Source organism: Dermacentor variabilis, chromosome 8 (genome assembly GCF_050947875.1).
Source record: "Dermacentor variabilis isolate Ectoservices chromosome 8, ASM5094787v1, whole genome shotgun sequence".
Lineage (NCBI taxonomy): Eukaryota > Metazoa > Arthropoda > Arachnida > Ixodida > Ixodidae > Dermacentor > Dermacentor variabilis.
In genome coordinates, this window is record NC_134575.1 from 52,062,737 (window position 1) to 52,134,825 (window position 72,089).

The 72,089-nt window shown below is 44.8% G+C and overlaps 1 protein-coding gene and 1 pseudogene across 4 annotated transcripts; both read left to right on the top strand.

The window, feature by feature from the left end:
- The first annotated feature begins 6,090 nt into the window (after positions 1-6,090).
- On the top strand, positions 6,091-6,270 carry LOC142591770 (U2 spliceosomal RNA; annotated as a pseudogene).
- Positions 6,271-24,818: 18,548 nt separating this feature from the next.
- On the top strand, positions 24,819-40,693 carry LOC142590211 (ras-related protein Rap-1b-like). Of its 4 annotated transcripts, none has more exons than XM_075702129.1 (3): positions 24,819-25,148; positions 36,654-37,170; positions 38,386-40,693. In XM_075702129.1, the coding sequence occupies exons 1-3, from the start codon at positions 25,111-25,113 to the stop codon at positions 38,731-38,733; spliced, it is 903 nt and encodes a 300-aa protein (XP_075558244.1). In that variant the 5' UTR covers positions 24,819-25,110; the 3' UTR covers positions 38,734-40,693. The 4 variants fall into 4 exon arrangements, with proteins under 4 accessions (XP_075558244.1, XP_075558242.1, XP_075558245.1 ...); XM_075702127.1 differs by lacking the exon at positions 24,819-25,148 and adding an exon at positions 30,271-30,435; XM_075702130.1 differs by lacking the exon at positions 24,819-25,148 and adding an exon at positions 35,418-35,617.
- Positions 40,694-72,089: the final 31,396 nt, after the last annotated feature.

The window sequence follows — 72,089 nt, forward strand, 5'->3', positions numbered from 1 at the left end:
CCATCGCCGACTATCATGCCCGAGAAATGTCAATTCGGGCCGAGCACGAGCCAGAAGAGCCACCGCACCCGGCTACCAGCTTTCGGGACATTGCCCGGATGTACCGAGAGGAAAGGTGCAGACTGCCAGAACCGCACCGCAAACTCACCAGGCAACAACGCACGATCCTGCGTCGAGCGCAGGCGGGATCGCTTGCGCATCCCGTACTGATGAACCGGCTATATGTGCCCTGCGGAATACGATGTGCTCTGTCCTTTTTGCAAATGTGAAAAGGGCACCCTGCCGCACGTCTTGGCAGAGTGCACAGAACTCAAGACCGCCCCTCCTCCCCTTCCTACCAACACCCCCAATCCTCAGGGAGACCTTGTTATCCAGCCCCGCCCTACCGATTCAGCTCGCACTGACGTACAGGGGCCAAGAGCTGCTGGGAACATATGGGTCCCGCAACTAGGGAACCACCCCGTCTGGTGCCTGCGTGCACCACCGATTTATTTCGGGCCAATAAATGTTGCTTCGTCATCATCATGCAAATTGAGATATTTCAACCTTGGTAGATGACATCAAGGCTCATTCCGCATTGTGGCCTGCTGCCGAATGATTCTGGAAGACTAATCCAAGGTTCTCGACTAGGCTGTGTTTCACAGTCTATGTGTTGCTATTGATAAATAAATCCAACCACTTTTCACTCAAGTGCTCAGGTTGTGGACACATTTGCGTGATCTTAAAACAATTATATTCATTTAAGAGAGGGTACTCGATCAGCTAATCTGGGATAAATTTTTTAATGTGGCGTTTAAAAATGCCTTGTTTTTAATCCGACAGGTGACACTACTGCCTCCTTCATGCCACGCTGTTTCAAAGGGTTAATAGGAAACCTGGAGTCATCAAAAAGAAAGGGAGGGAAGCAGAGAGAGTAAATGGGATGCGAATGATGGAAACAACAATGACCACACAAATTTACAACAGTCGCAAGAAATAAATTAGAAAGGAAAATCTGTACTATAACACAGAGGAGAGTGCCTTGTTTTTGGAGCTCCGAGCTGGTTGCCGTAGGACAAAACATACCAAGGCAAATATTCGCAGCAGGAGTACAGATATGTCTGCTGCCGCGAAAATTGACAGGCAAAAGACTCGTGTAATGCAAAGGCATTCACCAAACGTGAACAGTAGGAAACGGCCAATTTGCAGAAGCGCTGGGATTTAAAGCGGATCAAAGCATTAACGCGTCAGCGGTAGAGATGGGCAAGAGACGTCTAGAGTATTCGTTGAAGAAAGCAGGCAAGAGATTGATAGGAGCGGGTTCGTTATAGACACAGGTAACTGCACATGGAAGGTATAGAAGTCTTAGGGAAGAGAGACAAAATAAAGGAGGTGTAGGCAAAATGCTTAAGCGCTGAGCCGATACAGCAGACCTAATTAGCTCAGGCAGATTAGACTACTGTCTTTCAGCGTCCCCGTTTGGAAGAGGTTGCAACGAAATCACCATCATCGTCATCATCATCCCCATCATCATGGCAGTTGCTGGCTGTGACAAAAGCGCAGCCACTTCCTACTCCTGGCTACAGCAGGCTGCCTCAAATAAAAGAAAACATACCGGAACAAATATTCTCAACAAGATGACACATGTGGCTGCTGCTCCAAAGGTGAGGAGACGATTCCACGTATCATAATGAAATACCAAGATGTTCGCTTAGCAAGAACTATAGCGATTTCGAGAATCCAATTTCGAGTCGAATTTCTAGAATCGCTGACATTCTATGCGGATGGGCGTGTTGACAGGTCAGCGATAAAATAAGCAAGAAGCGTTTGGAGTATTGGTGGGGAAAAAAGCGTGCAAAAGATCGGTAGAGGTGGTGTGGTTACAGGCATAGACAACCGTTGAATATTGACATACATTTTTTAATGGGTAAACAAAAGGTCAATGAGAAATAGGGAAAATTGTTATAATGTAATAAATGAAGTAAAATGTGATTAGCTCAAGAAGGCACTTTTGTCAATACCGTGCCTCGAAGATGATTATCGGTTTGCACAGATGACCATTGGCAAAATGACCAGGCAAATGTTTTGCAGCGTAGACAAAAGTACATCTCTCGACTTGGGTCAGTACAGCTGCAGTGCCTCTGGCGTTTCAGCTTTCATATCGCGAGCTCTGTTTACCATTGCATTTCGCTATGCACATCATTGAAGGTTACGGACTGGGTTCCAAGAGAAAGGAAACGTAGCAGGGTGCGGCAGAAAATTAGATGGGCGGATGAGATTAAGAAGTTTGCAGGGAGAACATGGCCACAATTAGCACATGACTGGATTAGTTGGAGAGGTATGGAAGAGGCCTTTGCCCTGCTGTGGGCGCCGCCAGGCTGCTGCTGCGGCTGCTGCTGCTAATGATGATGATGATGCTGATGATGCTGCTGCTGATTATGATGATGATGATGATACACGTCATCGAACCTTCGACGATATTTTTTGGCTATGATGGACATCTATAACAGCTATCGCGCACGGTTCTTAATAAATATACTTCTAATTTTTGTATAGTGTAAACGGTTGTACTAAGACATTCTCTTATTTCGTTGCGTAAAATTAACCAAAGAGAAAAATTCAATGTTGGAAGAAAAGTATTGTGTCGTTCTCGGGAAGCCTTCAATGGCGACCCCAAAATTTGCCGCGTTTCAACACTGCCGTGGTAGCTTAGTGGCTATGGCGCTTCAATGCCGTGCCCAAGATCGAGAATTCGATTTCAATGCTGTGTCTGCCACATTATGTTGACAGCGATAAGTAAAACTGTTCGTGTAGTTAAATGTAGTTGTGCATTAACTAACGTAGAGTTGTAAAATCTATTTCGTGATCCCCCCCTACGGCATTGCTGATAAACGGATCGTGGTTTTCCGCCCGTAAGACCCCACATTTTTTAAGCTTATTTATCGCCTATCAGAGGTGAACGTCCTCTACCCAGTCATTTCTTCGCCCTGAATGACTTGCAGAAAAAAGAAGCTCAATTTCGGGTATAACGTCGACACCTGAAGAAAGGTTACTTTGCCAAGCAATCCTATCTTTTTATGAAGTACATTCGTGACGAAGATATCGGCTCCTATGATACACGTATTTCATCTACATTATTTACTGTTTCCGTTGACCAGCGCGCTGGGCAGCAGGCAAACCGAAATAATTCACACAGTGATACTCTCCTAACATAGAGAACATGAGAGAGAGAACCTATTTATTGGAATGATCACATTTCTTCTGGAGTCCATATGACCACTCACGTGCTGATCCGCAAAAGGCGGAGAAAAGAGAATGAAATATTCTAACTGTGATGACTGAGGCACTCTAGAGAAAGCTTAACACATATTGCTTGAATTTTCACCTTCCACAGCGAGAAATTTTGTCATAGGCGACAAATGAACACGATTTTCACGCTCCACTAGTGTTACGTGGCACCCAAAGCTCCATCATCTGGCTTTCGAATCAGTGGCAAGGCTTGCATATATAGTTCCAATTTGCTTGGGAAATTGGACTTCTAAACAATGTTTCATCAACGTCCACTTTATATTATACAAAATCCTTACTTGCACAAGAATGAATCGCTAGTCTTCGCATGCTGCTAATTTTACGTTGTCAAAGTGTAAAATTTGCCATTTTGATCGCAACATCGATGCCCGCTAAGAGTTCAGGTGAGAACAGACATAGCTTTAGTTAGATGAACAAATGGCTTAGTTCGTCACAGGTTTCTCAATGGCACAGCCAGTTTTCAAAAGTTAGGCTACGGTGTCATACCGCGATAGTGTTGAATATTTGTAAATATAAATTTGCCAACTACACCAAGAAATTGAAGTATAATTTTAATTTATGGCATGAAATTTGTTCCCGATATATGTAAAACGTCTGCAAACTCAAGGAACGATTTGAAACAGCGTTATAGAATCAGCAATTTGAGCAGTCTCTAACGCCACTCAAAAACAGATATAAAATTTTTTTTACCCTTTCTTTATGTGTCAGATAAAAAGGAGAATTATAGCTCACAAGAATGTTTACACAAGGGTTGCAAAATTCTTATTATCAAATAGTCGGTGTATTTCAAATCAGTCTTGCAGTGTAACATTTAGAAATTTCCCGACTTCGCTGTCGCAATAGATGCAATGTACACAACTGTCACATAGTTTATTCATTCTATCTCAGATATCTTAAACTTCTTTTTACAACTGGGATAACTTCTTTCTTTAAAATATTGATGACCTAAGTAGTATTTATACATCCAGCGTTCAACAAATATTTGCTTCGATCTTTCAAGTACCACAAGCACTAAAAGCATAAATATATATAGATATATATATTATATAGATTCATATATATAGATATGACCTGCCCAAGTAAAGCTTCCTTTTAGGAAATTATACATAAACAGAATTCTGTGAGCAGACAGGTTATCGCTGACTAGAAATATTTTAAGCGTCTCATTATTTGTCTGACACATTTCCGTCTCCTTATTCAAGAAAGCTTTTTTGTCGTAATTCGTTCCTTAAGCAGAGCAATAGACAGAACAAGCTGTAATACTCAGTATGGTTGCGTCTAATCATGCATCAAACATTTCAAGTTTATTTAATTTGGTCAAAATTTCACACCGTCTGTTTCCCTGTAATGGGTCCACATTTTATATTTTAACACATTTTCATTTCTTCTAACCCACAAATTTGGTCAACATTTCTCGTGCTAGAAATTTCAAAGCTAACAGAGCTATGAAAGTTAGCTCATAACGCAGCTATACTTCGATTTCGCAGTCAACCGAGTAGAACTGTTTAACATGATCTTCAAATGAAGTATAGATGAAGTAGCAGTTTTTTAAATCAAACTTTATACTAGCTAGCAAATCACTGAACTTTGATCTTTGCAATGACGCGGCGCACGAACCTCATTTGGGCATTTCACAGCAGAGAAAACAAAACTTCATACCAAGAGATGACCGACTAAGAATGCATATTGAAGACCATGCTAAAGCAAGACGTCTGATTCACTGTTCTGTTTTTTAGAAAACGCCCGTCAGCACAGCTTTATCGATTTCCTGGCCATTTCAAAATATCACCGGTCAGAATCACTTCCATGAACGGAGGCATCAGTGACGCAGTGTAACATTTGTCGCATGCCACAAGCTGCACGATATCGGCGACACAACCAAGGCGCTACTACAGGGGCAAATAACGTCAGCAGATTCACCTTTGAAAGAGCACCCGCAGTCCTTTGAGTTCAGTGCACATGACAGCCCAAGGTTTAGCGCGGTGCCTAAGCCTTCGCTCTGTTTTGCACAGATTGCTGTTTATTATACTGTGCTTAGATGTGATTGCTGTGGTGTCTTCATCTTCTTGTGCCGAAAACAGTGCGGTAACATGTCGAGCAATGTGTATCGTGTCCGTCACTTTCTTCAGTGTAAGAAAACAGAATGCATGCGCTGATATTGCACAGCTACTGAATCAACTGCCGGTAGGGCAAAACAAACACGCTGCTGACGTAGCAGTACTTAGTAATATCAACAGCGCACAATGTTGTAGGCAACGTCAGATATGGCGTTATGTTGTGGAGGAATTTATAAACAGTGCGTTCGCATCGCACCTCTTGAGCACTTAGTGAAACTTCTGCAGAAAGCGATCTGTGAACTGGAAAGCTGGAACAGCCAATTTCAAACATAACTCTTTACAGAGTACAAGAAATGAATGGCGAAACAGAAAACAACCTGAGAAAGAAAGCATTTAGGACAATATTAAAACAAATAATCTAACCTTAAAGCCGGAGATTGCCAAAAAAAAAAAGAAGTAGGAGCTTAAAAAATCATGAGGAATTACACTCTGGGAAGGTGGATAACCATCGAAGCTGTTTATCTTTCGATACAGAGGTGGCACAGAATTTTGAACATAGGTACACAGCCATTTATCGTGATTGTTATATACAGTCTCGTGGACAATGAGACCGCCACACCGAGGAGCAGGAGGAAACTAGACACACGTGGCATTTCGAAGGGACCACCACCACGGGAGAGCGGATGGAAAGGCGATACGCAAGCGCTTGGAACGCCGACAAAGAGAGGGCGACGCAAACGTAGACATGACCGACAAGGGCCCAAGTGTAGGATCTGTCCTTATCAGCGTAATATCTGGTACGGGCCGTATTTGTACCCGAGATGTTAAACTTATTTTTGCAAGTTGGCAGAGTGTTTGAAGCCTGCTTCAGGTCCACCGCGGATCGGCCCTGTATTGTGCAATCTTCAGGGTCGGCCCACAATTTTTACTCCATGGACATCAATCTGCTGGAACCTAGCTATATACTTCGTCGCTGGAAAACGCCTATATGCTTAAAGGAAACAAAATATTTGTTCAAAATTTAACGACGTGCACAAGAAACAAAAGTTTTTTTTTAAACAGCGTGAAATGCGAAGAACAGGAAGACATTAAAGCGGATAATGACCACGCCCGCATAGTCTGATTCTAACGTAATATTTCCCTTGCTGGTTCCTTGATCCTGACCATGTTAACTTACCAACTTTATCAAGTGGAAATTTTTACGAAGCAAATTTTATGATTGAAAAGCTATGACTAAACGCGAGCTTGTATATTTAGGACAAAGATGATAGATTTGAATATGGAATAAATAATAGTCAAACACGTAAAAACGGCCTAGATTAGTCCCACTTCAAAAAAAGAACTCCCTGCTTTTAGATACAAAAGCATGCAGCATAGTAAAAGAAGTACCCAGCTTCAGGCCATCGTTTCAAATTACGGAACAAATGCATAGTTGTGGTAACGGAGACTTGGCTGCGCGATGACGTTCGTCGCACGAGCGTTCGTCCGCCTGCTGAACACGTTTATTTGGGTAAATAGCGTGAAAACAACCACAGCCGAGAGACCTGCACATGCAGAACACCACTTACAGCATCTACGCTTTGTGTGTGTCGGTCTATCTTTCTGCCATTGTTTTCGCGCCTTTTAACTGGATTATCATTATTAGGCTACATTGCGCATTTTCCGGTGGGCTGCCTGTCTGTCTGTCTGCCGACGTAAGTAACCGGTCTCCTGCCAGCGAGGGTCACTGGGCAGTCCATGATCCAATGGTTGGAGCATCGAGTTGCTCTATTCGAAACCCATTGTCGGCCCAGTTTTGTGTCACGGGCATGCGACCTTTCATACGTGCCACTTATCAGTAAGCCTCGCTCAGCCCAAGTTAGATCACTGGGTGCGCGAAACATAGTATGGGACGCACTTCAATGAACCTGTACGTTTTACATAAGTTTGTGTCAGCGGGTATTTTTTGGCATTCTTCAACGAGCCACTTTTCCTCAAACTTGGGTCACTCAGTAAGTGCCACTGAATATGCGCCACAAGGCATGTGCTACTCTTCGATAAAGATGTTTCACGTCAACTTCGAACGCTGGGTACCTGTTACCGAGTACATGTCACGCTTCAGTGAACCTATTTTACGCGAGCTTGGGTCACTAGCAATGTGTAACTGGTCTCGTTCTGCCCTTCAATGAAACTCGTTGAGGCCCACGTTGGTCGCTGGGAATGTGTCATTGGATATGTGGCGCTCTAAAGTGATAAAATCATAAATTTATATTGTCGTGGGTGGAGTTGAACCCGTGTGCTTAATATTGCCGCAATCTTGTCTGAACATTCATTAACATATGCGCCACGCAGATGCTAGGTGGAGCAGCGTTCCCAAAGGAAAACTCCAGAGAGCACCCCGGCTTGTACACACCTTCTACACGGTGCACTTCGGTGTTTACACTACGTTGTATAGAAACGTTTCTTGAATGCTAATCGCATTAACGTCGACATTCATCGCGAGATGAGTTCTGACAAATTTTTCTACCTGAATATGCATAACCTACAAACCCGAATTTTCATCCTAACACCTTTGCAGGTATCTTCGGGTGACCAACCCTCTAGATGAGAAAGGTCAAATAGGAGATGATCGTTTCTTTTTTCTTGTTTCCTGTATGGCAGACAGCTGAGTCACTCTTTCAATTTACCAATTTTTTTCTTACATCGATATGTCACCTTATTATTTGAATAAAGCCTCAAATAAGAAACTTCGACGGTTAGGCAGTTGGCTCTCTGTACCCAAAATAGGACAAAGAAAAAATGCCCTTAAGCATACACAGACTCAGGCGACCAAGCGCAAGCTTTTCATTGTACATTTTCTTTGAGAAATTATGAACACATCTAAGACCACATCACATCCACAGCGACACGTTACATAGCCTCAGAACACCACGATCCTCCCTCATTAAGCTAATCTGTTTACTACTGTGAGCTATGGAAGATGCTCTAGCACGTGCCACGCGAGGCACTCAAAATAAGAGAAGTTTAGAGTTAGTTGGTTTTATAAAATGGTTTCGGGGCATGCGAACGCTCCTCTTCTCGTCAGAGATGTCTTCGCACTTCCATCTAATGCAGTGCTCAGCGACGATCAGCCGCTGCCGACCACAAAAAGGTTGTTGCCATCCTCCCTCAAAACTATTCAGAATTTCAGCCCTCGATGACACTACAGGCCTTCATTGGACGCTTGTAGTCTCTCACCCATTCCTTTTATTTTCGCTGTGGATATCCCGGAAAAGAACGGAGACTCTTTCCATTGCGAAACGCTCGAATCACTGAAACACTGAAGTCGGGCCGCAGCACATACATTTAATCTTCTAATTATTGGCCGTCGCACCTATAAGAAGTAAGAAGGAGGTGTTGATACAGCCCACATTCGACATTCGAGAAAACGCGGCCGTACCACATCGTCCGTCATCTGCGGACGGATCTCGAGGAGTTTCGGTTCTCTGATCGCCGCGTGTCGCCGCTGTCTGCGATTATTGCGAGCAGAAAAAAAAAATTGCGGGGCTTAGAGTCCCGAAACTGCGCAACGAATTATGGGGCCGGTGCACTAGAGGGCTTCGAATTATTTTTGGCCACCTGGGGATCTTTCACATGGCCAGAAATTGAGCATGCAACCTTGTGCTCTCCGCCATCCAGCTGCATAGCCATTGAGTCACTATGGCACGTCAAAAAGTAGTATTGCGGGTGCCTGCTCAAAGAAACACACATACGCATATATATATATATATATATATATATATATAATTAGTTTTTACTATTTTACTGATGCATGTGTGTGTGTTTGATCTCGACGTTTCTCCACCACGGGAATGGTGGGAGCACATGGATTTTTGCCTGATATTCGTGCTTCTGGCTACACACGTGCTTGCGGCTAAATTTTGAAGAAATCAAATTTTTGCAAATGGAAAACATAATCGGACAGTGCGGCGCACGCCGAATCATTGCAAATTCTTGCATTTATAACACAATATTTTGTATAAAGTCCTGAAAATTGCCAATATTACCACGCCGTTAGAAGCGGAAAGGACAAAGTTTAGGTGAAACCCTGCGCTATTTAATATTCCTGTGCTGTCTGAACCACAATGCTTGCCGCTCCCATGGGCTCCCAGAATTGAATCCAGTAGTTCTTGTAGGAAACTCAATGTGACACGGTACCTGTGCGCTTTTGGCTTGAGCTTGTTTCCACTTTCTTGTAAGTGCTACAATCACAAGAAAACAACCTTGGCCTCTAGCAAACCGCTTTCGCTAACGCAATGCAACTAACTCCATGTTTCTTCACCGGTAGTATTTCCGTAGAGATAACCCCATCCAGCTTTCCACCAGGCCTTGCGGTGGACTCATTCTTGATGTTGTTTTTATGCAAATACACCCTACATAATGCTTGAATGAGCTTGATATTTTTAGGGATACCAAAAAAGTTTACAAAAAGGGCCAAAGCTTGTGATGTGCTTAAAATCATGACGATTAAGGACACTATTGGCATTTATTAAATCTTTTCACAGTGTCTTACTCTTTGACTATGGCCTTGTGCTAAATTGGGATACGATAAACAACGTCTATGACACATCAGACTGCTTCACTGGTCCAGCCTACCGAACCTCATGGTCCTGGTGTGTTATCCGGATTGGGCGATGCTGAAGGCTGACTTCAGCGACTGGATCGTGCTTTGTGAATGTGTCGGCGCTAACAGCAGGTGGGACCCAACAGCCAACGTACTCTTTCCACTGAGCAACATCTAATATGTGCGGCTTCATATTGCATGCACGCAAATTACCAAGGAGGGCTATTTACAAAAGAAAGAGATGCTCGACATGCTCGTTTGTTAACAGTGCACTTATAGTCTTACATTATTGATCGGAGTATATGCGGTATAATTCGCTCATGTATGTTTTTGTTCGCTTATGCTCGCCTATTTATGTGCTGTACTAATTGCCGAGATACCGCTATTGACTTGTTTTTTCGTGTGCTATATGTATTATTGGAATATTCATGTGTCGTAATAATTGTTGAAGTGCTGCTTTTGATCCACCCTGCAACAGCCGGCAGGCCAACAGTATGAGTAAATAAAAACACGAGTTAGCAACGAAAAAATACTTTACAGAAATTGTGCAAATATCCAGGCAGCACTCGCGTTCGTACATTCATGACGCCTAGCTTCTATGCCGCAAATCTGACGAAAAATCCCTGCTCTGTCAGAACACCCGCACAGAAAGAAGCTGAACACGGGAGAACTAAGAAAAGAAAGCGCCACGTTAAAGAAAATTTGTTAATAGGAATAACAGGAAGTAACTCTCCAATCGCTACATAATACAATGTTGTATACATTACACCCGCACAGAAAAATTGACACAGTGTAAGTTCACGCACAACTCTTGATTAGAACAACATACATTAGTAAAGAGATATTAAAGATCGGATAGGCTGCAGGCCCCAGTAAGGATGATCACTGTAGCATCTTTCGCCCAGAAACGCTATCCATCTGCTTTACAAACCAACGGCAATAACTTAATCGGTCACCTATGGCGTCGTAGGCATTGTATTTCCCGTGACACAGTACCATCTCAATGTTTCAAGCAAGAATTAGTATCGCCGAGCCTCCTTTTCACTTGTCTATCAATAAAACACCAAACGGCACATTTGCTTACATATTTACCAGTAATAATACGGGGAACAGGAATGATAAGAAGGACTACGTCTTCTACTGCGCTATAGGAATAAGAGATGAGATCTTTCGACAACTGTTTGTTTTATTAAGTACAGTCTCTTATAATTTTATAATGTACCAATCAGTATACATCGCTTTTCTGTGAGCGTATCCCTTAGTCCACGATCTGTGTAGAAAACGTGGAAGTTTGACCTTGACTAAGTCTAAGTATACACGAGCATGGGAGCACGAGCACTCAATGAGCATGGGAGCTCATTGAGTGCTGCTCTATTTCCACAGCGTTGGGCAGTGCCATAACTTGCATTACGGTCTCGGCATCACGTGGTCGAGTTCTTATATAGCTAGATGACATCAGAAAACTGCGATCTAACTAAGGCAAGTGCGTAAAAGGGAATTCGCAAGGTGCGATTCGTAAGCGATGGCGTAAGAACGGGCAGAGCCGACAGAGCCACTAAGCTCAAAAGTTGCGGAACACGCGCGAGCTGAGGCAGTACTGCTCCATGGCTGCCTGACAACGTGCCAATAATAAAGGTTCGGTTTGCGTTCCATTCCTACCGCAATGTCATGGGAGACCCTCTCACAGTTATCCCTGCTGATTAATTCCGATAACCCATGGTTCTTTGCTCGCACCCATATCCAAGTTGTCGGGCGATACCGCACCCATAGGTATGTATAGTCGCCGCAGACTGGGGTCCTGCTATGCTCAACTCTAGCACTCATTCAAAGCTCACCCTTCATATCTGGTACTCCACTCCTGAAAACTTCTGAGGCAACCGCTGCAAAGGGAGACGCTGTCCTGCAGCTTCGCAATGTGGTCTGTTAGACGCGATCTCTCCATTTTCCTAATCTTCCTACATATCGCTGTTTTTCACAGAATTTATTTCGTCAGACGATGTACCGCAATGGCGTGTCTGCCTCGGTAACGATCGCGGTACCAGATTTAAAGTCAACACGCTCATACGTTCAAAGTGCGGGTGCCGTCCGAGCCGGATAACCACTGCCACTTTCCATATCTTATACCATCTTTGACTACAAAAATTTTCGACTGCAATTGTTTTAAAATTTTAGTTTACCCTCTACCTTATCGTGACTCCTGAGTCATTTCTTAAAGGGCTGTATCGTTGCGTCTGTTATAAACCAGCAACTGCTCAAACAAAAAAAAAAAAAAGGAAGAAAGAAACCATTGGCGAAACACGGGTCAAACAAACTGACTAATTTACATGATTCAGCACGTGGGGTCGGCGGAGAACACTGCACGTGAGCTAATTAAAGCCTCAAGGCTCGCGACAGTGAGCTCTTGATGGGTAAAGAACCTCACTAATACACTGAGCCTGGTTACGAAACATGCTGGAGGGCATTTTTGTTTGTTTGCCCGCTTACGCTGGTGGAGTACGCAAATGTCTTTTGTAAGATCACCCGGCTCGCGAAATTTCCTGCCACGGGAATCACATGTCGGGCGTCCTCGTGAGCCGTGGGAGCCGCATGAACGTGGTTACGTATCGAACGCGTGTTCCGTGCATCTTCGATGCGGACCCCGGCAAGCAGGTTGCAGAGCATACTATATATACGTGCCACTCAGGCCTGCTCTGGCAATTCACCTCGAGCTGTGCTTCTGAGCAGGTCGCAACGCAACGAGTCATCGCGCTCGCTCGCCAAAGAGGATTAGGAAGCCGACTTCGGGCGAGCGACGACGCCTGTGGCCGGACTTCTGTGCCTAAAGCGAAATCGGCCACGGAGGCATTTGCAGTCTCCACTGGCCACAGCGGAACTCCGACCGCCAGGTATTTTGCACTACCAATATTGTCATCCCCCTACTCTGCCTTAAGGGCGTCGCTTCGTATTGGCTTTGGTGGCGTTTTAGCAGACAGTTTCTACTGCCCCGATTCCATTCCTGCTCTACCTTTCTAAGATGCTGTGCTGTTCCGCGTTTACCAGGCTGGGGGATTCAGGAGTTAAAGCTGCTCGTCGTACTTGGTATCCTCGTAGTTTTGAAAATAGCCTGAGGTCACAGGCGACTTCCGCGCAATGTACCCTGTTCTAATCCTGTCTCTAAACCTGTGATGGACTTATAGAGACGCGTCTTGGAATGGCTCGTAAAAAGCGCCTCACGTGCGAGCAATCTTAAGAAGGGATACTTTCACACAAATGCTGGCACGATAGATAGATAGATAGATAGATAGATAGATAGATAGATAGATAGATAGATAGATAGATAGATAGATAGATAGATAGATAGATAGATAGATAGATAGATAGATAGATAGATAGATAGATAGATAGATAGATAGATAGATAGATAGATAGATAGATAGATAGATAGATAGATAGATAGATAGATAGATAGATAGATAGATAGATAGATAGATAGATAGATAGATAGATAGATAGATAGATAGATAGATAGATAGATAGATAGATAGATAGATAGATAGATAGATAGATAGATAGATAGATAGATAGATAGATAGATAGATAGATAGATAGATAGATAGATAGATAGATAGATAGATAGATAGATAGATAGATAGATAGATAGATAGATAGATAGATAGATAGATAGATAGATAGATAGATAGATAGATAGATAGATAGATAGATAGATAGATAGATAGATAGATAGATAGATAGATAGATAGATAGATAGATAGATAGATAGATAGATAGATAGATAGATAGATAGATTAGATAGATTAGATAGATAGATAGATAGATAGATAGATAGATAGATAGATAGATAGATAGATAGATAGATAGATAGATAGATAGATAGATAGATAGATAGATAGATAGATGTAGGGAACAACAGAGCATAGGCAGGGGATCGCTGCTAATCTCGATGGCGCGGGATCGAATCCCGGCCGCGCTGGTCGCATATGGAGGAGGGCGAAATGCAAAAACGCCCGTGTACCGTGCATTGTCTGCAAGTTAAAGAAACCCAGATGGTCACATTTGTTGCGTAGTCCCCCGCTATGGCGTGCCTCATAGCCATATTCTGCTTTTGGCTCGTAACACCCCACTATTGCCTGAATCTCTCAAAAAGGCCTGCTGGACTTTTCAGCTGTACACAGTAAAACAATTTACCCCAGTAAGAGTGCGATTTTTCCGACTGCTGACACCCCTGTTCTTGAGGCAATACAACGCTTATTGTCCCCGACAGGGAGTTCTGACTACACCTGTGATTACGGAAATCGTAGTTCAAAAGTGCCATCCTGACTACCTCGCGCTCACCAGCATACCTAACAGGGTACTTTTCAAGAGTGATAGCTAGTAAAGTTTAGCTTATGAAGTTTTCCTGTCGTCCACTTACCACAAAAAATTAAGGCCAGGTCCACGCTTGTGAAATCAGAGGAAACGATGGAGCTGTGGTTCATCTGCGTTTCCCTTGTGTTTTTCATTTGTGTGTCCATTCTATTATTGTGATTATCTGGGTTTTTTTCTCTTCTTATCTTGTGATTATCTGTTCTTCTCGTGTGGTAGCCTATTCTTTTGTTACGATTATCTATTCTGTTGAATATTTATTGGTTTCGTGTCATCATCTCTCCATTTGTGTTTATTCCTCCGATCATGTCATTTATCATCTCTATCGCTGCGTTGAGCTAGGATCTGCGGTTCACGTTTCCTAGTGAAACACAGGAGAACCACAGTTATATGCGATGGCGTTGAGCCTCCACTTCTTTCTTTCGATTCTCGGGATCCACGTGTCTCCACTGGCGATTCGCTGCTGTTCCCTAAGCGCGAAGCGAGGGATTATTCCCTCTACGACGGCGCTGGCGGTCCCGGGTGAGCGCGCGCTCACGTTCTAGCCGTTAGACATCCGCTGTTTCCGCAGCGGCTACACTTAAGCAAAATTACACCCTTTTGCCACGCAACGACAATCGTCATCCATCTTGTCCGCATTTCCTTTCTTTAACGCGGCGAGCCCGCTACTTTCCAGTAACGAACGGCATGCGCGTTATCAGCATGGCATATCATTCCCGACAGGAAAGTAGCGGGCGCGGCATTTTCGAAAAAGGAAACGCAAGTAAGGCATATCACGATTATCGCTGTGTGGCAGAGATACACCCCAAAGGGTGTAACTTTGCCTAAGAGTGTGGGGCTGGAGTTCACCCACGTGCGCGCTGGCAGCGCGAGGATCCGCCCCCCGGATGGATGTTATGAGCATCCCCTTCGGAACGGGGTGGTGCGTTGCACCACCAAGCTCTTGCTATTATACTGGCTAATGTCTCAGCTGGATTAAAAAAGAAAAAAAGAAGAAAAAACACTATGAACACTCACAACCAAACTTTCCGATCCCTTATTGTGAACTTCGCTTTTGTACGTCGCCATTTTTTTTTGTCGTTTCCCTACTTTTCTTCCACCAATCTTGCGATCGCCTCTTACTAATCTCTATTGCGGGCAAGTTTACTTTTCCCCCGCTCTCGCTGAATCCAAGGGCTTCAAGGAGGCCAGTGGTGCCTAAATCGACCGCTGGGCATTTATCTTCACATTGTAGTAAAATGTCCTCCATCGTTTCTCTAGCTTTACCGCGGCAAGCAGGTGCCCCCACCTCTTGCCCGCGCGCCCCCTCGCGGACACTCGCTGCGGCGGTGGCGCCATCTGTCGGCCCAGTGGGCAACCTTCGCCTGGCGTGACAGACGGGCACTGACAACCCCCACGCTCAACGGTCACTGCGAGCCCCCTAAACAGCACCACTGCTAAAAGTCGCCCAAACAAATTTCTTCACTTCAATGGCTACATATCTTACTCCTTAAGGGTGAAAATGTCATCCATGGGACAAAGTAATCTGCGTACACCAATAAGGGTGCGCAACATTTAGTAAGTGTACAAGCGAAACCACGAACACCGCGCATTCACGGCGCTCTTGTGTCGATTTCTTTCAAGGAGTGACCAAAACAATTCTGCAGGGAAGCTTAAGACCCGTTACGTGCGGGAATGCGAAGGCATTAGGGTTTCCTTTGGTGAAATGTTTGTTTTCTCTCAGCGTTCCTTGTCCCCGCAAGCTCTCGCCAGCGTTTTAACTGCACCTTGGTAAGGCCAAGTGAAGAAGCGTCTCAACGCGTTTGCTTGGCGGCGAGTTCATAACTTGAAGGACTGCTCAGCGATATTAGATTGTACATTCACGTTTTTTTATTTTATACGCTCACTTTATACACTCATGACGTGACGTCACCTCCCGCCCATCGGATGCGCCGTCACGTGCCCAACGAAGGACACACTAGGCACACATTTTCGTCAACGTGTACCGTGGAGCATCCGTGGCATCGGGGAAGCGTCTCAGGAGGGACCCTTGTTCGACGCCCACCCAAACCGCAATTTACATAATTTATTTAAAGACATTAACTTACTTCATTAGCACGAACCTCTATGATAAATTTGAAGTCAATTTAAGTATGGTTTTACTCTTTGCGGTCGGCCATTATTGGTACCACCATTCGCTCACGTCGCCGACTACAACGCCGCATTTTCGCCTAATTGGGCTTATATGCTTTCGCACTAATAAGGGATGCCTGTCGCTGTCGGTATCTAAAAAAAAAAACGGCGAGATACGGCCGTTGGAAATGTCAGGCACGAGAAGATAAAGCCATAGCACGGCCGCAACCTCAATTTCGCAGTTGTTTTTGCAGGTTAACCCGGATCTTCTTGCTGCCATTTTGCTCGCAGCAATTATTTTGGCTCCCCTAAGCCGTCACAAATCGCTGGGGAACCCAATTCCTTCCACGGTCACGCCTTTTCTTGCCACTTATTTTTCCTCTCAGCTTTCTTTTTTTCCTCGATAATGGCGGTTTTCGCGCATGCGTCAAGCAAAAGGAAGCTTTTATAACGGCTCGTTGGAGGACCTTCATTAATGGCTTTTCCTGCGAAACGGCTGCGTTTTGTTGGCTCGGAAGCCCTTCCAAGGTGCTGCAGTTATCGATCCGACATCTGATAGGACACCGCAGGGGATACGACTGACAAATACGCGGTTGCAGCTTTCGCATTTATTTGCCGCAATATTTTTGTTTGTGTTTCCCCTATTGCGGTATTGCTTAGCAATACCAAGTTTTTCTTCTCTGTTGCCAGGAATGAGCCATCAAGAAACACACACTCGTTCCTTCTGAAAGGCCCCCTTGGAGCAGTTAGAGTGCTTGTGAAAGAGACCAATCATACTGCGGTACCGAATGCGCAGCCAAGTTGAAATAAAAAAAAAAACAGAGTGCGGGAACCACGTGAATCGTTTGCAGATTAAAAAAAAAACAAGAAGAAAACGAAACTTTCGAGACGCGGAACTAATATGTTTGTGACAGAGCGAAAAATGTAGCTGAAGCATCAAATCACGCACGCATCTTGCAATTATTGTCATGTCATCTTTATTCCCGTGGCCAAAAACCCTTTGAAATCAGTAACTACCACGCGAAAGAGATTTGGATGATGCTCTTCAAGCCGTATGCTCTAGCTGAACGCATGAAAGAAGACAAAGAAGTGGGATAGGTGGAAAAGAGAAGGAGGTGAAGTAAGATTAAATTGCGGACTACCCGGTTTTCGTCTGATTATTTCCTTTTTTTCTCCAGACACCAAACGTTTACTTTTAAGCTCCACCACTCAAATTGTTAACTCCCTTGTTATCATTATTCTTTGTATGCACCTAATTGAACCACCCGATTCTTGGCCAATCCCCCACTGTGGGTATGTGCCACGGCCACACAGGACAGCAACAACAACAACAACAACAACGACACTCGGCCTCACTAGGACGGTGCATTTGCATAGCAGTTGTTGCTAGGAGCGCGGCAAGCCCTATTATCGCGTTTCGCTAATTGTGCATTTTTTTGCCGGCGCGCTTTTTCGTGCGTCACTGTTCGCATATGTCGGCCCCGTTCGCATATTTTGATGCGTACGCGTGTTGTTAGGTTGCCATTACATCCTAGAATTCTTCATTGGCGTTTTCTTTTTTTTTTTCTCTGGCCAGGATCGGGCATTTCTTACAAAGCCTTTTAATGAACAAATATGGCCAAACCGAACTTTCGTTTAAAGTGCCGTGCGAGTCAGGTTTCGCATAACGAAGAAATAAAAGAGGCAAAAACAATAATGCAAGAGCGCAAGGCAACTATCAAGCAAACAGATTTAATTGTTGCTTTCATCGTGCAGTTCACGTTAGATACTTGGGTTCTGCGAGCCGAAAGCATTATCTCATTGTGAGGCACGGTAGTAAGCTACACAGGATCGACTTTTATCCCGTGCGTTTTTCTTCTTTATTAACGTGCACTTAAAAACCTATGCTCAGGAGCCATCTTGCATCGCACCCCGCTCGGTCTGCGGCCGAGGCCGCCTGGGTCGAAACCGCACTCTCGGGATTAGCACAACGCGGCACAACGCCAGAGCCACGAAGCTGCCGCGGTGGGCTGCTTATACCGCACAGCGAACGAAGGAGCGAGGGAGCTGGTGAAAGTTAGAGGTTGCCTCACTGAATTTCCGTTGTACTGACGGCGTTAGCGCCAACGTGGGACAGCGACATCGTTCGAGCCTTAAGCATCACGTAAATCGAGTGTCCAAGACTTGGGAATCCATTATGCATGAATACGCATGCTGGATGCGCTAATCCTCGATATCACTAACGACGAGAGTCAGCTGCATGACGCATAGTAGCAGGAGACCCTCCCACTCGATGGAAACATTATATATATATATATATATATATATATATATATATATATATATATATATTTCAAGTGCACAGGTGCCGCCGTGTTTAAACACGAACGTGCACGAGCCCACGTCAAGTAAAGTTTCGGGAAGTGCTTCCTTGGTGCGTTTAATTTCTTTCTGGCGCTTTCCAAACGTTAGAATCCACGTTGACCCTGTAAGGGTGAGGGAGGGAGGTAATAGTCCTGGCCTTAAGGTTACGGCGAATAATCCGTTTTACGACACTCTTTCGGGTTATTTCTGAAATATCCCCAGCACAATGTCAGCGCTTCAATTCGCAGCTCGAGTGAATGTGAGATCTGTCCCGATATAGACGCGACTCTATAATGCGCGGCCTGATCGTTCCATCCTGAGAACTCCCTGAAGGTCGTCATTCCGCGCTACTTCCTCGTCGGTCAAAAGTTCGAAACAGAAAGAATCATTGTAGGCCGTTCTACATATATGCCGGCCGTCTTACTTTTTCTTTAATGGCAACAAGAAAAGAACTGTCATATCTAGGAACCAGCCATTATTTTTTTTCAGGATACTGCGTTGCATGGCAGACATTATTTGCAAGAAAAGTTAAATGAATGAACAATTCAAAGAAGAAATGTTACATTCACAATAAAGCTACGTCCCATTGACTTTTGTCGACAATGTTATCTATTTCGCACATTTCACGGCGTGAAGTGTGAACTCATTACAATATTTTAAAATGCTAACTGGTATAGAAAATGTCTGGCATTCAAAAGTCAACCGCCATTCACTCAATAAGCGCCTGTGATGATATCAACGCAACGCTTTCCTCCGTCGTCTATCCGCGTCGAAAAGTATTGCGTTATGGCTTTGTGCATTTAGCTCGGCGTGCGCGGAGCGTCACGGCAGCTTTCATTCCCAGTTCAATAATAACGGCAAGTCTACATTTCGACACTTTGTGTACTGCAAGCACTACAGCTGAATTTCGCCGCTCACTCTAGCATTCTTCCATAGCAATTTTTCAACTAGAAGACGAAAAAGTTGTCAGATTACTCTGAAAGCTGGATTACGATCACCACCAGGTTGCAACCAATGCAGGACAAGCGATGCTTCCAGAAATCCTTTATTCCCATCTAATGCGTCAGCTGAGTCCATCCTACGCCTGAAAAGCATCTCATCAAGTCATCTAACCTTAATGCGGGGATCGACGCATTCGTTTTCTACTGGCATCCATTTTGCAACTTCAGTAGGCATCCTGCTATCTGCGAAGCCTCTGCGAAAAGGAGCCTCTGGTTGATGACGCATTTGTGCGCATGGGAGCTTTTCACCCGGCGCCGACTCTTGACTTTTGTCACATATCTCTGTTGAGCTGTTTTTACGCCAACCAGCGCAGGACTTTCGGCTCTGAAACGTTTCACATGACTATTCCAACGGCGTGTTTTCTGGAGGCTTCCTAAGAGGATATTTGCTCGGTTCATTGCGCAAGTGAGCTGATGATATGGGCCACGTTGTAAAGGCCCACTCAACGATTACACGCGGTTGGCAGTTCCAGAACATCGGACGAAACAAAAGGACCCACACCAGCGTAGTACCTTCAATTTGGCATCGGGCGCCGCGCTGGCAACCTAAGCGTAATGTGCACACCACGCAACAAAGACACAACTCGCCCATCTTACTGAGCTTTTACGGAACAAAGCCTCTTTTTTTTTTCTCATAGCAGTGGCTATTGGGCGGTCGCTGCGTACGGTCGAGGACAGACACGAGTACCGCCGGAAGTCGGCAAAGAAGAGGCGGAGATTCATGGTTATATTGCACTCAGTTTTACAAACACGATATTAAGGAAGGACAGGACGTGGACGGACGAAGCGGAAACTACCAACTGTTTGATACTGTTAAAGAACGCACTTATATACACGGAGATATGGTGCGGGGGGGGGGGGTACATATAAAAAGATATGACAAGGTGAAGACATGTGATTATAGTTTGGGTCAGGCATACATCGTTCCGTCCACGTCCTGTCCTTCCTTAATATCGTGTTTGTAAAACTGAGCGCAATATAACCATGAACGTTCACCAACTAGCCCCCTTCATTGCTTTACTAAAGAGGCGGAGAGCGAGCAAGGTGACAGTGAATGGCGGAGAGGGGAGATGAACGTCCCTTGGATTGAAGACGTGTTGTTCTGCGGGCATCACGCAAGAAGCCACGAGCCTCTGGATCGGACGGAGTGAAGATGACCTCCTGAGGAGGCAAGATGAGGGGTTACTCCATTGTCAGAAAGGGGAAACGCAAAGCGAGCCGCCAGATATGAACATCCGGACACCAGGCGTGCGAAGCAGTGAGGATGATTGGGCGTGAAGGGGGGTGAGAAGTGGGCGAGGAACTACGTATAAGGCAGGCGCGCCTGCGAAGTTGTGCCGGGGGAACGTGGGAGAATAGGGAGAGGCAGGAACTGAGAGGGTGGGACGACGGGAGAGAACCCCCGCCGACGTTAGCAACGGGCTCACGAGGCAAGGCACGCGAACAGCGGCGCGCCTTGTGAGGAGAGAGTGACGACTTACGAAAGGCGGAGAAGAAAGAGGGAGAGGAGGAGAGGTGCTGGAGAAGGAAGACAAAGGGTGGGAAAGAGATGACACGCGCGCGCGCGAAGCCCGAGCGCTTCGCTCCCGGGCGCGTCATATAAAAGCGCAGGTTCCGACTCGCTGACATCGCCAATTGTTCGCAACGGCGGAGGAGGCAGTTTGTGAGCGCGCTGTCCAGCAGAGGCGAGCTGCAGAAAGCACAGTTTCGTTTTCGCTTCACTGTTCAGTTAGCGAGATCTTGTTGGCACTAGTATCTTAAGAAAAAAAAAAGTGAACACTGGAGACTGTTGGAACTCTTCAAACCGAGAGGAATCATCGTTGACGACGGATACAACTGGCGAGAAAAGAAACCCTATAGAAGAGCACTTTTACCGAGAAGTACCAGTGAGATAATTGGGACCTGGTGATCTGATCTGAGCCCGGATACAAGTGGATGCCATACAGCTGAATGCACTATACGACAAGCGAGCCTGGTAAGCCCCAATGAAAAGTTATTTGAGCATGACTGACTGCTATTTGAGAATGGCTGAGAATGTTTGCTGCACCACAGCGACGCAAACAAAACCTATATATTTAGTTCTGTGTCCTCGCTACTGCAGTGCCAGGTTCGTAGTTTTTGGGCTGCAGAGTGCCCAGCAGTCCGACTCGTAAGCAGAATGACGTGCGTTTTCACGCAACTGTCAGCAAGAGATGTACAGCGTAGGAAAGAGCGCATCTGGTGTGGTCCAAGGTCAAATGCCCCAAAACATCAGTTCAATTCTTGTCGATCGTGTTCAAGAGCAATGTACGTTTATCAACGCTTGTTAAGCAACAGGCATAGTCGGTAAAGACATGCACGTTAGTCTGTCTACGTTAAATGTTCTCAGCTGATTTCTTAGCGCTAGAGCTCAAAAGTAACTCGCTATGACGCTCTTACCTTCATGACTAGACCGAACAAATCAATCCATGTCTTGAACGTCCCACGTGCAGATACAATTTTATGCTTGTATACATCCCGATTTCTTTTCTTCTCAGAAAGTTCTGCGTTGCGACTTCAGAAACTAGCGCGTAGACATTGTGTAACAAAGCGCCTTCTAAAGAAAACAATAGAGGAATATGCGCAATATATCCTTCTAGGCAACAGATCCAGGCGTCCATGCATAGTCTCTCTAACAAGGCCACCAATAGGCCTTTCTTAAACATGTGCAATTCGCGTTTGCGGCGTGTCCAAGAGCGCGCAATTGGAAATTGTGCCTTGTTGAAGATTCGGTGAATTGTTTCTACGTATATTCATTTCCTTTACAGGCTCTGAACACTGTCACTGTGATAAAGTTAGCTGTCACTTTACACAATTGCATTTATCAACAACAGGCCAGCCCATATAATTTCTAATAACGCTGCTCAGAGATTAATGTGGCGCTGCCACAGAGTGAGTTTCTAAGGGGGGCGTTGCCGTACTGCGTAAAAGAAGTAACAATGTGTGAAAGCTTGAGGTTGTCGTCAACGCGCCTTTTACTGAAACATCGCTAATGCTACCAATTAAAACTTCGTTGCAGTTAGGTCGGCCCACGAAGTGCTGATTCTAGCGGCAAGTGTGTTGAACTAACGCTCGCTCCTTTCCACGATAGCGAGAAAATAAAAATCAGAAGCGTGCTATAGAAGAATGCGCACGCTCGGCTGAGAATTCGTATCCCGTCTACGTTTACCTATGAAGTGCTAATAACGAATGCTTCTTGAAGAGATTTTCCATTTCATTTCGAAAGACGTTGGACCCGAGATCTGTGCCCCGGACCAGGAGGTAGTGTCCTTAACATTGGAAATTTTTCTTGTTTGCAAACTCGCGTAGAAACCCTCTTCTAGCTTCCCGCTGCTCTCGAGCGAATGACAATGTTTTTTTTTTTTTTTCAAAAACTTCATGCCCCTGACGGGGTTTTCGCAGAACCGACTTGCTAACAAAACATTTTATCAACCTGAAGCAGAACCACACCGTTTTCACGCAAAACGAAACTGCTGTGGCGGGTGGCAAGGTGCGATTTGAGAATCATCAACACTATATACTTGTCTCGTAGCGTCCATGGTGTTACCGGCACTTACGTGTCAAAAGGGCGGAGAGCACATCGTGGATACCAGAAGACACGTTCATAATAATTAATATTTGGGGTTTTACGTGCCAAAACCACTTTCTGATTGTGAGGCACGCCGTAGTGGAGGACTCCGGATATGTCGACCACCTGGGGTTCTTTAACGCGCACCTAAATCTAAGCACACGGGTGTTTTCGCATTTCGCCCCCATCGAAATGCGGCCGCCGTGGCCGGGATTCGATCCCGCGACCTCGTGCTCAGCAGCCCAACACCATAGCCACTGAGCAACCACGGCGGGTGACACGTTCATACCTGGGCAGTTGTTCTGTTGGTCTCAGTGTGTTGCTGTGACCTCCTGCACGTCAACGCACACGCGAGGAACAGGACCCACCTGATGTGCACCTCGCGGTTTCTGGGCTCCGCGAGAAAGATGTGTATCAGGAGCTACCACATCCCGACATTTCCATGCGATTAGAACATATCCTGAGCACCGCCTTTCCGTCTAGCTCGCAGCCAAAAGCTCAAGCACGTAAACATCCGTGTACACACATCATGCCACTTTCTCATGCACCGTGGCGGCAACGACTTCACTCATAGCGATATCTGAGTGTCCGTACCGTTGCACTGCTGTGGAGCAGGTCGCAAGTTCACCTCCAGACCGCTGAGTCTGCTTTTCAATGGTGATGCAATGCCAAAACACTGATGCACCATGTATTGAGTGCTCACTAAAAAATCCCACGGGGGTGGTGAAAATTATTTTGCAGCCTAAATCTCTACCCCTCCCCACTCAAAAAAAAAAAAAAAATGCACCCGTGTGTCTCTCCGGGATGTCGATAAATGAATCAGACAATCGATCGATCGATCAACTGTCAACGAATGAATCAATCGGCCAATAATTAAATTAAATAGCTGTTCCGCTTGACACAGAAAAAATGTTAGGGAATGATCGAGCATGTAGATCGCAGGAACTAAAAAAAAAAGTGGGCAGGGCGGAGCAACCATCCTGCCCAACTCAAAAATACATAAGCACTTTTCCTGACAGCACTGCATGGTGCTGATGGCGCCGCTCCGTTCCGACAAACAGCCCGGGGATGCGACGCGGTTGTCAACGAAGCCGCGGCGCCCACAAATATCAAACACGGCCTATGTTCTTCGCCCCCCCCCCCTCTCCTGAAAAGAACAAAACGGCAAAGAGAAAAATAGAAAACACCTGGCTGGTCTAAAGTCACTTGCTCGGCACCCAACATTTGCGCGCTCGCGGCTCTGTCAATGTATAAACATCCACGCCGAGCTTAGTGGAAAGAGCGATGAGGCGAGAGAAGGAATACGAAGGAGGGAAAGAGAAGAGAGAGCCTTTCTAGAGCGCATTTCGGTAGAGGGTGCTGCAGACGCCAGACCTCCTCCCCAGCAACACGCCGCGAGCATTACGGAATGGCGAGGGCGAAAAGCGAGAGAGAAAAAAAAAGAAGGAAATGAAGTTGGAAGCAAGACGGAGGCCGATGTTGACGCCGTTTCTGCAGAAAGCACAGCTGCGGCGAAGGAAAGGGCAGTCGAGGAGGCAGCCTATGCCGCCTCATCGAGTGTTACAGTCACCCTACAAACTGACACGCCGAGAGCTTTGCTACCGAGTAGACTGTAACACAGTTGGTTTCGTATCTCGAACCTAATAGAGCTGAAATACAGCACCGGCGTCGTTCCACCATATCACTGTGCGCGACAACCACGAGGGACGCGTTGCGGTTGCAGACTTTGCCCAAGGATTCGTCGTCGTGTCACAGCTTTCGCTCACTGGCGAGGTCTTCATGGATTCGACGAATGTCCGGCGAGGCTCGCTGTTTCGGTAAGATCACCGCAGCCGCCATGCTTCGTGTGTGCGTGTTATTGCGCGTCCCAGAGCTTCGCCTGTGGAACGTTAGCATATGTTCCCGACTTTCGCTTGGGCTTTGTGTTATTGAAAACGCGACTGCGGACGCGTAGTCGAGTCTAGAGGAAACAGCGATGCGCCTGCTGAACACGCACTGAGCGCTTACTGTTGAAAACGTGTGTTTGCCAGGAAGTGTACAATATCGCCAGAATTCTAAGTTAAGCACGGAAAACTTATCGCCAAGACCATAATATCGCTTTACATAATCTCCAGAGAAGCTTTCGCTTGTTGATACCCCAGAAGAGCAATTACTCGGTAATTTGTTTCTAGAGAACTATTCTGGAAATCCAATGACATTTCACCGTTTCTTTCTAGATAATGTGATTCCCATGGCGGGAAACGAGAAGTGACCGAGTTCTTTTCATTTTGCTTCATGTACAACGGTGTTTGCGCTCTGCGGAAATGTATACCGAAAACAACCGTTTTCAGCACGCCGCGCCCGCAGTGTCAGCGGTGAGCTGACACAGCGTGACGCAGCACGGTTTTCTACTTAAATTCAGTAAACAATACTACGCAGCAAAAAAAAAAAAAAAAAACCGGCGATGTGAGCAATCAGACGCCAAATACATGAACACGAATCAGTCTTGTAGACAACAACAAAAGAATGAATTCTCGGTTGCTGAGAGAAATGTGTAGGCATGTGGCTTGCACACGTTTAGCTCTTTCTTGTGCTGTGACGAACGTCCGCGCGAAGAGTGTCAGGTGTACCTGAGCAAAGCACCGAGACTCACCTCGCGCATGGATTAGTCATCCAGGCCCTGTATTCACAATGCCGTTCTTACGTAAGCACTGCCCCCGATTCGCCTTCGCCTCGGTGATCGTTTTAGCGGTGTGTATATATATATATATATATATATATATATATATATATATATATATATATATATATATATATATATATATATATATATATATATATGTGTGTGTGTGTGTGTGTGTGTGTGTGTGTGTGTGTGTGTGTGTGTGTGTGTGTGTGTGTGTGTGTGTGTGTGTCGGATATTTCAAATAGAGCTGTTACTCCAGCGAATCTCCAGCGAATCTACACGAATCTCCAGTGTGTTTTCGTCGCCAAGTTTCGGCATTTATATATCACGCCGCTGCTAAGCCGTAATCAGGGTCGATAGGCGCTCCGCGTCATCGGAACCTAAAGCGGCGTTCGCTGGAACGCATCGCCTGCGTCACAGCCAGCCTGGGCTAGCCCGCCATCTTTATTTTTAGCGCTGCCAATTAGTCTTGTTCGCACTGCACGTCTCGGAATAATAATTTATTAGTCAAGGAAGCGGGCGATGTTCGCATCTGGCAGTAAATGAAAATAAAGAAGACAGTTCTCCCGACTTGGTGGACCGATTGAGACACGGAAATATCCTAGTTCAAGAGACTTTCTCTTAGAAAAACACTTGTGCTCACCAAGGAAATGCATATGAACTAGGAAAGAGTTCCATTGTTTCGTGAACAAAGACTGACTGCCTCTACTAACGACCAGCTTGAGTGTAAGCTCGTGCGCTTAATAACGCAAAAAACAAAGCAACCTAGAAATTAGCGTTCTTATTTGCCAGCCCTATAGAATTTTGCAGCTGCTTGGCTTCGTGCCGCAGCAGGGGACTGCTTGCAAACGTTCTGCGACTCTTTAATGGATTTTAAAAACAAGGAACACTCGTTTAAATACGAAAGCTCATAATGAGAGTCGAGATACGAAATTACTGACCGAGTAGACCGTTAGGTAGGCGTCTAGCCGCGACAGCGATCGTCGATTAGGTTTCTTGCCCTCTGAGCTGCACGTATGTGTATCAGGTAGGCAACGCATTATATTTGTTCGAAAAAACTCATGTTGGTAGTATCACAGTTGCAGTAACGACGTCTACATGTTCCATGCATTAGATCCGCTTGTCTTCCTCCCCAAGTAGACATTGTTACGACTGGGGGTTCGAAGACGTGGGATCCTCTTTCCTCGTGGAGGGTTAAGTGAACGTGAGCCTGGGCCTGATATTCAGGACGTTCGACGAACAGGTTTCTACCTACATATGTACAAGAAAATGCCAAGTAATACAGAAGAGTTGATGATGAACTGGTAGCAGTCGGTCACTCCCGCCGTCCGTCGCTCCTTTTATCCCTTGCGTGATCATTGTTCCGTGACTTCCCCCAATCCGGAATGGGGAGACCGATGACATCAGGTCCCAACTATACGGAGGTCGGTCGCCCTTTCCCACAAAAAGGGAACTTGGTCGGAAACGCACCCACATTGCTGGGCGCAAACAGGGAAAGGAGGGGAATGTACGCTGACTCCGATCGTATTCTGGCAGGTGCTGGCCGTATCATCGCACTGACCGCGTCTCCGGCTTGGACATGCCAATTTGTGCGGCTGACAAGTGATGGCCGTATGATACTAATTGCTCAAACCTCCCCTTAACGAGGTACTCCCGCGCTGGTCATAAATGATCCGCGCTGAGAACCATTTTGACGAGGCCCTCAAGCGCGCGAGCCGCGACTGGAGGTTGTCGAGGGGCGAACGGCCGATCACAACAACATCTAAGGAGACAGCAGGCTTTAACAGTGTGCGCGTAGTAGCCTGCGTATGCATGGCGACGTCGTGCAATTCACAATGCGGCAATTCGGACCAAAATGCACGGACAATTCGTTGACGCGAATGCATCGGCTTGAATTTCACAAAGTGATCAAATAGCTTCGCGGACACGTCAGGCGTTGTGGAGCGGGAAACAAACAGCGTCAGTGGCAAGAGGAAAGTTGATTGTCTTAGCGCAGTTTTCCTCCTAAGTGTGTAGATTCGAGTCCACACGTTTGTCTTACAAAGAAAAATCTACAAATATCGTTACGGAAAAATACATTTATGTAGCGAAGGTCGCGATCGTGCGCCTTGACGAGTAATGGCAGATTCCCTCTGAATAACTGCTGCAAGGTAATAAGTTGGTTTGCCAAGTCAACCGGCGGGGCTGCTCAACAAAAGCAGCTATGACAGTGTTTTGACGCTTCCAAAGCAACGACATAGGGATACAAATTTATATTTACATATATAAACACTGATCTGTGTACACTGCGCGTAAGTATATAGGCAGTGATTCTGTAAATCACTGTAAATCACTGTAAAGTGAGCCTGGAATTTCCTCAAAATGCATCTAAACAGTCAGAAAATTCATGTCGTAGCCGAGTGTTGTACAAATGCTTCAAATGTTGGAAAAAATATCTTGCACTCATGGCTCCCACAGACATTTCACCTAATCGATCTTTTTGTGTGGTGCGTATTGGGAAAGCTTAACGCGTGTCGAAGGAACCGTTTTCCCGATATTTCTGTTCTGCATCTAATTACACAGAACCGCACCACTTTGTTCGCCTGTCTCGCTTAGATAATGCGTGCGTTGTAATACTAGGCAACCCGCCGTGGTTGCTCAGTGGCTGTGGTGTTGGGCTGCTAAGCGCAAGGTCGCGGGATTGAATCCCGGCCACGGCAGCTGGATTTCGATGGGGGCGAAATGCGGAAACACCCGTGGTACTTCGGTTTAGGTGCACGTTAAAGAACCCCACGTGGTCGAAATTTCTGGAGTCCTCCACTAAGGCGTGCCTCATAATCAGAACGCGGTTTCGGCTCGTAAAACCCCATAATTTAATAATACTAGGCATCTGGGGCCAGATTCGCAAAGCTTTTTCGTTCATAATTGTTAGTTGCCGTAGGCAGGCCGCGTTCGCTTATGATATGTGCATCGTCATCATTTACTCAGAATTTCGTTTACGAACAATTCTGGCGTAGGAGGTTTCTGTGAATTGGGGCCCTGGTTCTATTGAAGCGTATTAGCATGAAAACCAGAGCTGTTTCTTTTTCTTTCTTTCTTTCTTTTTTCTTCTACGGGCAGGTTTTCGAATAGATGAGTAATAGCTGCGATGACTAATTCACCATTGAAAAAGAACGCTAATGCGTCTGAAACGAGGGCGCAGCTCGCATGCAAACTTTATTAACTCACGATGTGTGTGCTGTGCTATGTGCTCTCTCTCTCTCTCCCTTCCCCATCTTTCATCCCCCCATCCCGCTCCCATGTGTAAGGTAGCAAACCGGTTGAGATAAACTGGTTATCCTCCCTGCCTTTCCTTCTGCACTTTTTCCTTCCTTCCTTCCTTCCGTCATGCTTGCACATTGCAAGTGAAGGCACTGGCGTACAGTGTCACTAGCGATTGCAGACGACGCTTAGTGCTTGCGTGCCTCGGGTCTTGGCGCAGAGAAAACAACAAAAGATCGGCGCCGAAATCGGGATGGGGGGCTCGAGGAATAAAGAAGGGTCAGACGGTCCGTTACTGACACTCCACTTTGTCTCGGTGCGTCTTACGCCGCCCCGGAGCCCACAGAAAACCGACGGCCACAACGACACGTCGCATCTGGTGCCCAACGACCACAAAATTTTGCGGACCACAACATCTGGGAAAAACAAAACAAAAACAAAGCTTAATATGTTCACAAACTCACACCGATGCCTGGTATTAGAAGTTCCAGCCTGTGCTAGAACGTGTGAACAATATTATGATGTACGCTTTTACTGTCATAGTGGTACGGGCGGCTCCGAACTTCAAAGATAGCGATAGTTTAGCACACTTTTGTGGTCCACTGTACATGACAAGAAATGTGCCGAAAATTTCTTAACACTCGCAAGAATTTGTTCTCGGATACTCACGAAAGCATATTTTCTTAAAACTACGACGGCGGTTAACGCCGTACGTCTTACGCCCACGTTTGCGGTTGGACTGAGCAAAAACGTGCCAGTAACCAAAGAAGCGAAGTGACAGCGTCACTATATCTGTAAGCGTCGATGCGCAGAAATTTCCAACAAAAATTATCGCGCCCGTATCAGCGATAGGCGGGAAAAAGTCCTGACAATGAGTGAAATAAGCCGACATCAATCATCGTGCCAGCATAGCAAAGTAGACTTCCCGCTCTCAACGTCTGCGACGACTGTTTAACGTCATTCCCCAATGAAAGGGCGTCATCGCCAGAGCTTCGCGATATCGTAAACAACAGGCAGCATAAGTACGCACGCTCTCCGCGAAGCTCTTATTCGCTAATGGCCCGATGCGAAGCTCAGAGCAAATAATTGGCTCGTTCTGCCTCCAAAGAGGCTTCAAGCGATCGTTCCCCCTATGCTATCCTGCGAACCTCCGCTATGCCCTGTATTCCCGGACTACTTCGGCTCCACAAGGCTATCAAGTGAGTAAACTTCCACAAAGCATGGCCCCGCGAACCGAAGAGCTCGGTACCACGCGACGGAGTAGGCGGAATACATCTCGGCGTGTACCCGTGCTTGCGCCACGAACTCTCAATCGCGGCTTGTACTGTCGAGGTACTACAATGTGAAAGCGGCGACGTGACGAGGGCTTGACTGCAGGAGTCATTGTCCAGTCGCTTCCGACTCCATCAGCAAAATTAGAAGGGCAAAAACAAAGTTCGTCATGCTGGGAACATCTTGCGAAATGTCGTAGCAATCCAGCGTTGTCGTGTAGCTCCGCCGATGCAGCCTCGCAGAGGGCTGAGGTATTCGGCTAGATTATGGGATCGGCTTATGGGTCCTGTAGCCCCCGCTGCCTGATACATTACTCTCGCCTCGAGAAACGCGGCGGCTGTCGGCTGCACGACTTCAGACTCGCGACGGCGCGTGAGGTTGTGTGTGTCCCATACAAATTCCTTTTTTTTAGCGGAACTTCATTGATACAACTAGTGTGAAATACGCACGAACGATTGGCGCGGCCCGTAGTCACATCCTCCCCCCCTTCCCCCCGAGCGGCCCAATGGCGTCCCGCACGGGTTCTGCTCTCGTCCCTATTTGTGCGGCGACGGCATCGGGAACACGGTGTGAGCAAAGGGTTGTTTGTCGTCCGCATTACGCGAGACGTCTATGGCGTATGTACAGTCGGGGCCACTTTTGGCGGGAACACGGGTGCCGAGGCATCGCTATGCGGAGAACCCCACCGACGGCGCCTCATGAAGTCTTGCGGCGCATGCGCACTCACAGCAATTGGCGATAAGCCCGGCGAGTTGCCTTAGATGACAATTTGTCTGCCATGACGTAGCGAGGCGAAGTTGGCGGCACTCAGCGGAGGGCTGCAACGAGCTCCCATGTTCCACGTAACAGTGGACGTGCCTGTAAACGTTAAATATTTCACTACTCGCGGTTGTCGCCGTCCGCGAGGCGGTGGTGGCGTCCGCGCCGCGGTGACTGTTCTGAAACGTCGAGCGCGTTATTGCGGGACCGTGTCGCAATACGCCTAGCATAATTAAATCGTCGCTCGACGGGAGCTACGTTTTTTGTCGCGGCAGCAGCAGGTGATATCAGCTTGGCAGCTCGTAAATTTACCCACTCACCGAAATTCGGGTTCGCAAAGCCTTTATGGCACGGAGCTTCCAAAACACCGAAAGCGAACGAAAAATAAAAACTATTCGAACCGACCTTTTGAGCTTTCGAAACTTTATTGTAAACGGCGTGTTTATGTTGCGAGTTCATTGCACTGGCGGGAAAATGCATTTTGAAAAAAAAGAAAAGAAACGCGATCTCAGTCTGCTAACGAAATTCTCATGATTGCTCTAAACCGTACTTTCCTGGGCTCTCATGTGTAATGTATTTTGCCATACAACTCAGATACCAGCGAAGGATGAGACATGGCGCTAAAGTGCTTTATTCTCGAATTTCCGCGTCCTCCGCATGTCTTTTCCTCTCATGTGCGGTACTTTTCTTTTTTTCTCGTCGGGTATTGGTAGATTTCAGAACGCTGAAAACCGAATTCACAAACGTTTCTGATACTGATTGATACATGATACTGATACTGACAAATCGCACCGTAGAGGCAACAATCCTGACTACATTCACGGGGCCAAAAATACCACGATTGGTATTTATCACCGTTGAGATGGTTGAGCATAACCTGCTACTTTGTGGTGGCCGTTATCATTTTTTGCCCAAAATAATACAAGATTGTTGATGTTCATTATGATAATCATCCTCCTAGTGACTGCGATGGTGATCGTCATCATCATCGTACTCATTATGTGACTCACATATACGCAACAGATCAAAAAAGCTCATATAAGAACGTATTTGTCATACGTGTTTTCACATAAAAAACACGTTCTAATAAGCAGTCCTTGCGTCTCTAAAATTCAGCAATAAACTCCTAATTAAGAGATCGGCTAGTACGGTATTTGATTTTTTTTCACGAGTCGATCACACATCAATTCTCGACCGCATGGAAATTGGTGTCGATGAAGTGCCATATCCTGAAGACGTCAATGGGCTATGCTTCATTTACTGGGAGTCGTTAATGATTGGTTGATCAAATATGTCCCCCCCCCAAAAAAAAAAAAAAAACAGAAGGACTGATAGACCAAACCCATCGATAACACGAGGTATTATTCATCTAAAACGGCGACCGTGCCATGCACGTCAGAGAATTCAAAGAGACGCGACGGCCATCAGTAACCTCAGTGCGCATGTGCGTAGCGAGTTAAAAAAGAAAAGCGAAAAGCTTTTTCTTCTTGATTAGGTTGACTAAATATATGCAAGACTCGCCGAAGAAGTTTTCGAGGTACACGTCAAGGAGTAGAGACACAATTGAAGCCGTTCTTGTAGACGGTATGTCATGTTCTGAACCCTCCATCCTTGCTGAAGCGTTTCACCAGTACTTCTGCTGTGTATTCATTCCAAAGGATGACGGTACTGCCGTTAAACACTTACGCACGAATCTTTCCGAGAACGATATAGTTATCCCGAAAGAAGGCATAATTGCTGCCTTGCCAAACTAAACGATAAAAAGTCGCCGGGTTCATATAAGATTCCGAACGCTTTTCATAAACGTTATTCTAAGTGGGTGGCATGCCTTCTCGAGAAGCTTTTTTTCGTTATCGCTTCATAATGGTATTATGCCTGCTGACTGGTTGATGGCAACGGTAAAGTCAATTTGCAAATCTGCTGTAAACTTGCTCGCAAACCAATTTGCAAACCAAAATTTTGCTTTGCAAACCAATTTGCAAAGCAAGCATGCCATGAGGAGTTATGGGCCCGATGTCTATTACGTGCACAATATCCAATGTGCTGGAACACATAATTGTTAAGGATTTATTTCAGTACATATAAGATAATAATATTTACTACAGTAAGCAGAATGGTTTTCGAAGAAGTCTATCCACTGTGACCCGATTGTTTGAAACTGTCCGCAGCTTTGCTGAGGCAGTCAACTCGAATGCGCAAGTTGACGTAATTTCAATTGATAAGTCTCCAAGGGGATGCCAACGAACCATCAGTATCATCGTGAACAACTGCAACGTACCGTGTCACGGGTTAAGCTATGTGACGCGTGCGCCACGTAGTCTGGATACCTGTGTTTACTCTGTGGTACACGCTATGGTGCCTCCTCGCAAGGTACGACCCACTGCTGAGACAAGTGAATCGTAGGGCCACGCGCGCGGCTGCAACCAGGAGACGGGGTGGTGACAGATAGCCATCCAGACCGCTTGAGTTAGGTAACTAGATGCAGCTACATGCAGCAAGCACTTGCTATACGCAAGTGCTGCATCTTGGGACACCTGAAGTAATACAACGGAACCGCAGTGCAAAGTTTGTACGCATCGACGCTACGCGGTGCGCATGTCGAGTGGCGCGACAAGATGGTAACGATTGTGACGATTTAATGGCATTCCCCTTTGAAACGGGACGGTGAAAAACTGTCACCTAGCTTGCTTGAATTAATCATCTACGCCGTACGTGTCTATCATTACATTGAGACTTATACATCTCCTTAATATCCTTTTTCATCCTCAAAACTTATTTAACTGCCTTGTACTGTTACCCGTGCATCCGCTACGTGGCGTTCTACCTTTAGTAACAATATCCGAGTGCAATGCCAACCGGGCACGCACCGACGCTACGGGGCGCGCATGTAACATCGCGTGTCTCCTCGCGAGCTACGGCGCGTTTATGGGGCTTTTTGCGCTGCGTCCAAGCAAGCGCTGGCGGGTCTCAGTGGTAAAGTAGCTCACTCCTACGGAGCGGGTGTGGATTCAATACCGGCAGGAACTGTGCATTTTCTTTTTCACATTCTCGGCGATAGCTGCTACGGAAACTGGATGCCGGCGGTGGCGAACACCTCTGCCACCCGAAACGGCTACTTGGAATGAGCGCACAACAGCTTACACTGCAAAAACAAAAAAGAAAATTATATGCCCGCTTCTTCTCTTGAGCAGTGACAGTTTCGGTTACTGGGAATGTGTTACGCATACCAATACCGACAAACAGAATAGGACATACCATTACCATAGGGAACCAAGTCGATAGATCGGAAATTTATGCTTTTGTAGCTAGTTTCTTTTTTTTTCATGTTTTTTGTGCGTCCAAAGTTCGAACTGCTACTGATATCAACGCAGGCATGGCAATTTATGCCATGTATGTTACTGGTGTTAGTTCGTTTTCTTTTGTTTTTCCACACCGGTCAACGTTTCCTGTTGCCTTGCGTCATAACGAGAGCAGACGTTGCCACCGTGAGAGATGTCAGGCTTACGACATCAATTTACGTTGTCATATACGACACTTTCCGTCACGTTTTCAATGTTCTCATCCGTTGACATTTGCGAGACTCGTCAAATACGTCACCATTCCTGCGCTGCAGATGCTCGAAATCGATTATCTGCATTGAGGGTCCGGAGAACAGTGTTCTCTTGAACATACCGACAACACTTTCTCCGTTCAGTGGGCGCGACGTCTCGTAGCGGCAACAAGGACAGTCGCTTCGTGATTGAGAAAAAAAAAATATTGTTGTCATCGCGACGCGACGTAAGCATTGCGTCAAATACTGCTGGGCCGTTCTTGTCGAACTTCTTTCGTCATCGAGTCCACCACGATACGCAATCTAGTGCAATTCCTAGACCCGTCTTACGATAAAACAAAAAATCAGTCGTTCCACTTGAACAAAGGGTTGCTGTTGTTCGTTTGTTCTTTCTTTAATTTTTCGCGAGGACCCTCGACAGCTCACCAAGCACTCCCGTACGTTCAACCAAAGCACTCCAGCTGCTGCAACTCGAGGATAGTTCTCAGCAGGCCAAGGCGGCACAGCTGCCTGTGAGAGCGCGCATGAAAGGACCTCGTAAGACGAGCGCTGTCACATATATTCTCCGTTTGACGGCAACGAGCCCTTTCCACGCCAGCTGCAGGGTGTGCGTGCGCGCGCGCTGTGTCACGACCGCGACGTTACGCTCGCCTCGAGAACAGCTTCAGCATCCCGTCCACGTTGGGTATCGCACTTCGTAGGAATAGCGGTTCAAAAAAAAACTCATTGAGATTCTGGCAATTTAGCGTGTTCGCGTGTTAGTGACACGGACAGAACATGGACGGGGATTTCGAAAAGTGGTGAGTTGAATGATACACCGTCTCAGCAGGTGAGGGTAACGCGAGGCTGCCGATTTTTTGCTTGTAGCATCCGCGCTGCATTCTCCTGCGACTGCCTAGTCCCTACGTGTGATGGTTTCGTATTCATCCACGGCGAGACGGCGTTGAAAGTAAGACAACTATGCTTGCGGGATTCCTTCCCTGCTAGAGACAGTGGTCGCATGCGGAATTACCTTGAAAGCTTGTCACATCTCCGCTATCGTGTGCGATAATGTAAAATTGAGGTATGTATACACGCGGTGTCACAAATATCGCTGAATTTATCACTTTCTTTATTGCTCGCTATGCATTTTGAGAAGCTACACACCACACCAACGCGTACAGCACACAGTGCAGAGTTTGCACAAAACGCGTAAATCTGCGTTAGGATTTGTTTGGATAACAGAAGGAATGCGTGTAGGGGATATTCTAGTAAAAACCAATAGGAATAAACAGTGTTACATTCTATTACTCTAGCACGCCGCTGGATACCTGCCCTAAGCGCTAGGTGAACAGCCAAACTTAATTTCTTGCCCCTAATTCTAAATAGAACATTAGCTACACCAGTTTGCTGTCGTACACGTTGTATGTCGCTTATCTATTTTTCCCGGCCTCTTAATGTAAAGCCCGTCTTATTTTTTCATCGCCAATTGCAAGAATGCATCTTTTTCCCAGTATTATTTGGTACCTTTCATGCGTCAACCCCATACGTAAATTTCAGTAGAAAGAACAAATTATATACTCTTCTTCGCAGGAATCACTCACTGCTATTAAAACATTGTCGTTAAGCTACCCATAAAATTTGGTACTGCATTTTGTATGGGCTCCAGCGACTACACCATTGCCATTCCCCCATCCCGTCCCCCCCTCCCCGCCCGTCCCTTTTAAGGTAGCAAACTGGACCATCGTCTGGTTCACCTGCCCCACACCTCTGCTAACTTCGCTTCCTCTATGTCGCTAATGTAGCCCAACGTTGCTAACCAATCTATCTGTTGTTTCTTTCTTTTCTCCGACGCAGGTACTCTCAAGTGGCCCAGGAGGCCCTAGAAGAAAGGAGAGACTCGTCATCGCATCTCGCCAAGTGCGACAGACCGAAGCGCGACCGTAGTGGCAAGAAAAAGCAGCAGCAGCAGCAGCAGATCCCGGACAACGAGCACGCAGACAACATGCCGACGCTGAGCGGATTGCACCTGCCGTCTTCGAGTCCCACGGGCACCGGGGGAGTGGCTGCCCCGGGCGTGGCCCAAGCCTGCACGGTCGTTCGCATCGCCGTCATGGGAGCGGCTCGCGTGGGCAAGTCGTCGCTCATACAACAGTTCCTGTACGGCCGCGTGCCCAAGCAGCACAACGCCACCGTGGAGGAACTGCACAGGCGAGACTACGGATCCGCCAACGGGGGACGCCACAGGCTGACCCTCGAGCTGCTTGACACGAGCGGAAGCTACCAGTTCCCGGCCATGAGGCAGCTGGCCATCACCACGGCGCAGGCGTTCATCTTGGTCTACGCCATAGACGACCTGGAGTCGTTCGAGGAGGTGCGTGAATGCCGAGCGTGACTTGCATCTTAGCCACAGCCGCGTGTGTTTTTTTGAGGGGCGTTGAAGCCGATGAGAAACACATTCGAACGCCGCCACGCTGAGCCAGATAGGCCTAAGCAAAACGCCCGCTGCAGCAAAGAATTTCCCAGAAGACCTCAATTCTAGGGACCTGCTGGAGCCAGCAATGATGACCTTAAAGGGACTTGTTGCTTGGCTTCTCGATAGACGGAAACAACGCAGTGTCGTCGATTGCATGACAGCATAAAGAAATTGTGGTTTAAAACTTGGATATATACGCTTGCCCATTCTAAGAAAACTGCAACAGATCGAAACGGGAACAATAGCCATTAGACTGCGATGACGGCGGATGCAAATTTCTGCCATGAATTCCCAGTAAACATACTGGAGTGCCGACATGTCGTCTTTTTCGCGCATGTAAACTTTTAGAAAACAAATTACTAGGCCAAAGTACCGAAAATCTATAGGCATTGCACTGTGAAGTCTACAGATTTTCTTCTTAGAATGATAAATATTCGTGACTCTTATTCAGCGCTCACATTTTCTCTCTAATATTCATAAACTTTAAGCAGCCCTTTTATATTCTGTTGACCGTTATCGACGAAAAGAAATACATCGTTAACGAATTTCACTCATTGACGTTGTACATGCAGCATACTAGAAGGCAAGCCGGTAATAAACCAAAATGGGCTGCTACAGGTTTACAGAAAATATTAGCAATGCTTCAGATAAATATACATGGCTGGTTTTTCTTTCAAGGCAACAGGCTAAGGTAGCTTTCGTCGCACAAGCACGCTGCAGGCCCATTGACGTTGTTGCTTAAATCTTTAACATATTCAAATGAACAACAACGTCAAAAGAGTCCCAATCGTGTCTAGCACAAGTGGCTCATTTCATCACTGTACCGAAGGTTATTGCCTTCCTGAGCCGAACGTCATACACACAATCGTTAACCTTTGTTACACAAGCAGTACAGTGCGTTAGCATTTCGTTAGTGGTTCGCCTCGCTAATCGTGCTCTTCGGGAAGTGCACCACTAAACACGCACACGTCATCAGCGCATAAAAAAAAAAGCTCCCAACATTCATTTTCAAAACACGCGTTCTTCTTCAATCACTATAGTTTTCCGCAACTGTCGTGGCGTTTTCGCCCAAACGGCACCAAACTGACGTTTTTTTATCGTGGTTCTCCGCAGGTTCGTCGGCTTCGCAACGAAATCCAAGAAGCCCGCTCGGAGCTGGGCAAAGGCATGCCACCGGTGGTGGTCGTCGGAAACAAGGCTGACCTGGCGTTCAGGCGCTGCGTGGGCTACGAAGTGGCCGAGACCGTGGCCACCATCGACTGGGAGCACGGCTACGTCGAGTGCTCGGCGCTCGAGGGCCTCGACGTGGCGCAAGTCTTTCACGAGGTGCTCATGCAGAGCAAGCTCCCCGAGGTCCTGACCCCCTCCAACCGGCGGCGACAGTCCTGCCCGGCTCAGGTCCACTCGCACAAGAGGCTCTACAGCAACGGTGCCAAGAGACACAGCTGCATAATTTCGTGAACAGCCTCGTGAAGCCGTGGAAAATTGTGTGTGTGTGTTCTCAGCTATATCGCAGAGTTCAAACAAACTACGTGGTACGTTGACCGGCGGCTTGAACGGGACAGCGAACACCACTTTGCTCTATTGAGAAGGAAGCCCAAGATGGGACCGCAGTGTCTAGTCATATCTAGGGGCTGGCGCCTGATAAAAGTGAAGGTTGCGTGACGTCGTGCCTTTCCGCTGTTCAGATAAGCGTTACAATGGCTTCTTGCCGAGAGTGTTGGTTGAGTCTTGTGAAGGAGAAAACATGCTGCACCTTCTTCACTTCTTGGAGCACATTGCTGTCCAGGTCTTTGTCTGCTTGGCAGTGGCACTCTAATTGCACAAGCTCTAGCGACGTATTGTCTGTGACGCGACCTGTTGACAAACAAATCCACCAGGCATCCATCCGATTTACACGATGGAAGCCCTCGGGTTGCTCGTCGTTTTAGTGGAGTGCAAAGTAGAAAAAATTATTCTAATTGCCTCCTGAGAATCCCCTGAGTAGGCCCAAGTTACTCAGTACCCTAATTAGAGGCAGGTAGCTGTATAAAAAAAAAAACTTGGCATGTAGCGTTCACCACCACTTCTCTAGGCGTCCCAACGTACATATATATTGAATGTGGCGCGACTGAATGTCAAGACTCTGGACATGCATATCTGTGACGCAACAATGAACGTGATGAATGCGAATGGCCAGGACACATGTACAGAAAAGTGAGATGCCTTATTCACACCATGTGCTCGCTCAATGAGTCGATGCCTTGTGCTTTCATCACGCATGAAAATTTCTGGGAGCCTGTGGTGAACGCGTTGCTTAAGGTTGCCACACAGGCAACAACGATGCTGATGTAGATTTGTCGCCCAGTTTTTCAAAGGTACCCTATGAAAGTGATGTCTGCGTTTTGCTACAGTACTGCATAGCAGGAACTTCTATTTTATTCTCTTTTTCTTGATGACAAGAAGCTTCTGCATGTAGTCTTCTTGAGGCTCTCTGTATGGTGATGCCATGAGAAGTGTTTTAGTGAACATATTCTATTACATATTCTTCGGCATACAGTCACATGTTGAGACATTACGAACACTATAGGAGATCTCCATTTTTCATACATGTTGCGCTAGACACTAAGAAGGCGTGTTCACTGATGCACTGGTACAAAGGCTTGCCTCCACGTGATGTCCTCGTAGACATTTCTGGTTGGACAGGCAGCGCGAGAGCGTGCACATATCACTGAGCCGGTGACTCATCACTTTTCTCTGTTGGATCATCCTGCTGCTACGAAATGCGACAATGGATTAACATTTTGTGGCAGCACACTTTTTTTCGGAGATCAAAGGAACAGCAAGTGTGGATGTCTTTTCGCTTTCATGTCAATTTTGAGACACAATGAGAGCGGAACCGGCCGGTAACGTGATTTAGCAGACTCGTCCAAATGCGCTACAAATCACAATGGTTTCCTACGCTGCGTAAGACATAGGCCTATATGTCGGCATGACTACATGGCTAACTCATTAAATGCGTTTTCAATCACGCTACGTAAATGTTGTTATTGTCTGTGTTCCGTTGTTGTGAATGCATTGTATTTGTTGCATTGTATTTCTTTAAACAAGGGGAACGGTTGTATCTACATACAAGATCAAAACGTTTCGGTTGTGCACATCAAAGTAATATATGTAAATACACAAGCGACGTCAATGCCCGGGCTCCACAATTTCTCGCGCTGCCCTCACTCGCAGGGATGCCCGTGTGTACGTGCAGGAATCCAGCCTCGTGCTATTTAAGCTGTACGCGTTTTACAATGTTATATATTGTCCTGTCATTGTAATATAGTCCTGTTATCGCAGTATTTATTTCCTGTAAAATAATATCTGCTCTCACCTTTTCTTTTTTTCTTTTTTCGCGCACTGAATGAGTCTTCCAATAAAGAAATTCTGACAAAAATTTTTTTACTGTGTGTTTCATGGTTTCTTCCAAGGTGTGGCACCGTACTCTAATAAAGGAGGGATGGGGACAAGCTACGTACTGCTGACAACACGGTTTCGTAATGGCTTCTTAAAGGATCAGGTAATATCGCTCTCACATGAACGCACACCTGGACCAACATAGGCAATAAGTATCTCCGCATTAAATTCAAAATTTTTGGTTGAAGGCATTTATATTGTGCTACAAGTTGGCATTCCTGAAACACTACGAATCGTTCAAGTGTGTACCAATATATCAGATTTTAAAATACAGAATATAAAAATATTTTTTTGATTAAGAGTTAATTATGCACGCGTTGAAACTCACTCGGCTCTGCAAGAGAAACCCTACCAATAAAGACACGACAGGTGTTTCACACACACAATTCATTTGTCCTATAGAAGTACTAAAATCTGCGCTAATCTCATCTGGCACATTCATTTGTAGAACAGGCATGCGCAGGCTCGTTGAAGGAAACAGTACAAATAAACGCGCGACATAGATGATTCAACAACGCAATTGTTGTATTCTATAGAACTATAAAAAGGCGCACTGAGCTTGTTATACACATTTATTTCTAAAGGAGGCCTGTGCAAGTTGTTTGATCCTATCAGAAAGTACAGCCGCCCTGAGTCACGCTTGCAAAAGCAACGTTATTCAGGGAAAGTTGAATATTGGGAAGGATAGCATATAGCAAATTTTGTTGCCAACGGTGTATTATTTCCAGTCAGTTACCAATTTGTGCAAAATGTACGGTATAAGAGCAAGCTTTCTACTGAAATCGAGGTTACAGTGATAGTCAAAGTTTGAAAGTAATAATTTTCACTTTGAGTGACAGCAAGGTCTATTACGATGCGGCAACAATGAACGAACAGCAATACATTTTCTACTGTAGCGTACGGGGAATAGGACTGTTACGTAGTAATTCGGTTATATATAGCGCAATCTGGTCATGAACCTTTGTTTCTCTAAACGAAATTCGGGCTTTAATTTCCTATCCATGCTCTGCACAATATTGTAGAGATCAGAACTGTCCATGACAGCGCATGATACATTGAGGGTTAGACATAAATTAACAAATGAAAGAGGTTTTCACTGTCAAACTAGACAATAAGTTGAAAGAGCCTGGTAATATATGGCCAGGGAAAACCAGCAGAACAGGATTGAATAAAATACAATTTGTTAAAGGATAAGGGGCGGAGTTTCGTATTCAACACTGTTGAAACAATATACAGCCATAAAAGGGGAAAATCGTCACACTCCCGATGTAGTACGGAGGTGCAAAAGCGCCCCCCTGCTCCGGGTTTCTCAGAGAGAAAGCTTTACAGTGGAGCGAAAATTTTCCTCTATGGCGAAACTTTCTTTTTCTGAGAAACCCCTATGCGTTTCCTTTGGTGCTGCGTGCTACATGAAGGTGTATGACAATTGTTCCGTTCATGAACCTTGCTCCTCCTTCCGGAATAACGCAGAACTGATTTGCAATATAGCCCCTTGCTCGATGATTTAAATTATACCTAAAGCTTTGAAAAATGCTAGCATAATTTTAATCAATAAGCAAGTAAACGGCAAAACATTAAAAATAAAAATCCATAAGCTTTGTCGCGGCGGTCAGTATATTTCACTATTTTACAACGTACAGAACAATGTTACACTAACCTCTCAGATGACGTCATTCTCTTAAGCAAAGCTGTAGGCTCGAATTACAACAAATAATTAAAAAACAATAAGAGAGATTGTGCAGAGATAGTGCTCAGGATTTATATTCCCATGTATCGCCGAAAAACAACTCCCTTCCGATGCAAAAAGCAACATATTATCGGCATTCCTTTCTGGTCAAGGTGAATACATTTGTTAAACTACCAAATGTTTTTAGATGGTTATCACCAAATTACTACAAAAGCTATTACTTAACCATTGGCTTGAAAAGCTCTCCACCGCTGAATATCTACTCCAGACTATCAATAATGCAACTAAGAGATTGGAACTAAGATTCCCATGCTTCAAACAGCATTTTAAGGCATCAAACTCTGTCTGGCACTTGTGATGCATTGATTGCATCTTGCAGGGATATGTCCAAAAAAAGCTTGGCAAAACAATACTTCATGGTTGGTAGTTACCTTATTCCATTTGCGAAAGTGCAAATTAAAATGCCGTCATTAAAATGAATATTGTGGAGCAGGAATTAGGGCACGGACAATATAAAAGATCACGGCGAGACGTGTGCTTCCAAATGATATTATTATTATTATTATTATTATTATTATTATTATTATTATTATTATTATTATTATTATTATTATTATTATTATTATTATTATTATTATTATTATTAGGTATGGAAAAAGAGAGACAGCAAACTGACGACTGTCACCGATAGGGGCACAACGCCTGCCTACTCTTTCAGGAGGAGGGAGTTTAAAAAGTAGAAGAGGAGATAAGGCTAGGAAAAAAAGAAATAGGAAAAAAATAATAAGTAACCCAGTTGAAAAAGACAACAGGAATTCTTGTCACAACTACAGAAATTTCTGTCGCGACTGCAGAAATTTCTGTTGTACGACAGAAGTTCCTGATGTTTCTGTAGTTGCGACAGACATTTCTGACGTTACGACAGAAATTCCGATGACGCAACAGAAAGATTCTGTCGCGAAGACCAAGAGTTCTGAAGTCGCAACAGAAATGTTCTGTCGCGTCAACAAGAGTTCTGAAGTCGTTACGACAGCTTTCTATTGTGACAGCGATTCTGACGTTACGACAGAAATTCTGCCGTCGCAACAGAAAGATTCTGTCGCGACGACGAAGAGTACTGAAGTCGCAACAGGAACTTTCGGTCACGACAACAAGATTTCTGTGGTCACAACAGCTTTCTATCGTGACAGCGACTTTCACGTGACGACAGCAATTCCGACGTCGCAACAGAAACACTCGGTCTCGACGGCCAAGAGTTCTGTAGTCGCAACGGAAACGTCCTGTCGCGTCCACAAGAGTGTATGAAGTGGCAACAACAACTTCTTATCGCAACAGCGATTCTGACGTCGCAACAGGAACTCTCTGTCGGGACTACACAGAAATGTGCTACTTTCTGTCGCAGCGACATAAATTCTGACGCCTCGACAGAAGCGCTTTCCGTCGGGACGCTTCAAAATTGTATGTCACTTTCGCATTGGTGGTGTACAGTCGCCCAAATCTTTAACTGGTGTGCGGGAGCGGCGACTTTTCCGGGCGTTTTCCGGGCGTCAGCGCCGTATGACGCGGCGAGGCTGGAAACAGCCTAGTAGACGATGGGCCCAGCTGAGCGCGCTTTGTCCGCATGCGCTTAGCCTCAGACTGTTTCCAGCCTCGCCCCGTCAAACGGCGCTGACGCACGGAAAAGTCGCCGCTCCCGCACACCAGTTAAAGATTTGGGCGACTGTACACTGTACTTTTCTCTTGCACGGTATTCAATCGTGCTTCTCTGAAGCCGGCAATGCTGATAGCACCGACACCGGTATTAAAGTCGACGGGGCCAACTGTTAAAATTGTGCCTTACGACGAGGCACTAGAAACGCCATACCGGCCTCATCAAAATCATACCATCTGCGGGAATGGCTGCGTATCCGCTTTACTTTATTTGGTAAGAGGTGGCACAGAGGCCTGTAGACTTACATGTTCCGTTACACTGACACGTTAGTTGATTTCCCAGAAATATTGCATAAGCTTTTGCGAAGCGAAAATGAAGTATTGGGTTGTTCCTTAAAGTTGCGTGAAAAGCTGTCTCGCTCTGGCCTCATTATTCAGGTACAGCGCTGCCGTGAGAAGCCAGTATGCTGTCAGAAAGAACACTCATCCACGAATGTTTATGTAACTATTTTGCATTGAACACACGAATTATATGCGTGCTCAAAAGTGTAAAGAACGACAGACAACTGTCGAAATTAGCAGTAACAACCCTAACAGTCAGCGTTGTCTATTTCTGCATTTCTTATTTAATATTGATATCGTACATCAAAATTGATCTTCTAGCACTCCACGATGTACCTGTCGATGGCAACAACACTTTTGCTCTTCTAGAGATGCGGCAGTTGACGCGGTGGAGTGATAGCGGATCTTGGCTCTCAAAATGCAAATGTAAACATCAGAGCATCGTACTATTGACATTGCCAAAATGTACACTCGAAAGACATGTTCGCCCTGTGACCGCCAACCAATGGCAGAGATTTTGTCGTGACTGTTGTGTATTGTTAAAATGTCTTGTTTTGTATGTTGCCATGTCGGTAATAAAGAAAAAAAAGGAGTGGTGCAGTGGTAAGATGACGGGCTCGGGATCGTGTGGTAGCAAGTTCGAATCCTCGGCGGGGATGTTTTTATATTTTTCTTTTTTTGCACTTACAAATTTACATAGCCTTACGAAGGTCTCTGTCAATTTTTAATTAGATATTGGTCACGAACTACAGAACTTTCTACTACAGGACGTCACACTACAGACACAGTACAGTACTACAGACACCAGAACTACAGAAACAACGTCCCAAAATACGAGACTGAAATTTCCTGTTATGTTTTTCAACTGGGAAACGAGCAAATTACAGAGATACGTGCCCAGAAAAAAGCAACATTATATACTTACTTGCGAAAACAGCACGAAAGAACAAAGGACCAATAATTGCGCCAGAAAGATGCAGAGCTGACTAAAAATATAAATTTGTATACGAAGCACCAGAATAAGTAGGCCGGTATAGTTTCTACGGGACAGAAGACAAGACTAGATGTATGCAGAGCAGAACAAGAATAGCAATGTTTATTCAACGCATGAAACTTACACCCACTTCTCGGTCACGTGTAAGCTAAGGACCTGCTTATTTTTTTTTTTTTACTTCGAATCAAAATTTACGTGATTCAGCGCTGCATCGGTCTAGCCCTAATCTTCGGACTTTGTTGTTTCGCACTGTTTTCACAAGTATGGAATTGCGACATGCCCAACGTATGCTTATTTTAAGGTATATTACTCTTCCTGCTAGACTCATCGTTCATCTCTAATCACAACTTTCCTATTTTGGATCGAGTTTTGCACCATTCTCGCTCGGATTAGTTACCAGATTAGTCCGCAATAACTACGAAGCGGGTGTCGTCTGAGGTGATGCCGCTCAAAACGTGTTGATTTCACTGCAACACACGGGTGGCGCCGTCTGCTACAACATCGGAGAGCACCGTGTGTGTCTGCTCCAGCCACAACGGGTGGCGCCACCGTTCTGCTGCGGTAGAACTTAAGAGGAAGCTTTAGCTCGGGTGCTCCTATCTTAATACATGTAAAAGGAGAATTCGTTTTTCTCGGCAACCACTGCACCAAATTTGACTAGGTTTGTTGCACTTAAAAGACAAACCTAAAATCTAGTGACTGTTTGTTTCGAATTTTTGAGTTAGGTCGTAAATTTTTTATTAAAAATTGGCAAAAATCGAACATTTTCAAAAAACGACACTATCAAGTTTACAACTCTAACTCAACCACTAAAAATGATAATACAATTCTGTGAATTGCATCTAATAGTACATCTAAAGCGGACAAAATTGATATGTTACACATGAATATAGAAAAATTTAATCATAGGAAAATACAACTTTTGCAAAACCGTTGTAACCAACGTAACAAATTCACGTAAGATGTAAAATGACATATTGAATTTGTCCGCTTTGAATGATCAAATAGATGCCGTTTACAGAACCGCGATATCAGTTTTTGATGCAGAGCTATGAATTTGTAAACTTCGTGCTTCTATTTTTGTCAAATGGTCAAATATTTGAAAATCGTTTTAAGAAAATTCGCGCCCTAAATCGAAATTCGGCTTCCAACAGTCACTAGAATTTAACTTTCTCTTTCAAATGCAACAAATTTCATCAAAATCGGTCCAGGGGTTATCTCATAAAAACGTTTTTGCGTTTTACATGTATTTGAATAGGCCGCGTCGGAGTTGGGCCCGAGCTAAAGCTTCCTCTTAAAGTCGCTCAGTGGTATCGCCGCAGACGACACTCATTTCGAATTTGCCGTGCACGAAGACAGCCCGTAACGCCAGCAAAACGTGGTATTGCACAAAACTTCGTGAAAAAATGGCTCTTGAGGAAAAATTGGATCCCAGATCAGTCACTGTTTTAGCAGGAGATGCGGCGCTCCTCTTTATGCCCCACACAGTGCAAACGTGGGCAATATGAGAACAAACGCAGAAGCGCGTCTCAGACAGGTTTAAAGCTATCTCAGGCAATGGATGGCCGCTAGAGGGGCAGTTGTGGTGAGCAGCGGCCACCTTCATTCCCGAACGCAAGGAGCATCGCGTCAGCAGCTACCTCTGGTAATGCATTTCCGTAACAGAGAAAGTGGTTTAGCGTTCTTACGTAGCGATAAATAGTGCTCCCGTGAGAATTGTCAATGACGATGCGATAGTGAGCGAAGACAGAAATTGTAGGGCAGCTAATAGGTCAGTGTCTGCGTTTGACGTGGCACCACCGTGACTGTAGAAATGCATGGCGGGGGATGCCATCGGCGAACTTGAACAGAGCCTCCTATTTCAATTTGTTTTCGATGGTGGCCGTCACGTATCGTTCCTACCTGGGTTTGAGTCCCTCTTACTCGCACTCCTGTGCCTTCTTTCGTATCGGTCGGTAAAACTCATCCCGCCCATACGAAGAGGTACAAGCAAGAAGAGCATCCACAAGCGCGGAAGCAAAATTTATTTTACCGAACATGTATGAATCCCATTCTTTTCTTATAAAATACGCCTCGGCCAACGCACGCGCTAATGTGTCACAACTTCGCTTTAGAGCACGGGTAGCAGGTAACGTAAGCTCACACGTGCAAGTCTTAAAATGATGCAGCGTACGCCAGCTAGTTTTGTTTTTTACCCATAGAACCCTGTTGCTATCTTTACCCGTTCTTTACTTTCTTGACCAGTAGAGTACGCATTGGTCGATCTGGCCGGTACAGAACTGCCCGTGGAATATTCATTAGGTATCGGTCGTCTAAAGTAAATTTTATCACACAATGCAAGCTGCTTATCATTTGCAGTTTTCCCGCATTGTTCCAGCTTACTATCCCAGTAAGGTCGGTTTTGCTCATCAAGCCCCACAAAATGAAATTCAAAAGTTTCCTTCTGAATTCTACAATTCGACATCGCCAGGGAAAGACAAGGCCGGCAGTCCTTCCATATTTTCATAGTGTGACGCTTTCTAATTAAGGCAGCGTCTAGGTTTGGCATGCCGGTAGTTTATTATGCCTCTTGTAATGAAAGAGTACTCGTAGCAGTGTAGTAAGAAATCGAAATAGGAATTTTCTTGTTCAAATAGACAACCTAGATTTTTTCAAAGTATTCTATAAGGGTCTTTGATCACGTTTTCTTAATCCGTGGCCTTGTTTACATCCGTTAGACTGGGCGATACGCCAATGAACGGTTAGAAGAGCACGCGGTGCCAACTAAGAAAAGAAGTGACTCACACCTGCGTCATCTGTGTAGGGCTTGAACGTGTTCACCTGTGCTATCTGCTTCACGCCCAAATTCTAAAACAAAGTTGTCACAAAGTCACGCGTGACTTGGCTTAGGTCTATTTTATCAAGAAACAAGATGAATCGTGTAACTGAATCTTCTATTGTGCCCCACAACATTAAGAGTTTAGCTCCTTGGGCGAAGGTTCTTTGGTCATACTTTCATGGATGCTCTAGTTCCTTTCCCTCTGGGCACATGTCTTTATTTTGGACATTCTACTTATTATTTTTTATTTTTTCAATTTATTCACCTCTGAAAGGATTTGCCGCTTCTGGTATAATGTATGAAAACGGCGGACATTACGTTCATGAGAAAACACAACGTTCACGTAACTAGCTAAAACAGACAATGAGTACCTTTTTTCGTAACGAACGAGAACAAGAGCAACCGAGGTGCCCGATTTTGTTAGTCACAACCGTGTCAGACCAAGTGATAATCGATCTTAGGAAAGCGTACGCGAAATGTTTGCTGTACCCGATCGAAAATTGCGATCCGCTATTCTTCCCAAACTCAAGCAGCTTCTCGCGCGAATTGCGAGTTGACATGCAAAAGTTCCTTATTTACAGGAATTCCTGTCGTCTTTTCTTCTTTTCATTTCTCTCTGGCTGCGAGAACTGCGACTTTTAAATGGAAACACACTTAGTTTGCAATTATAGGCCGAGGCTTGTCCGATAAAAATTTGTCTATTCTGTACGCTCTTAAAACAGCATCATCAGTTAGATGCGTGTTTAAATGTGAAGACAGAAGTTCCAGAACTTTGCATTCAGAGTCTCCCGAGGGCTCCAAGCGCTTATCCGGAAATCCGTGAAAATTCTGACTTTCTCGACGGGATCTAAGCTTGAATTCATCCAAGCGGTCATTGTGGGACGCAGTTGGGAAACGGACAGCATTAATGAACCTAACGATTCTCTGCTTCTGCAGGCTGATTTGACTACATTATCATCATGGTGTGACATGTGTCTAATGCAGATTAATGTTAATAAAACCGAGGCAGCGACATTCACTACACGTCGCTCGAAATTATTATTTTCTTATAATATCAACAATGCTGCTATTGAGTCGGTAAATCAGTTCAAATACCTCGGTTTATCATCTCAACTAACTTAACATGGAATCAGCACATAGATTACAGCCCCATCAAGAGAAGTAAAACGCTTGGACTAATATATAAAGCACTCTACATGGCTACGCCTGACAGAAAGCTTCTGGTGTACAAGACTCTAGTCAGACCGCAGCTGGAATATGCCTCTATCATTTGGAATCCGCATCAGGGATGCTTAACGCAGATACTTAACACAGAATCGGATACCTAATTACAGAATCGTGTGATTCGTTTTGTGACAAGCAACAGCACACACTACAGTATTACACACCTTCGAAACACCTTGAATCTTCGAACACTTCAGCAACGAAGACGCATTTCATTATTTCATTACTTCTTCAAACTCTACCACAGCACTTGCACTTTCCGACTAGAACATATTGGCCCTGCTTCATACATCTCCAAAAGCACTGATCATCCATTCAATGTATACTTGCCGGATTGCAGGACTAACTTTTCAAATTTTCTCCTTTGCATTTAGCTATTAAACTTTGGAATTAACTGCCGAGAGGCGTTGCGTCTATCAAAAATTGTGATGCATTTTGTGCCGCTGTATCTTCTGCATAAGCCTGTGCTTTTTCTTGTCTATGTGTTATCTCTGAGCGTGCAATAATGTTTCCCCTTTTATTTAATAACCCTTCGAATCTTTAAGGGTACTGTAAATAAAAATCTGATAGTTGTGTGGCAAGTACGACGTCAGTGCAGTATGGTGAGTTCGCAAGGTTCTTTCTTTTTATACACTGGTCAGTCTGTTACTAATGTCGGTCCTTTGCTGCTGAAAATTAATCTGTAGTTGTTGACGGTTGTTAAGCTGGTCCACAACATTGGCATTGTTTTTGTACTCTATGGCAACTCAGTAGTGTTAAAGGAGACACTAAGTCACTGCTTTTGTTCGCGTTTTCTCTAGGCTCCCGATTAAGTTCTATGTCTCCTCCAAGTATAAGCAGCTTCTTAACACGCAGTCAGTCGCACACAAATTGTCCATGTACGCATCGCAGCGCCACAATGCTGGACATAAGCATGCCTCAGGCATCCTTGCTAATTGCCCACGTTATTCATTTATATAGGTCAAGTAGTCACAGAAAATTCTGACCATTGAGAGCAAAGTTCAAGACAATTGAATATGAGCTCTGTTTGTACTGCAGGCACGCGCTAATCAGTCCTAGTATGTTGTGGATCTTCTTGAGAAAACGAAATCTTTACTCTGCGTTTTCCATTGGCACTGAACAATGAGGCCACATTAACTTTAAGAAAACAAAGACGTTTAGGCACAATCAATGCAATGCTCAAAACGAACTAAAAAGTGACAAGTGCAGGTGTGGACAGGGAATCACCGTGGTACAGAAAAGAGATCAAATGGATGTAGGTAGTTTACACTGAGTGGGAAAAGAGCAGCTGAGTAGGGCATTTATTACATGTAGTCAATGGCTGGCAATGTACTTTAATAACGAAATGACTGCCTGCTTAAGGGAAACGCAGCTGAGGGCAGTAGGGAATCAAGCGATGAAACTCTGGAATTTTCCAGCATTGCCGGGAATAATCGGAATGAAGCCAGTGGTAATGGACATCGCCGTATTCCTGCAGCGGATGTCAGATAGGTCTGTAGCGATGATGGCGCAGTTCTCAGCGCTCACTGACCAGAGGGCGCTTCAAAATTGTAATATATTATTGACGGCCCATTGACATTGCCGACACATAAAAATGGTGTTAAAGAAACGCGGCAGCAAGACTAAGAGCAGAAAGCACTTGTGATCTGCATAGGAAACCTAGGAATAAATTATATTTGTAGAAGTGAAAGGCACGCTTTTTAAAGCCTTCATTGGCGAACAAAGCGTATTCTGTTCTCGACACAGGTTGCTGTGCACGAAAAGCTAATCAAATTAAGATTAAATGCTGCAAAAATTACCGTATCAGACTGGTCGTAGACACAGTCAGCAACAAAAGCTACCGGTTATATAAGGTTCAGGTTTCGCAAACACACACAGGCACACAGACATCATATATATATATATATATATATATATATATATATATGTGTGTGTGTGTGTGTGTGTGTGTGTGTGTGTGTGTGTGTGTGTGTGTGTGTGTGTGTGTGTGTGTGTGTGTGTGTGTGTGTGTGTGTGTGTGTGTGTGTGTGTGTGTGTGTGTGTGTGTGTGTGTGCGTGTGCCTTCTCACGTGAGAGGACACGCCGAAATCTACGCCATTCTAAAGACCAACTATTACCCTAACCCACTGCTACTCTGCCCATCTCCTGCCCTCCTCTTCATCTTCTTTCACTTGCAACATTCTGCCGCACTGCACAACAACTCCTGTACTCTTACTACTTTGGCCACAATTTCCCGAGCTGCCTTTGCATTTCGTCATTACACTCCACCAAACAGCAACTTCGGTGATCTTATTGTGCCTAAATCCTGTGCTTATTGGGCATCTCTGTGCCTAAAATCGTTACTTTAACGGCGGTGTCTGACAAACACTTTGAGCCTGTGCGACAGACTATCATAGGTTTCAGCATTGCTTCAGCTTGAGCTCCCGCGTCAGCTGATTATTGTGCAGCCGGCGCACAACGCTCAACACTCTAAAAACAGAGAGTTCCTGGAACTCTCTTCGAGGAAGTATCTGCTTGTGCTATATTGACTCCCTTTTCAAGAGTCGATCGACCACTTTTGAGAGAGAGTAGAATACCTCCTCCTGACAGAGTTTTATTACTCCACCGCAAGGGAGTGCAAGTAGCCTTCCGCAGAGTGTTAATAATCTCTCTCCACAAGGGTAACAGTACACCTCAAGATAGAGTGCTTCTACTCCTCCAAATTCGGCACTTTTACTCCTCCAAAACGAGTATTTCTACTCCCCCAGAGTGCTTGTACTCCTAATAGAGAGATTGTACTCTTTCATAACAGAGTGTTAGTACTTTTCCCACTAGTGTGAAAGCGCTCACGATGTAGAGCCATGGTCACGTTAGAAGGAATTCGCAGTACTTACGTGTGAGTAATATTTGATTCCTTCATTATCAGATCCTGCACTTATGCTACGGTGAACTGGACGTAATCTGTAGTCGCCGAGTTACTCAAATGAAACATTTCTTTCTCTTAAAAGGTCAAAATGCTCATTGATCAGTCAGAAGATATACTGAATAATAATTTGAGAAACATACTGACACACATAAAATCAGATTACAATGATGCCCATAAACATTACGGCCCGTCTTGTAATAAAGCAAAAGTATATCCTCTAAAGTTTCATCAGTATAAGTGTAAACATATCCTTTATTTTCCATTGGCTTCATCTTTTCATAAAAAGTATACAATGGGAAGTTAAACATAGAACCCAACGTGCGCAACCTCACAAAATATTGACACTACGATTGAAGAGAAATGCACCGCATTACTGGCCAGCAAGGGCATGTAGCACAAAACGCATATGGCAGAGGTTACTAGACGAGCTGCTGTGCATGGTAACGTAGATAAATTGAGCCAGAAACATTACCTGTGTGCCATATATTACGACAGCAGTTAATTTAATAACGTCCTGTACAACGTATAGATGTTCCTGACTAAGAGTACAGTGCATTTAGATAGTGTGATGTATTCTCATGTGGGGCCGCAGGTCCAGTATTGGTTATCAATATTTCACATAATATGTATTCATGTAAGAGCCGCGCCCCATTCTTTTTAAGCGTTTCTTGTCGTGGTTATGCAGCAATTTCCGCCCGTTCTCAAAACGGTACAGAGGCGTATTTATTCGTTTTTTTTTATTCGCAATAACTCTACAGGCCCTCTAGGGAGTGTAGTACATAGGTTAAAGGTTACATGGTAAGACAAAGAACAGTGGATAAATGTAAATACAACACAAAAACAAAACAGGGACAAACTTAATTACAGTGCATCAACGCATAAAGACAGAAAAACCCAAAGAATAAAAAATAAAAATATTTACTAGCAGAACAACTTTAAATGATTTGCACAAACTATGACAACGTCGCTGAGGTTTTGGTTTTCGGCGCATCACAAGAAATCATTTTACAAATCAGAGAGTGAAACGTTATATATTAGGTATGCATGGTACTGCGTAGAGTGTCTGTAAATTTCGAGGCATTTGTTTCCGTGACAATGTGCCATGGCAGATTATTCCACTGTATCGCGGTGCGAGGTATAAATGACTGACGAAATGCGAGAGGACGACTTATGATGTACTTCACTTTGCAAGAATGATCCCGACGCGGGAAAATAGCCGAAGGTTCACACATGAACTCGTTATGAAGAGATACGTGATAGTAAGGCTTATGGAATAGTGTTAAACGAGATATATTACGACGAAGGCACAAGGCTTCAAGCTCGGCGCGATTCTTTAATGCTGTTACACTGGTTTCTCGTGAATAATCTGAAAAGACGAAGCGTACAGCACGCTTCTGCAGGGCTTCTAAGTCACTCATTAGGTATGTCTGATGCGGATCTCATATGGCTGACGCGTGCTCTATTTTAGGGCGTATTGGTGTTGTGTATACCAATTTGCGTAAGTGTACGGGAGCATGTGCGAGGTTAATGCTTAAGGAAACAAAGCGAATGCTTTGCAGATGCGAGGATATGGTTAATGTTATTATTCCACGTCAAGTTAGGGGTTAGGTGTACGTCACAATATTTGTAGCTGGAAACTTGTTCAACAAGGAGGAGGAGTAGATTTTAATGGAGAGAAAGGAGGAGAGGTCGGCCTGGAGAGCGTGTCTCTAGCCTGCTACTCCTCACTGGGGAATGGGGAAGTGGGAAATACAGGAAAAGGTAGGTGGCGGATGATTATGATATGGTACAATGAGATACTATATACACGTTGTCCAATATGCGGATGCGCACTGGAGACGCAATACACTAAGAGTAATCTTGTCCATACAAAAAGTAATCTTGCCACAAAAAGTTTTTGCGCAAACACATTTCGCACTGACTACACGTCTCACAGCTTCTAGAGGCGATCGTCTAAACCAGTTGTTCAACAAAGCTGTCGTTTAAGATGCAAGAAGCTGAAGTTTGGGGTGCCTTATTAGTAAAAGACATGCATTTAGTTGTAGCAAGATTTAGAGGCATTAGCCAGGTTGAAAACAATACGTTTATTGCGTTTAGGTCAGATTAAAGAATGTCATGATCACAGTTACAGTGAATAGTACGATATATGACGCAGTCATCAGCAAATAGTGTGATATTGGATTTGATGCTGTCTGGTAGATCATTATTATAAATTAGAAAAAGTAGGGGGCCCAAGCACACTTCCCTGCGGCACACCAGATGTTCCTGGGACTAGAGATGAGTTGTGTGTGTTAACCGATGTAAATTACATCCTGTTAGAAAGAAAGCCTTTTATTCATGTGAAAACAGTAGAGTCGATGTTCAGCTGTGTAAGCTTGTGAGTAAGTCGACGATGAGGAGCACGGTCGAATGCTTTTGAATAATGTAGGAATGCGGCATCTACTTGAATTCCGGCGTCTATTGATGAATGTATGTCGTGAATAAATCCAGCGAGCTGAGTGTAGAAGGTAGTTAATGACCCGGGAGTGTATAATATGTTCCACTAATTTACAAATGTTACTGGTTAAAGAAATTGGTCGATAGTTAGGCGGTGAAGCACGATACCCAGACTTGAAGAATGGCACCCCCTTAACCAGCCTCCCATCGTGAGGGATAACGCCTGTTGATAGTGATAGTGAAAATAAGGCGGAGAGTATTGGGAAGATGCTTGGGGCTATATTTTTTAGAATTGTTTCATTTAAGCCAGTATTGTCAACGGAAGATGAAACCTCAAGATTAGTAAGGAGAGAATCAATTCCAGAATCGCTAATTATTATTTCCGGCATAAAGGAATAAGTGCGAATCATATTGGCTAACGGTTCTAAACATTCACGCGTGAATACCGATGAAAATGTTTCATTCAATAGTTGGGAACAATCAATCTCAGTTATCGCTGCTCCGTCATGATCAGTAAGGACGATGTCAGCATTACGCTTGGAATTAATGACACGCCAAAAGCGCCTAGGTTTAGTTGTTAACATCGATGACAGGTCCCGTTTATAGAATTGTCTGTGCGTGGTTTTGAGTAAACTATGGTATTATTTGTCACATGTTTTGTACCAACGCCAAGATTCAGATGATTTATTTTTCTCAGCTTGCCTGAATAATCTTTTTTTTTCGTGTTATTTAGGCGACGCAGGTCCTGTGAAAACCAAGAAGCAGTGTTATCGGATTTTGTGGAAATGATCGGGATGTATTTATGTATGAGGTTAGTGAGTGCGTTTTTAAGTAGTAACCAGTTTTCTTCTACTGTCCGCGACAAGTAATCTCTCAGAAAGTCGACAGAAAAAATCTATAGTTCATTGTTAATACGATCAAAGTTAGCTCTTTTGTAACACCTAATCTTCTTGCTGATAATTTGGCATATTTGTATCATATTGCTTATCCGGTTGGTGTCCTCAGAAAAGTAGTTTCCTAGTATTGATGGGATTGATCCGTCACACTTTATCAGAAGTAAATAAAATTGAATTTCAATGTTACCTAGTGTGTTGAAAATGAGTACAATACTGCAAGGGGCATTGGCATTAAAATTTTGCGCATCAAATTCCTTGTCATATATGGTAGCTTTTCATTCCCATTACGGTAAGAAGCCTATACTTCTGAGGAGCAGCTTGCATAATTACACGATCAATTATTGCGACTAGTTGAAAATGCAATGTCTAACTATAGCACGGCTTCAGATATGAAAAAAAATTCAGATGTGATAAATATGATGCATCGAATGCGATATAAGCATAAGTACAGGCAGGGCAGTGCACGAAGAAGACAAAGAAGCAAATCATAAGTTGGGAAAGGCACCTACTATTGAGAGCTCTTTCTTGACTCGGTGGATGGTGGTGCATGGCCGTTTTTAGTTGGTGGAGGGATTTGCGTGGTTACTTCCGATAACGATCGAGACTCTAGCCTATTAGGTAGGTGCGGGGTTCACAGCACCTTACAATCTTTTTAGTGGGAGAAGCGGTATTTAACCGCACGAAACAGAGCAATAACAGGTCTGTGATGCCCTCAGATGCCCGGGGCCGCACGCGCGCTACACTGAAGGAAGCAGCGTGTCTTTATCCCCGTCTGAGAAGACTGGGTCCCCGTGGAACTTATTTCGTGATTGGGATAGCGGCTTGCAATTGTTCTCCTTGAACGAGGAATTCCCAGTAAGCGCGAGTCATAAGCTCGCGTTGATTACGTCCCTGCCCTTTGTACACACCAGCCGTCGCTACTACCGACCGACCCTTCCATGAATGTGGATTTTGCATGCGGCTATGCATATGCTTGCGCAACGAACCAACTACCTGAAACCAAACCTTTTTTTCCCACTGAAATGGTTAAGGTACATTAAAGTAAGAAAAATTATCGCGCTTCACACAATCTTGTCTTCGCCTAAAAACAAGTACACATGTGTCTGGGAAAACTAATACCGCGCCTCCTGGTTCACTCTATCTTCAGTCTAGAAATTCACTTTGTGCAAAAATGCATCAAACTGAGGGGCTTTTGCGTTCTTAACGCTGTATGTTCACATCCGCCAATTAATGAAAAAATGTTCCACGCACATACTCTCAGTTATTTGCACTGAACACATCCCTGCCTCCACAAGCATACTTGGTTGGCTACTGGATTGAGTAACCTTCATCAAAATCTCAAATATCTGCCAGAGGCACTCACACGGCTATGTCACAGAAGGAGAAACCAAAATTTTTCAATCGCAAGCGACTCTATGGATTCTAATTAAGACGCTAGGTGCGCACCACGTTGTACACGGTTACAGGCCTTGCTCCCGCTTCGGGAGCCGCTAGCGGTTCTAATTAACTGGTTTCGTGAGCATGCACGTAAACGATAATGACTTCTTAAACTTGGGGTGCTCTGCCCCCACTGCTTCCCCCTTCTGGAACCTAAGAGGAAGCCATACTTCCAAAATTAGGTGTAAAAAATAGATAAAAGGAAAGACACGAAAATCTGTCTGCGTTATGTCAGCGCTTAAAATACAGGATGACAGTGCTTTGTATTTGCACCCTTGAATTTACGTGCTGTTATATCGGCAGCTAACCAAGCATGAGCTGTTGCTTTCCATAGTGAACACAAGCACCGTGCTAACTGCAAGTAGGTATTATTCCACTACGCAAATCTGCAATGTTATTGTACCATTTCTTGTCACATGGATATATCTATAGATAGACAAGACAAAACGCGGTCACTTCTCAGAAAACTAATAACGTTTTCTTTAAAACACATTTCTAACTTTTCAATGACACTTGCTCATATGTGTTTGTCTCCAGAGAACATAATTAACCTTGACTTTCCCATCAGAGACCTTACAAAAAAATACCATGTTACGATGACCGCCTAGAGCACGTGAGAATTTTCATCTTGGTGTAACATATGTTATTTTGAAAGTTTTGGTGACATTTAATCAAATGGTACATTCAGTATACCCACATTCTAGTTTTTTCTACCAAATTACATAGCAATGTATTTTGGTTCTTTGGAGTGCGCTCTTGTGCACTACGTGGAGTCGCGCTAGGCTGGCTCTTTGACAGCCTTGTGTCCTTGCAGCTGCCTTCTTGCGTTATATAAAGCGGGTGCCTGAAAAATATTGTGCGCAAAAGTCAACACGAGCACATGGTGTAAACGACATCAAGACAGTCAAGGTCATGGCACTAAAAGAAAGTGTTAGCTCTTATTCTTCCTACTGAAATGCATGCGAAACATCTAAATGACTGCAACAGTCAAGCGCTGAATTAACTTCAATTTTTAGATTTAAACAAAAAAGAAATAACGGACGGTTCATCCTCGTTCTGCACGAATGTTAAAATACTCCTGGTAATAAATAGAATATTGGTCATAGTCAGATGTCATATATCTTTCATTAGTCTGGTGTGTCGCAAACACCACTTGTGACACATCCTAAGCACGTGCCCAGTGTGCCCCCCGCACCATCTCTGGTTGTGCCACTGCTCAAGGCGTAATTTGAGGATCATATCTGCAAACATGATGCTCAGAAGGGGTGAAAAGATGGTCTTCCAGTTCAATGTATACGCTTGGACGTGCATATAGTAAAGGGCAACAAGGCTTGTTATGGCAAGCTTACCCACATTTAAATAATAACAAGAAAGTTCACTGCGGCCTGCATCTAAGCTTACTAAAAGGCATGAACGTATTTTCATTTATGAGGTGTGCAATGGAGTTCATTTGGCAGACTCAACTACTGCTGCAGTTTGAAATCTAGCATTTTACATTCTTGAAGGTTCGTAAAACTTGCAATTAGACCGCTTTTATTAATTTATTAGACCAACTCTTTATCTTGGGTATGACAGACGACTGGTAACAAATAATTAAGGCAACGTCTTATTTCGATATTTTATTTCTCTACTATATTAAAGCAATCAACAAATTTTGATCTGCCATGCAGTAGAAAAATGCACAGATTACGCTTATAACCCCCAGAGGAAGGGTGTTTTAACTGTTCATATGACATTACTCTGAAGCGCCAGCTCTAATTAGCAAATGAACAGGCATGTCCAAAATAGTGTGCGTATGCAAAAGTGTAATTCCACACAGTAGCCATTTTATTTGATTCCAATGCATTACTCAGCGCTTGACGATTCACCGAGTTCGTAGATATAGGCACCCTTTCACATTCACACCGTGCTCGAAAACCGCAACAAGAAACATAAAATCAAACATATGATCACACCATTTCAATACATGAGTACAAACAGCACAGACTTATTCAGCCTAAAATATGAATTCTCCTGGCATTTTCAGTAAATTCAAGACTAACGCGTCCAACTGACCTCTTGCAGCATGCAGCTGATTGTCTGCGGCAAAGTTTCTAACTAGCACTGGCGCTGCACGTAACTTCAGTGGTCGCAGATTACCTATGGGCGAAAGACACCGTCAAGCGCGCGGCTTAGTACAACGAAAGCATGCCGCCAGATGAATGTCGCCTTCTGTTATAAGTGTCTCCTCATTTTAACAGCATTGTGTACACAGTAGACTGCCAAACTTAATAAATTGGAACACACAAAACGCAGGCTAAGCACGCTCCGCATAGGCTCGGAATCATGGGCTGGTGAACAAACCATTTTAGACGTCCTCTCTCCTCATGTCTTATTGAACATAGCATGGTTCAGGCAGCGTTTGCGATTTCCAAAGCTCTTACGGATAGCGACAAGTGATAAAATTACCTGCAGTTATGGCGACGACTGGCTTTTTCGATTGATATCGAGAGGCGCAGCGCGCTCGCCTATTCCGGTGTCAATCGCCTCGGCAAAACGTCGCGACGACTTCCTGGCGATAGCATGCCATATACTCAGAAGGTGCACGTAACTTAAAATTCACTTACCCTGGACGATTTGGCATATCCAACGAATTATGAATGACTGTGCCGTTTTCGGGTGACGCGAGATGGTTGGCACATGGTCTCCCTTGGATGGCCTTCGTTCGTGCTCCCTGGACGGACTGGACGGATCACTTTTCTCCGGTGCTGTGCTGCTCCGCGATGTTGTGCGCGCGCGTGGCGGGGCAACTCCGAGTGAGAAAAGTAGAGCGCTGGCTCCACTTTCCTTTGGAATGTGGCTGCCTGCTCTCATAGAAGCGAAACGGTGTGCGCTTTGCTCAGCGTGCGCGAGTGATACACTGCCATGTTCGGGGCCAGCCTCCTACAGTTGAAGCAGGAGCTTACACTACGTTTTGTTCTCTATTGCCGCAAGAGTTGAACGAGCATTCTACTCTTTCTCAGAAGGGCGGAGTGAAAATAACAATTCACTCTCTCCTTGCTGGCGGTGTGAACAATGCATTTCGCTCCACTCGACATTTTACGAGAGCAAAACAACTCCTTGAAAAGTAAATCGGCCCTTTACTCCTGCGATACTTTCCCTAGTTTATAGAGTGTAGTTGACATGAAATCGCATATTACACTGCATCCTTGGATAGCAAAAGTTGATTTCGCTTTCGCAACAACGGCTGACAGTTGCAACGAAACAAACCAGCCATAAACTGCAATACAATGTTGTACCGAGGAAGTCACTTGCGGATCACAGAAACAATAGAGATTTTAAATATACAGGTCTTGCAAAAGAATATCACGAGAAATGCCTAACGGAGAAAAACTGGTCGACAGATCGACAGGTCGACTGGTCGCCATTTTATTGAATTCGTTCTCACCTAGCGTATACAATTTCTTTCATGTTGCTATAATAAAAACAAACATGCTGTTTTGGATGTCAAAACAGCATGTTTTGACATCCAAAATACTCAGGTTTCATTTTCTTTATTTTTGTTTGGTGCTGATGCGATGAAATCAGCGGAAAGCATGTTGTTTACGTATCTCAAGTTCTTTCGCAATCAATATTTGTGGAAGACGGAATGACATTCATTTGTTAATGTCGCACTTCTTTTAAGAGCAAGGCAAGGTTCTTTTTCAGGAGAGGTTGCTGGGATTGTATTTAGTACGGCAACTAACGGGCGCTATACCGCTGACCAGTTTTCCAAGTCGTGCATTTTCGGGATAGACAGAGAAAGAGAGAGAGACAAAAGGGACGGAAACACAAGGCGGTTAGCCAGTATAAGCACCGGCTGATTAAAGTGTGCTCAAGAAAGGGATAAAGGAATTAAAAGGTGAAAGAAGAAAAAAATACCAAAAGTGAGAAAAATTCACACAGCAGCGAGATGCTACGCGTTACAACTTTCAAAGTTGGTCGGACAATTCACAAGCCCTTAAGAAATTGAGGAGAGCGCTTAAGGCCTTCGGTGCGGAAGCCCGCCTGGACCAGTGTCCTTGAACTTTTTGTCTTTGTGACGGGGTGATCACCCAGTTTTTCGAGCGCAGTCACCAGCACTCTTCTTGTCACATTGCAACGGGGACAGTCACAGAGGAGGTGCTTGATCGTCTCCTCGAAACCACATTTGTAGGCAAGAAGTGCCATCCGTCATTCGGATGCGGAAGGAATAGGCTTTCGAGAATGCCACGCCGAGCCACAGGTGGCACAAAAAAGAAGTCCCTAGATCGGCTTTCGCCAAGTAGCGACAAGTTTCCTCTTTCTTACCACGCTTTCCGCTGCGGCTCGCGTCGGCCGCCATGTTATTCCTAACGCGCATTTGGGCGGCGGCTGCGGCTGCGGCTGCGGCTGCTGCAGCTGCTGCAGCAGCAGGCAGCAAGAAGCATCCGTAAAGGTACACTGGCTTCCAGCAAACTGCGACAGATATACAGATGTCACCTTCGCTGAAAATCGGTAGCCGACAGAACTGCACAAGCAAGAGAACAAGTGTGCTAGCTCCGTAGAATCCACCAGCTAGACTGGCCCAGGAAGGACATGGCGTACGGAAGAAGCTCTCAGCCGGAAGTGGACGCTATCGACTGAAGTGCCTCGGCGGCGCCGGAAACGTTTTCGGTACTTAGCTTTTTTTTCTCAGAAAAACTCATAAAGGGTCTTTAGCGCATACGTGTTGCTTCCACTCGTGGTAAGCCTGGTGGAAGACAGAGTTGCAGGCGTCTATTCCATCTATGCAGACGTGCGTTAGCGAATTCACTGGTGTTCCACAGTGTCTACGTAAGCTCGCGTGCGAGAAAGCGAAGCCTTGTGGCTGCATCTGTCCTCTACAGCGGTATTGGTATAATATGGGCACAGTTAAGTTTGTTCTTTTCTCCTTGAAGTCGATCAAAGTCTCTTCAAGGTGATTATCGCCGTTGATGAAGCAGGAGGCAGGTTGTAGGTAATAAAACTTGAAGATATATTGCAACTAAAATATTTACAGAGTCAAATGCAGAGTTAGCAAAAGAACACTGATGCAAAACACGCAAGTAAACAGCGCCTTATTCTTCTACTTTTTCTTAAGTTAGAGCCTAGGACAACTGTCACTACACACGACCAACCGAGTCTCACTGTTCTACCACTAAGTGGTTACGGCCCAGACTAGCGTTGCATCGTACGGAATCTTACTGGTCTATCAGGTTTAGTGATTACAGCGTAAACTGAGGAACAAGCACCTCGTCTTGATTGTTATAGGTGAAAGAGACAAAGAAAAAAGGCGTAGGACCGTTAGCCCATCCCAGAGAAGCAGCTGCCAATGAGAGTTGAAAGTTTGCTTAAGCCACAACCCAAAGGGTTGGCCCTACTCTCAAAAGTAAATGTGTTGGAAAACAACCCTGTTTTCCTTGTTCCCACAACTTCGCTTTCCGCTTCTATTTCCACGTGGTCAGTGACGGCCTCAGCAAACACGCCAGGCACGCACAATTTACTGAGGCCATCACGAACCTCAGCGGCGTTTCTAGCCAGCAGGGGGCTCAGTGCACTGGTGTCACAACACCGCGTACCGCAGTCCCCCCTCAAGGTTTTTCCGCGGGGAAAAATAATGACCGTTGGCGGCATCCGGACTCTCAACGTTCTCCGAACGCGATCTCCTCATGCGCCCCACGCCTCTACCGTCGGCGCGCACTGCAAGTTCTCACTCGACACCACGCGGGCTCTTCTCAGCGCTCAAAACAAGATACACGTGGTTGCCACCCGGACGCGTAGGGGAGTCGACCCCAGCGCTCCGTACGCGCAACACGTGGTCAACATTGCTAGGCCCCTCTAAACCTCGGCGGCGTCTCTAACCAGCAGAGGACTCGGGAGCAGGCGCCACAACAACGCGCACATCCGTCCCACTCGAGGCTTGTCTGCGTGGACCTATTATGACCATCGGCGGAATGTCAACCCAGTGCGCGTAAGCCCACGTTCTGCGAACCCGTTCTCCGCATCCGCACCGCGCCCCTCACCCCGGCGACGCCGCGGCTCGTCACCCGACACCACGCGGGCCGCCCGACCCCTCAAAAAACAGAAACGGTTGCTGCCCGGACGCGCTGGGGAGTGCACGCCTCCCTATTCATAAAACACGTCGGCAACTCGCGGCACTGCGAAAGTATATACAAAACAATCATGCAGCCCTACAACGCCCATTCTGCATGACTGAGAGATGAGCGGCCTAACAGGCACCATCGTGGGCCGGTCGGGTAGCGTCGTTTGCACTGTGATTTGCCGAAATTCCGCAGTGACACGGTATTCAGCGGTAGATGATGTTCCCCTTGTTGATTGTATGACGGTGAGATAGTGGGATGTTCGCCACTAACTGCACGTTCAGTACAGTGGTTGAAAGGGGACAGCAGACATTGGAGAGCTGCCTTCGAGTCACAAAAGATGGACCATGACTGTGATGACTTGTGTCCAATAAACTCCAAAACAGCCCGGACAGCTGCGAGTTCCACAGCAGTCGAGGATGTAATGCGAGATGTCTTGAATTGTGACAAATTTCGCTGGAATTATCACTGCGCCAGCTGTACTTTTGGAGGTGACAGAACTGTCCACGTAAACGTGGATGCAATCTCTGTACTTCTCGTGCAGGATTGAAAGCACGTTTTGTTTGACGCCACTGCCATCGCTACACGCCGTTTGACGAGACCGCCGTTATTGCCCTCAGCGGCCTGAACTCTAGGCACGCGCCAAAAGCCGAATAATACGCCTCCACTCTACCTGCCCTGTCGCAAAGCACAAGACAACGCGCGCCTTTTGGACATGTTTAAATTGTGCTTCGCACTAGGACGGAGGCCCTGTAGCGACGCGACTGTCGCCTCTAGAACCAATGGAGATGTAGACGGCTAACCAACATGTAGCAGGAGAAAAAGAACACGTGGTGCACCCGACCTGAGCGGCCGCATTAACATATCTGGCCAGCCGAAATAAACAGTGGCCACGGCGCCTGCCTATTCCCGCCGCCTCCCGCAAAGTGGTGACCCGGATGTGATCCCCACACCACCGCAATCACTGACCTCCGCACAGCTCATTTGGTTTTGCTTCGCACTCGCATTGAACAAATGCAAACACGAGTTCCAGCACTTATGCATCTACGGCAAGTTTCGGTGTATAAGATTCCGACAGGGCACGTTGGATCTGCAATTTTTTTATGTAGTTGTTGTTCTGAGAAACCTGTTTGGCTATTCCTTGTATCTTAATGGGCTACATTCTCTTTCTTTTTTCCCTGACCGGTATTTCGGCTTTCTGCAGGACTTATTAGCGCAATCAATCATATTTTTTTTGCTCTTAATTCGCTCTCACCTTATTAATTACTTATCTCGTGGTTAGTTGAAAGATTGTTCACAGAAAGCCCAATTATCACTAAAGGAAATTTCAGCAGAACTGGCTCCGTAGATTGATTCGTGCCTCTACTTTAAGGACAAATATGACCTTTCTTTTAATCTGTAGAGAGTTATTCAAATTGTGCTTTTGTTTCCTTCTGAATCAGTTTGAGCGTGATGAATTCTCTTCTACCACGTGCACTAATCGCATGCTATGTTTACACTCACTGCAATAAACAATAGGTATGAACTTTAAAAAAAAACCTAGTGCACATGGCACAGTGCCTGCCTCACAAAGGCGGTGACGCTATGTTCCACTTGCGGACCAGAAAGATTTATGACATACTAATTCCACTGAAAAGCTTTCCGTATTAGGAACTACTGCGGCGATTCCTTTTCGCTGTGTGGCCTAATTAACGGTCGATTACCTTCACAAAGAACTTCCGTTTCGTTTTACTTAGCTGCGCAGAAACCTCGCTTTTCAAGTAGGTAGCAACATGCCAAGCGCAGAATATAAAATGTCGCTAACTCAGATGTCAAATTAGGATCAGGCAAGAATGCGCACGGTTTAAACAGCGATCAGGAAATATATGTATGGCGCCACGTCAGCGGCTTCTTCAGGGCCAGTGTAACGTGTAAATGTTGTTTTATGCTTCTATATATATATATATATATATATATATATATATATATATACATATATATATATACACATATATATGGATGATGCATCCCACTGTGATTTTTTGTTCTCTTCCTGCTGCCGTACCCTATACTTCCTTATTATTTTACTTTAGCCGGTCATCTGCCCTCTTGTTAATTGCTTCTTTGTTTTTGTTTAGTCTTTATTTTTATCTTCATCCTTCAAAAGACTACACACATGTTGCGGCCCTTCCAGTGGCCGGTAATTGCCAGCCCGCTTCTTCCCGCATTTTTTTATATAAATTACTTATGTGTTTTCAAAGCTACTACTACTACTATTACTACTACTACTACTACTACTACTACTAATAATAATAATAATAATAATAATAATAATTAGGAACACCGCAATTTCAGGTGTGTGATTCATCGCATATCTATGTATCGTACGAGAAAGGTGACACCGTATTGCTCTGGGCGCCGATTTACCAGTGCGGTCTGTGCCAGAAGCTTCTTTCTCACTACACCATCGATCTTCTCTTAAGCGATCTTCATCACCGATCACCTTAGCGTTGTCACATACGTGCTTCCTCGAATATTTTCTCGCTCCTGCCGCTTAAAGATGCCATATCATGTTCACGTCACACCTATTCAGCGATATCAACTCCGTGAATCTATAACGGCGGAGGGAAGAGAGCACGAATATTCTTGGCAATGTGCTTCTTCCGCAGGCCCGGTAGCAGGAACGATAACCAGATCGGCAGTTCTGAAGCTGTTCCTGAGGCATGATATGCCGCTAGGTGACATGTCATTTTCCTAGCGTGCTTTTGCTTAACGGATTAAGCAGACGTTGCTGTTTTCTCATTAAAAGCGGTGAGTTGTCAGTTCATTTACTGGCAATAACCTTAGAAGCAACTGCAAACAGCGCTCGTTCTAGCCTTGCGTTTGTCCTCTGCACAGCGCCGTTACTTTGCTTTCCGACACTGTCCGAACATCTGAATTTCATTACAACTGGTTCAACTCACTTTCAAGTTATTCATTCACGCTAACAGTAGTGACCTTACCGAAAAGAAAACCTTGGCAAAATTTTAGAAACCACTTGAAAGAATCTCAACTTGGTCCGATCGGCTGTCATTCACTTCTGACTTTTCACAGGGGTTTGAGAACTCCTACAGGCAGCAGGTGTCTCTTGTGTTCCCCAAGCCCGGAGCCTACCTCAAACACTGCGTGCTGCAAGCACGAACAAGCGCCAGTCATCGGACGCGGACGAACTTATCACACTGGTCGGCTAACTTTAAAGAGAAAGGTTCACCCTGACTCACCAACGGAGCTCTCATTTGTTTCTTTGTTTTATTCCAAGACACACTGGCGAGGCGAACGTTACAGCTTTTAGCCTCGTCATTTCAGCGCACAATATGCGTATTTAGCCCCTGAATGCGGGAGAAACATTACTGCCAATATATTCTTGGATTCAATTTGGAGTACTGCAACGCGAGCCGTTGTGCGGAACTGCCTATCAAAGGCCAGAAATATCCAAGCATATCTTACCTGTACCAGTGCAACGACGTCGAGAACAAGCGCTTGCACCTGTCAGAGAGGCCCGCTACGCACAAAGCTCTCCCTGTTTTAACGTTCGGCTAGCTTGAACGGCAGTGAGATTCTTAAAAAAAATCTCATGGGACTTGCTTGGCTGGCTGGACCTTTACATGCACAGCACAACTATTTCCACGGTTTCGTCGCCGAAATTGAAACGAGTAAAAAAAAACACGATTGGCAGCAAGGACCCTTTCGGCTGTGGCGAAACATCTCGATTCAACGCCACAGACCAGAAACGCGAGCACTCCACCAAGCGAAAGAGCCGCCGTGACCCTGGAAGTCGCGGCCATGTTTGTTTATGTTGACAGTATTCCCAGCACAGGTACATTTGTCGGTAGAAGCGGTTTGTTCGCGCTCATCTTTCTCTCACTGTCCCCTTTCCACTCTCATTCTCTTTTTATCCGCCCTTCCCCCGTGCAGGGTAGCTAACCGGAACTACCTCTGGTTAACCTCCCTGCCTCTCTATGCATCTTCTTTTCTCTCTCTCTCTCTCTCTCTCTCTTGTCGATAGATAACCGTCTGAGGGCAAGATCTCATAACGTTACTCCACTGCAGTCATTCAAGCGAAGCACGAGGACATATGATTGGCTTTTTGTTCTTATTCCCTACGTTATCGAGGGCTGGCTGAAAGCTGTTCACAAAATAGGGCATGCTTTATCGTTCTTACAGCTGCTGGCAACCTCTGAGAGAGTAGCGAACCAGCGTAACAGCTCAGCCACAGCGTCTGACCCGTGAGACCTTGCGCAGCCACGTCACTTACAGCTGTGGTGAAAATTGTGACCATCCTCATCAGAACGACAGCTGCGCTTGCATGCATTGTTATTTCGGCATACAACTGTGCAAGCAAATGAGCCCTTGTTTGCGCTCAGATGACTCGGCGCTCAGCTGAATTGGGATTTCAGCGCTTGTAATGCAACTCGGAAACTATAAGGCTTGTGCGTCTCTCTAGCTGTGATTATACCGAAAACTCCACAGGACGTAGAGCATTAACGTCACAGAAAGATTACATCTACCGCAGCATCCGAAGTACAGTCCGCGTCCAGTGAACAACGTGGAGGCACCACACACACGAATTGCGCCTTTCTAGGGAGGAGACTTAAACATCAATTTTTTACGCAGGACACGGAAATCTTGTGGATCGCGAATGGTTCTCGAGTCATATCACTCAACTAATGTTATTACGGAACCTACACGCATCGGCCATCTCTCTGATAGTTTGATAGATGCATTTATAACAAATTGTTCTGAACATTGTACAGATTCAGGTGTGATTGCCACGCGTTTAGGTGACCATTTAGCGAGTTATATGTTCTGCCGTTTTAATCACTGTTTTAAAGATACCCATCACGCTGAGAAATTCCTCGTACAGGAAATCAACAGCAAAACATTAGGGGAATTTCGCTCGAAAATTGAAAATATAAGCTGGAGCTCCCTGCTTGAAGTAATTGATGCAAACAACGATTACACTACGTTCATAAGCATTCTGGAGGAAGCATATACTTGCTGTTTTTCGTTTAAACAAGCAAGAAGGTCCGCTAAAATATCCAAGCTATGGGTTACGAATGAGTGCCTCAAAATGATTCGAGAGAAAAATTCATTGTATGCTGAATTCGTGAAAGCAAAGGCCACTAACGATATCGCCGCATTCAAGAAGTGCCGCAATGAAGTAAATAAAGTATTGAAAAACACACAACCTACATGCTTTGAACATCGGTTTGATCAAGCAAACGGTTGAAGCGAAACAGTCTGCCGTGAACTGAACAAGCTTTCAAGACAAAACCGTGAAGATGAGTTGGAAGTTACTGTGGGCGGCAAGTTGTTAAGGGCGAGGAGCAATAGCAAACAGCTTTAATGACTACTTTACTGCTCTAGCATCAAGCAATTACAACAAAACCGCAATTGAGGTAATGGGTGTACTACCCAATAAACATTAAGCCTTTTTTTGAGCCAACGTCACCGGAATAGGTTTTCTTAGCTTTCCTGTCCCTGAAAAAAACCACATCACGTGATAATTATGGGCTGCAAATAACACCTATTCATTTGTGCTCAATCTTCTGTTACCTGTCCTCACTCATACATACAATATTGCGTTATCTACTGGAGTCGTTCCCGCAGCAATGCAACATTCCAAAGTTACTGTACTTTATAAATCCGGGAACAAACACGAATGTTCAAATTACAGACTAGTTTCAGTATTACCTGAAAATTCAAAAGGATTACAAAAGATATCTCTAAGAGGGTTACATCATTTTGCGAGAAATATTCTGTCATATCCAAGCAACATTTTGGTTTTCGAAAAGGAATGTCAACAGAGGTTGCTTTACTATCACAAAACGAATTCATTTTTAACGGTTTTGAAGATAAAACGATAACAATAGGAATTTTTATGGACTATTCCAAAGCGTTCGACTGTGTCAACCATTGAATTTTATTTGACAAATAACGACATGATGGGTTTCGCGGCACTCCATTAGCACTTATACAGTCATATTTAGGACATAGAAAGCAGTGCATCTCAATTAAATTCCGCCAGTCAACTGTTAAAAAAATATTGCAAGGAGTTCAGCAAGGCAGCGTTCTTGGGCCAACATTGTTCGACATCTACATAAATTACACCATTCACATAAGAAAAAAACACACTTCGTAATTTATGCTGACGACAGCAGTTTGTTTTTCCAGTCGCCTAGTCTGGCTTACCTTGCAAACCTGGCAAATGACACCCTGACTAGTTTACTTAAATGTAGTAAAATTAACTCCATGGAAATAAATACTACGAAAAAAACGCTATTCTGCTTGCTCCACCACAGAACAAGAATTGATAGGAACGTGATATTAAAGCTTGGTGCAGAGGGGGTAGAGCTTGTAAAAACAGTAAAGAGTATATGAGTTGTTTTTAATGAGCATTTATTGTGGGATGATCACGTCGCCCGAGTTTCAACATCATTGGCCAGGGTTTGTGGCATAATATGCAAATTCAGGCATGTCTTACCCCCTAAAATTTAACTTTTAATCTACAGCAGCATTCTTTCTCCTCATATAAACTGCTGCAACCTCGTATGGGGAACCACTTCCCAAACGATTCTTCATAAACTACTTGTCCTGCAGAAAAAAGCCGTTCGCAATATTACGAATGCGTCTTACGATGCTAATACAAATGCAATATTTCGCTCGCTTAACGTGATTCCCGTACAACACTCGTACGAAACAAACCTTGTTTCAAAGTGCAAGAACAGTCTTCTATTCAACAACACAGTTTTCTTAGATTTATTCAAATTAACTTTCCCCACACATGTACTGTACAATACGAGGCAAAAGTATGCTTGGCTACTGCCATTTTCAAGAACAAATCACGGATTCACTAGATTAGAATATCCCATAGCGAAGTTACTAAACGCCTTACATAATGTTGATATAAGCCTAAATGACATTCCTAAGTGAACGTTGACAGCACAACTTCCAGAATACAGTGCATTTTCGAGGAACCGGTGCCATAAACGGTTGTGCAATTTGATTGAAATGTTTTATATGAGGGTATTCTGTTTATATATCTTGATGAATATCCTTTGTACGAAAGCATGTGACTGTACTAAATTATACCCTTGTTTGAGTGGCTGTATAAGTTACAATGGCAAGTTTCAGAAATCGAAGTATTGTAACAATGTTTCAAGAACAATGTTTCAAGAAAATGCTATATATGTACGTATGTTTTTGTTCTCCATTGGTTAATTTGTGCGCACTTCTTTCTTTTTTTATCTCTCTCATTGACAAACTACGGCAGAAAGTTTTCTGGTATGCGTGTGTGTATATGTATTTTACGTGTACTCTGTATGTATGTATGAATGTCTGCCTGTTTCCAAGAAAAGGGGCAAGGAGCCAGTTAGACTGCTATTTTGCCACTTTTTGTTCTTGCCCTGGCGTTCTTTTTCTGTTGTAAAATAAGAATGCTGAAATAAAATGAAATACTACTGGCATGCAAAGTTTATTACGTGTGGAACCTGAAAGAAAGCAAGCTATTATTTGCTTAACCTTGGCTCGGCAACCTGGTCTTCTAATTGGGGAGTACTAGTATAGGCGCTTATCGCAATGTTGCACAATATTACGGGATGCAGGCACAAACAATTCGAAAAATCATTTTTTCGCGGAATCCCCACCTGTAAACTTTTAACGCCGACAACTGTCCAAGAAAGTCAGAAGCACGCTGTAAAAATAACATTCACCGGCAGTCCCTAGGGAAGACAGGTAGCCTTTCTGAAACTAATAATGACTTCTGTTGATGATGGTGGCTATATTTAATTTGTTGTTCAAGTGCAACCTATTTTAATTGGAAAGCCAATAAGTAGTCGCCCAGCCGGTATGAGCTACTTACGTTTAATCGCTTAATCGTTCCTTTCACCAGTATTCCAAACGTCTCCTTGTTTATATTTAACATTAGTGAGGTAAAGCTAACGTCAGCTTTCAACTGCAAGTTTCTGGAAATTCAACGTTTCCTTCACTTTTGGTTTGTCCAATATTATGGCATTAGTTTACAATGTGAGTAGTTTCTTATTCAAATGAAAGTAACAAAAAATATTTGGTCACCTATGATCGAGACGTGTAGCCACTACAGAACTATTAGAAAAAATATCGAGGGAAAATTAAAAACGTCTGAATGAAGACAAATTTAGTGCGACGTCAGTTCAAGGGAGTAAAGAAGTGTGCAAATAGTTCTAGCCTCCCTGTAGAACAACAAGACAAAGGGCTACGACAAGTTGCACCAAACACTATGCGGAGTCTCGACACATACCTATACTTATTTGCAAACATGCATGAGATACCACGATGCGGTTCAAGAATAACAGGCGTACAGACCGGACAAATACGCAGATGAAATAATACACGGACTGAGACACAACAGTCAACAGCGGGCTTCACCATATCAGACGCGCAAAATACAACAAAATTTTTAGACAATGAGTAAATACACATGCAGGAAGGCTGCCACGCTGAGATGGCCCTATCTAATGCGGCATGTAGGAACTACACTTTTGTTTGTATATTTTTTCAAAGAAATGTTCAAATGTTTTCAATGTTTTTTTTTTCCACTGCTGTTTCTGAAAAGTTCAAGGGCTGTGACATCGGTGAGCATAAATCGAGGAGCACGAATTCCACGAAGGTTTTAATTGTCTCTTCTTTGTTCTTGTTTTTATTGCAGCGCACACACGTATCATAATGCAGCGAATATATATCGCTGTTTTGTTCTCAAGCAGTAAGCTTGGTTCTCAAAAGTCAGGACTTTTCTTTCTGTGTTAATTAGAAAACTTTATTTACAAACGCCCTGCTTGACGTATTGCGGAAACGTCATGAACTTTTTTTTTGCTTTCAATTCTTCACAGCCAA

Coding starts and splice junctions, on each gene's coding strand:
- LOC142590211 (XM_075702127.1), top strand. CDS start 30,392: ATGCCCTGTATTCCCGGACTACTTCGGCTCCACAAGGCTATCAA. Junction 30,436..36,653: donor CGGCTCCACAAGGCTATCAA/GTGAGTAAACTT, acceptor TCTCCGACGCAG/GTACTCTCAAGTGGCCCAGG. Junction 37,171..38,385: donor ACCTGGAGTCGTTCGAGGAG/GTGCGTGAATGC, acceptor GGTTCTCCGCAG/GTTCGTCGGCTTCGCAACGA.